At 37.8% G+C, this 72,089-nt stretch overlaps 3 protein-coding genes across 3 annotated transcripts; 2 read left to right on the top strand and 1 right to left on the bottom strand.

The window, feature by feature from the left end:
* Positions 1 to 12,277: 12,277 nt before the first annotated feature.
* On the top strand, positions 12,278 to 13,117 carry LOC104440982 (glutaredoxin-C9). Its single transcript, XM_010053959.3, has one exon. It carries the CDS (start codon positions 12,365 to 12,367, stop codon positions 12,830 to 12,832), a length of 468 nt encoding a protein of 155 aa, XP_010052261.1. The 5' UTR covers positions 12,278 to 12,364; the 3' UTR covers positions 12,833 to 13,117.
* Positions 13,118 to 44,686: 31,569 nt separating this feature from the next.
* Positions 44,687 to 54,763, top strand: LOC104440983 (guanylate-binding protein 1). The gene is given in 15 exon segments (XM_010053960.3): positions 44,687 to 45,069; positions 46,581 to 46,742; positions 46,886 to 46,951; positions 47,166 to 47,309; positions 47,417 to 47,530; positions 48,120 to 48,221; positions 48,325 to 48,510; positions 49,732 to 49,821; positions 49,892 to 50,026; positions 50,640 to 50,706; positions 50,709 to 50,761; positions 51,948 to 52,033; positions 52,123 to 52,735; positions 52,869 to 52,946; positions 53,179 to 54,763. Coding segments are annotated over 15 exon segments (3,222 nt in total). The 5' UTR covers positions 44,687 to 44,784; the 3' UTR covers positions 54,220 to 54,763.
* Positions 54,764 to 58,548: 3,785 nt separating this feature from the next.
* On the bottom strand, positions 58,549 to 62,330 carry LOC104440984 (NAC domain-containing protein 73). The gene is made up of 3 exons (XM_010053961.3): positions 61,957 to 62,330; positions 61,637 to 61,829; positions 58,549 to 59,225 (listed from the first exon to the last, which is right to left on the bottom strand). The coding sequence occupies exons 1-3, from the start codon at positions 62,134 to 62,136 to the stop codon at positions 58,657 to 58,659; spliced, it is 942 nt and encodes a 313-aa protein (XP_010052263.2). The 5' UTR covers positions 62,137 to 62,330; the 3' UTR covers positions 58,549 to 58,656.
* Between the last annotated feature and the right edge of the window lie 9,759 nt (positions 62,331 to 72,089).

A 72,089-nucleotide genomic window follows, 5' to 3' on the forward strand; every position in this document is an offset into this window, starting at 1 on the left:
TATGCTCTCCATCCTTTTGTTCTCCAGAAATTTGGCGGGCTCTTTGATTGAGAGAGATCATGTCGAACGTACATGAATTCGTCGATGAGGATGGGTTTTGTCCAAATGCTTCGAGTATTCTTGATCATTGATGCAAGAGACACAGCATTTAATAGAGACGTGACAAGACTAGACGTACCTGAATTTTTGTATTCTTACCGTTGAGTGCCCAAACTCATTTTTTTTTCCAATCAAGTGCCTAAACTTTTCAGATTTGGCTCGACATGAGACATTCATTAAATAAATGGAAAAAACACTATTTTTTTTTAAATTTATTGTACTTTTATCAATCAAGTGTCAAATCTGTCAATTATATTGATTGAATTTTAAATCTTTTGATAATTTATTAATATAATTTATCCAATCAATTTTTATTGGAAATTATTAATATGAACATAGATAAAATTACAATTTGTAATATTTTTTAATTTTTTTTTCTCTCACTTGGCCATTGGACAAGGGCCTGTGAGCCGTTGCCAGCTACTAGTGTGGGTTGTGGTCCTCATCCATTCCATCATTGGCTGTGGGCGATGATCAAGCTTTTGCTAGATCTAGCAAGAGCAACTTTTTCCCAAGCAAGGGTGGCCCTTGCTTATGTTGTGAGGGTCAAGCCTTCACCATATCTAGCAAGGGCTCGACTCTTGTGGCCTGGGCAAGGGTGATGACCCTCATTGGCCACAATAAAAAAGAAAATAAAAAGAAAAAATAAAATATTCTATAGAATTTTAAAATTGTTTATGTTAACGCGTTATGCTTACATAGGATGACCGACATTCTTATTAGCAAGTCTTGCCAAAATTGGCTAGATAGACTATATTGGGAAATCTTCAAAAGATTCAGAACTCAATTAGTAAATTTGAAAACTTTATCATTGATTTGACACAAGAGCTATAGGTTTAGGACTTTTTGAGTATTTTTGTTCCAAATAAAGTGTCATATCATGTGATTTTGATGGCATGGCTAGCTTACACAATTGATTATGTGGCTCTTTTACGTAGGATAAACCGTGCCATCTCCAATTAGGTGTTGGGCGATCAGGAGAGAGAGAGAGAGAGATAGAGAGGGGGCTGACTCGGATGATTTTAGCCGTGCAATATTTCTTTGTTGCGGTGGCATTATTTTAAGAGGCCACATTTGATGTTAATATAGACAATAAATGGCTGGTGCTGTATTAGTGTCCATGTTGACATTTTTCGGTCTTGTCATCATCATTATCCTGTTAATAAACCGTTCGATGATTGAAGAGTTATCATACCGGTGGTTACAACTCTATCAATTATTGAACATAACACTTCAATTAGTGCCCATTTGAACAGCCACCTCAATTTGCCACCACCTCAATCTTACATTGAAACCACTGGGGATTCGCCCCAGTGGCCACCCTTACAACTTGGAAGAGAGAGGTGGGGGGTTCAAATCTCCACATGCTCAGGGGGGATTGGAGGTGGAGACGATTTCATTTTAGGAGTGGGTTTTGACTCCCACGCCTACAAGCAGACATGGCAAAAGTTTGAGAATGAGTGTTAGAGTAGGATTATAGTAGAACCGACAAAAAATAAAAATAAATTACATTGAGAATTCGTGGTATGCCTTTCGCAGTGGAAATACAAACCAGAATAATTATCTCGTGTCTAGAATCAGACGCTATTACGTTAGGAACGTACTTAGTATCCGGAACATCTAAAGCACATGATTCTAATCGTGAGAGATGATTCGAGCTTGTGTTTCTGCCCCGACATTTATGTTTTCAAATCTCCACGAGAGATCGAATCCAATGCACCTCCTAAATATGAGTAAACACGTGTGCGCACGATCTTCACGTTGATGTCTTAGTCCTCATGGTAGGTTGGAAACCATGAGCAGCACAGGCGCTCCCATTTCAAATGATGACTCTCTATCTTACATGAGTAAACGACTTCGTCAAAATCGATGTTCAAAGGAAAGCTCTTTTGTCTTCAATTGTTTTCGCGATGGGTTTATCAACGCTTAGCCGAAGTGATTAACAATGATCGCAAAGTGATGAGATGAACATTATTGAGCCGAAGAGGCCATTAGTACCCTATCGCTAAATTACCCAATTAGTCGTAAACTTATTTCATAACTATCAATTTAATCCTAAATTTTGGTGTATGATTTCAATATAGTTATTTTAGTTAATTGTCACGAAAAATCGCTGACATGGTGATTCACAATTACTAAGTCAAAATGTCATGTAAGATCACTAACCGTCAATGATGATCGGATGTTATGTTAGAAATTTTCAATTACAATCGATCATATGGATTATATTGAAATTTCACATAGAAATGTATAATTGATTGGAGTTATCCACTGGAGGGTTCGGACCCACCGAGTAATTGTCTCCCTTATTTCGAGGTGGACAACCTCTGACATAAGTCCAACTTTTCCCGTGTTCATGTACGTCAGGAGGTCGGGGAATGAAGCTTCTTAGTTTGTCATAATCGGATCTGTGATGCGTCTGATGACGAATTTGCTTTCTAAAGTTGCCAAAAGCTTCGCGTTGGGTGGACCGACCAACCAAGCTTTTTATCATCCTCCGACGCGTCGATCTTTGAATTTCATCGTATCTTTTGCTTGATCCTTCCCATACCCTCTCTCTCCCCCTCGAGCTTGAGTGAGCCAGAAGGCATCATGTCAAAGTTGTGCTCGAGTTCTAACTTGCTAATACTCAGCTTGGAAAGCTTGCGAACCTAACCGAGCTTCCATTCGATTTAAGAAATAACAATCATTATAAAGAGAATGCATAAATTTCTAAGTGTACGTAACATATCATCATACACACGAATGGAAAAGCTTCGAGCTTATGAAGCTTGAGCCCGGGTTCTTTGTTCCAATTAAACTCAAGCACAAAATCTGATATGCAATCAATATGGAGTCGAGGTTTGTATAAGTCAAGTCAAGCTTAAGCATGGCACCATATCAGCTCGGTTTCAACCCTACCTTTGAGAAACTAGGTCATAGTTCATCCAACTTAAATGAGAAATTCCTAAATCTTTGATAGGATGCACTGGAACATATGGTACCGCAATCGATATGAAATCTCATTATTTAAGCTTGAGACGTAGAAGAAAATCCAATTCTCGGGTCAAAACAAAGATAAAGAATTCAATTCCTTTCTGGGTATCGATCCACCATGCCAAACGTGTACCGGAGAGCGACCCGAAAACGACGTCCAGTCAGCTGGTCTCGTTGGCTCCACCATGCGAGTGGTCACCCCACGTAAGCAAATGAGCGGAGAAAATCGGGGGACAAGTTACCATACGTGGCTGAAAACGACCGGCTAAGGTTGATCAAGGGGGACGATCGAGACCGTTCTCGCCACGTGGTGCAGTTGGACGACGGAGATCGCGTTGCGGTAAGGAACAGTTGATGTTGAGTGGAGACTAGGGTTTGATGTCCGGATAAGGTTTTGTCCGTTCGCGTTTTTGTTTTTTCGGTTGTTGGGAAAGTGATAGCACCGTCCAAACGAGAAAAATGGGGTTCTAGCGAATGGAACAAGGCACGTCGAGGATATCATTAGCCAAATTATCTTTAAGTATAAGAGATTGTACAGGAAGATTTTATAGGATAGGCTTAGTAATACTAGTACCACGTCGGCTTATCATGTTATATTGTCTCTTATATGAACCACTTGCCCTAGCATGAAGAATTTCAATTCGTTATTTGTGATGTTGGTTTATTGAATTACATAAATGTTGGAAGCCTAAGTCTGAGCCCGTTCATATATCTAATTAGATCCATCGTTATTCAAAAGCTTAAATTAATGACTTATGAATCAACTATGAAATATTAACTATTTTACATCACACTGATTCTTCGATGTGAGATTTCTCTAACACAATTTATTTACACGTGCATCCTAACAATGAATACGATATCATAATATCTTCTTTCATAACTCTTCTATGAACAGTTCTAGAGTTAAATTTGAATTTGTCCATGATTTTATTTATTTATTATAGCCCATACTAGTATGGTGACATTGGCATCCAATTTTAGTTCAAAAATCTAAAACCTAGCCATAGAGAGACATAATAGTACGGTGACATCGGGTCCGATTTTAGGTAGAGAGAGAGAGAGAGAGAGAGAGAGAGAGAGAGAGTGTAATGACCTGGGCTCCACTGTGTAAGAGAGAGAGAGAGAGAGAGAGAGAGAGAGAGTGTAATGACCCGGGCTCCACTCTGTAGTATTGTCCGCTTTGGATATTGAGTCCACCTGGGCCCCATTGTGTAATATTGTCCGCTTTGGACACTGAGTTCTCACGGCTTTAAAACGTGTTACACAAATTAGATGGACCTCCCCATTGTGTAATATTGTCCGCTTTGGACACTGAGTCCTCACGGCTTTAAAACGCGTTACACAGATTAGATGAACCTAAGTCTTATATCTGGTATCCCCCTGAGAGAGAGAGAGAGAGAGAGAGAGAGAGAGAGAGAGGTTGGAGCTTGTTAAAATAGGTCTTGAGTTTGAATCCAAAAATGAAAGTTTCTTGATTCAAGTAGGTTTCCTAATAAAATGGTTTTTCTTGTTGGAAAAGAGGTTTCCTATTTTGGATCCAATTCTTGTCTATATTTAAGAAATGGATGTTCTTTGTGAAGTGCATTATAGAGGTTGCTTGTGAATTACGCCCTGAAGATATCCAAGTATGTCAAAGCCAATTAAATTCTTGTAGTAAGAACTTGTATTTAATTTTTTCGTGAGATTGAAAGATTATTTAGTGATAAATTGTGATACTGAATACTATGTAAATTATTGGGTGTAATTGGGGCTTGAGAAACATGATACTATTCGAATGACTTGAGTGTGATTGTAATATCCGTTGCATCACTTAATCTATAGTAAAATTCGTTGTTGCTCTTTCAGTAGACGGACTACAAATGAATCATGTAAATCTGGTGTTTGATTTATTTTTTTTGTTTTGTTTATTTTATTATTTGATAACTTGCTTTTGCAATGAAGTCGGTGGCAAAGAAAGGGAAAGCATAGCCAAGAGAGAAGAGGCAGAGACAATGTTCGCAGTGGCACAACCATATGCGAGGGTGGCGAGTGCCACTGGTTGACGATAGTGGCATGCGACGACTCCGATTGTGGTGGCTTGGTGGCTGCTCAATGATTCGGGGGAATGAGAGAGGTAGGGTAGGTTAGGGTTTAATGGAAGAAAGTGTAATCTTCGAATGTATGGAAAAATCTTGGGCGGCTATTTCTCAATGGAGCACTTATGTATAATTGTTCCCATTACCCTTTATATCAATGAGTGTTCTAACGATTTTGATCCCTCGTATGTGGTAATGTCAGGATTATCAGCAAGCAGTAGCACTAAGATTCATAGCCCAAAATAACTTTTTTTGGTTTAGTCAATTGGGGCGATTTATAGTACACCTTTCGGGTTCGTAAAATCCACGTGGTAGAAGAATATGCCTATAAAAGATGGGTTTTGCCGTTGGACCTGGTTTGAGCGATGACTTAGAAGTGTTGGAATTTGAAGCAAGACGACGCATCAGACTTCAGTACTTTCAAACGAAACAATTCATCGTAATCGATGATGGAATCATAAGAAACCTAAAAGAGATACAATTTAAGTAAAACAGTCAAAAGGGTAACTCTCTTTTCCAGATTGGATATTGCGTTGAAGTTTCCTGCTTTTGTCCCATTCTCTTGACTCTCCTCGGAGTGTACGACTCATGGCCACGGGAAGAAAAAAATGGGTTTGCTCTACACATACGTAATTGCACACGCAAGAGGGCCTTTTAACCACGTCCTAATCAACGCGAAACTGTCTTTTCAAAGCTAAACGATCCTCCGGCCGACACGAAAAAAAAAATCAGCAAAGCGACCCAAGATATGCGTGACGTAAGACAACACGTAGAGAGAAGAAGTGCCGAAAAACCCTACAAGGTGCCCCGAACCTATCCGTGAAATTTCCACCATAGCAGCCCACTAAAACCTCGGGTTGACAATGAAATCATAATTCGATTATATATATATTTGTGTGTGCGCGCGCGCTCACGCACGCATGTGTGTGTGCATGGATGTCAACATTGGTGCACAATCGCTCTATCTTGAAAATTGGACATCATCCCTTTCCTAGACACAAATGATAGGGATAATAGAAAAGTTGAGGTTAAGTTTAGCTCTAAGAAAAAGAGATATTTGTTTAGGTTTTTCTTTTGATAATTTAGGAGTATGGGTTTGGAGATCCAGTTATCTAAAAATGTTGGAAATTATATCCAGAGAATACACACTATTTGTTGTAATTTAACATCAATATAAAGAAGACGATAACAGCTATATAATATTCTTCTTTTTATGTAAACTTACAACTCTTGGAGAAGAATAAAATAAGATATCATTGAAAAATAACATAAAATTGGAGGTGAGGTACGGATAACCGAATCTCCTTAAGGCGATTAGTTCCGCCAATGGTGCCCGCAGATTCACGAACTATGCCTCCCAAGATACAACACCTCGAACCTGTTTGGATTAGCACTATGCAAACAGGACTCTGGTCGAACCGTTCAATTGAACCAGCAGACACTCGGGAAAAAAACAGAAGAGTAGAAAAGGACATCAAAGCTCTTTTTGGAATCGAATCGGGAAAACCAAAAACCCTTTTTGAAGCTCTATGTTCCTATCTATATATAGAGATTTTTTAGTTCATGTACTAAAGAGATACATGAATTAAATAGACGCGTGTATCCACGAGATTCATGAATAAAGAGATACGTGAATCCAAGAGATTCATGTATCCAAAGATACATGAATTCAAGAGATTCATGAACTCAATAAATACATGAACTAAACGATACATGAATCTAAGAAATTCATGAATTCAATAGATACGTGAACATAAAAGTATAGGAAATTCATGAATCCAAAAAGAGATACGTGAACAGAAAAAAAACGTATCTTAATTTATTGGCTTCCGTTGATCCATTAACCATAATTATAACCATAATTACAACAATCCCCACATTAATGGATCAACAAAACATTTTTGACTCGAAGGAATCTGAGCATGCCTGTTGAAATAAACCGCATCAAGATAGGTAGCTTTCGCTTTGAACCTTCTTTAGTGAAAGCTTATCGGACTTACTTAACTAGTCGATGGACTAAGCCTTGAATCGCCAGTTGTTTATGTAAGCCTAGACAATAAACCTCACACGGAGTATTTCCAATTCAAGATTGGTTCTCGGTTGTGTTCGTTCTTTCGGCCCCCGAACCTCTCGGGATTCATGCGTGCTTTAGAAAATCTAGCCTTTAAAGATTTTCATAGAGTCGGCCAGCTCCACGCATATAGGTGCATTCCTATTAAAGATATCCTACCATATCTTCTTGGATATTGTATTCCAAGTTATAGGAATCATTAAACGCATAGCGTACCCTTAATAACTTATTTGTAGGAAAGCACTGTTGCATCATAGGAATGGGAGAGTGCTCACACTAGAGTTTCCAAAATTTGCGTTGTCCTATTGAACCTAGTCCATGGGATCTCCAATCGCATAGGTTAGGTTTCCACCCTGGAATCTCTTTATTGGGTTAAGGCTCTTAAACCCATTCCCCTCGATGCGCAGTTTATATGCTCTTTCGACAAACCTTTTGTCAGCGGATCCATAATATTTTCCTTTGACTTTACAAAGTCTAAAGAAATTATTCAATTTGAGAGCAACCGCATACGGCATTGTGTCTACGACGAATGTGTCTAGACTTACCGTTATAAATCACATTATGCACCCCCACACTTTTAGAAAATTGTAGGATGACAACTTTTCATTCCATAACTTGTATGGAGTTTTACCTGTCTTTTTGTGAGGTATTTCATTAAGAATAAAATTTGCAGTTAAAACTGCCTCCCCCCACAAGTTCTGAGGTAAACCTGAACTCAAAAGCATGGCGTTAGCCATCTCCTTTAGTGTCATGTTCAATCGTTCAACAACTCCATTTTGTTGTAGAGTATAAGGTGCAGTCGTTTGGAAAATTATTCCAAAACTAGCACAAGACTCCTTGAAATTGATTGAACTATATTCTCCTCCTCTATTCTGAGGTGTAGAATGAGATCTTCATGGCTCATCTCCTTCCGTTTGTGCTTCAAATAATTTTGAAGTCTGACCAGCCCGGAGGTAGTTTCTCAATCATAGCCACCACTTGGAATGATTCACTAAGTATCATTCCCTCAGCCGATATGTCACTCAGAATTAATTGCAATTCTTGAACCTGACTCATGACAGATTTAGAATCCACCATCTTGTAGTCCAAGAATTTGGCAACCACAAATTTCTTGGTGCCAGTATCCTCAGTTTTGTATTGTTTCTCTAAGGACTCCCATAACTATTTAGCATATTCAATATTACAATAAACATTATAAAGAGAATTCACTAAACAGTTAAGGATATAATTTCGGCATAAGAAGTCCCCATGCTTCCAAGCCTCCAATGTACCGAGCGTCGTGACATCTTGCTCGTTTAGACTAATTATCGGGCACACCTCCGATAAATATTTCGTCAGATTGAGCATGATCAAATAGAAGTACATCTTATGCTGCCACTGTTTAAAGTCCACTTCGGTAAATTTCTCCGATTTCTCATTAGTTGTAACGGAGGTGTTGCCATCACGGTAGGCAAGGTTCGTTGAACCATCCCTCCGGAAATGAGCCAAAAGCCATTTGGCCTACACTTTGAAAACAGTCCCGGGCATACCAGTCGTATGACTTGTACCCGCACCACCAAAATTGGTGTTAGCCCAAGGGCCCGTAGCATTGGCTGCTACAAATTCAAACCCCGAGGGTTGAACATATTCCATAGCAATGGTCGAATCGACCATAGGAACGTCTCCTGAAACATTCTGGACATTGAAAGGCACTTGATTGTTTTTAGCCATCTCAATAATCTGACAAGAACAACAAATAGTGTGAGATAATCGCCTTAAGATTGTTGGAAATTATATCCAGAGAATACACACTATTTGTTGTAATCAGAACATCAATATAAAGAAGACGATAACAGCTATATAATATTCTTCTTTTTATGTAAACTTACAACTCTTGGAGAAGAATAAAATAAGATATCATTGAAAAATAACATAAAATTGGAGGTGAGGTACGGATAACCTGAATCTCCTTAAGGCGATTAGTTCACCGCCAATGGTGCCCGCAGATTCACGAACTATGCCTCCCAAGATACAACACCTCGAACCTGTTTGGATTAGCACTATGCAAACAGGACTCTGTCGAACCGTTCAATTGAACCAGCACACTCAGGAAAAACAGAAGAGTAGAAAAGGACATCAAAGCTCTTTTTGGAATCGAATCGGGAAAACCAAAAAACCCTTTTTTGAAGCTCTATGTTCCTATCTATATATAGAGATTTTTTTAGTTCATGTACTAAAGAGATACATGAATTAAATAGACGCGTGTATCCACGAGATTCATGAATAAAGAGATACGTGAATCCAAGAGATTCATGTATCCAAAGATACATGAATTCAAGAGATTCATGAACTCAATAAATACATGAACTAAACGATACATGAATCTAAGAAATTCATGAATTCAATAGATACGTGAACATAAAAGTATAGGAAATTCATGAATCCAAAAAGAGATACGTGAACAGAAAAAACGTATCTTAATTTATTGGCTTCCGTTGATCCATTAACCATAATTATAACCATAATTACAACAATAAATTCATAGAACACTATGCAAATCTTATGAACTGGCTAAGTCCGAGCTTGTCAAGCTCACGATTAGTGAGATTCCAACTCTTGAATCAGAATATTTCCAACTACGCAGCCAACCAAGCAAATTTTAAGGATTTGAAAGTGGTTTTACAAAATTTCACATGGTGTTAGAGCAAGAAGCCTTAGGTTCAAATCTTTCAAGTCTTTATTTACCTCATCAATTGCAATTTCCATGCCTTGTACTAAAGCGAAAATCCAACTTACGCGTGAGGGAGAGTGTTAGAATACTTAAATAATAAAACCGCATATTCATTCGATAGGTTAAACTTTTAGAATAGCTTGCTGTGGCTTCACAAAATCTCATAATGCAAATAGTGCTAGGGATGGCTAAGGTAGACTGTGCAAGCGATGGCGGCAATGAGCGGAACTGGCAATGCTAAGTTTGATAATGATATATAGTGATAAAAGGCGTTTGGGGGAGGAGGAGGAGGATAGAAAAAAAAAATTCAGCCAATGAAATTAAATATGTCCTTCATAAAGGGATCAATTTCTATCGTGAATACCCGTCAAATTAGAGTATCCCAATCCAAAATAGAGAATCAACCTTCAAGGTTCACACGCTTAGGATGCTTATGCATGCAATCCTCCATGGAACTTCATTTGTGTCGATATTATTGTTGAATATTGGTTGACAACGGGTTTTATATGTCTTTACATATTCCTCAACCTAAAATTTTAAATTTTTTAGGTCGGACTTGTATTAGAGCTATTTGCAATTTCCTTCGTGTGTTTGCCATCGTTAATTAAATTCCACGTATTATTCACAATCCGGCTTACACTTTTATATGTTCTTTATATACACATGATCTCCTTTCACCCAAAAGTTTAAGTTTTTGCGTTGGGCTATCCAAAAAGGAAAATGATAAGCTAACAGTAATAGTCTTCAATAACAGACGGTGGCTTTTCCACCTCAAATTTTCTCAAAGAAACCTATTGACTTGTTTAATGGCTTTTTTTTGGAAAATAAAAATTGAAAAGTCTCATTGTGAGGAATTTCTTTAAAATCCACTTGGTGGGTTTGCTAGCCCACCGAGCGGGAATTCTTATATTAAAAAATAAATCAGCCAAAATAAAATAAGGGAACTGAAATGAAACTTATTAACATCATTAGTGTTATATATATATTTTTTACATTAAGTGCAAAAAAAAAAATTATACATTTTTATTTCAAGAGAAAATAAATGTAGAATTACTATTAGCATCAGCACCTATACAAAACATTTTTCACACTTGTAGTTTTTTTAATCAATAACTTGCTTGTTTTAACAAGAAAGTAGCCAAAAAAAAAATTGCAGCCCAAATTGAAAGACCTAGGCTAACCGATCAAGTTCTTTCTCTCCCAAACCAACAGTTAGCGTTTCAAATCATTGATTTTCAACGAATTTATCAATTTGAAGGGATGGAAAACTAACATTATTTTATTTCTTAAGTAGTTTGTGAGTTTTTTGGATCATTTAAAAGTGAGAATATATATAATTTTTGTGCACGTAATTCATTCACATTTTTTTTTTTTTTGAGGGGATTTGGTTGGAAGTACAGGGAAAACATTTTTAATGCCATCAAATAGAACTTTAAGACATTTGGTTGGACAAAGCTAGAAAGATAGAGGAATAAATTGTGACATTATTTCCTAAATAAAATAAAAAAACCAAAACTTTCCCTCCCACAATTCTCCAATCTGGTTGCCCACCTTTCACAAATTGAAAACTCCGTCAATATCCAGCCAGTGGATATGCAGCGTACCGTCATGCTGGTGGGATCCATCCAAAAATTACAGTAATGCTAAAAAAAGGGTCGATTGGACTGCTTTCAAGTACTTAATGGCCATTTATAGTCACCCATTTAATGGTACAACAATTTCAAAAATATCTCGAGCAATCGTCGTACATCTAAAGATGATGGGTCATGATCTCGACATGGATAAAATCTACTCTCCATGGGGGTCATACATGAAAGATATAATCACCGAAAAGGTGAAAAAGAAACTCGGAAGTCTTCGAGTAAAACCGAGTCGTCCATCATTTTAGCTCTCATAAAATTCAAACTTGAAACTTTAGATCAAGACTAAATTGCGAGAAATACTAGACTTACTAATAAGACTCTTAGACCATACGTGTCCATTGATATATATATATATATATATATATAATTTTATTTATGTAGGTACACACGTTTTAAAGGCTAAAATCGATGGAAGAAGATATTGTGCCCCTATGCTCGAGTCGAGGAAATTGCCGGAAACTTCACATGCCTTTGGCTTTTTCCCAGATTGCCACGTATTGCCAAGACACGACACGAGTTGGTGGGCAACGGGCGACGAGGTCGTGATCAAGCGGGACTTGAGGGACGTAGCCTGCTGCTGCTGGCTTGGAATCTCATCCCATCCCCTCCTCACGCAGCGCCACGTCACCACAGTGGCCGTGACGTAGCCGAATGCGTCACCGCCGTTGACCCTGGAGTCTCCCCACCTCCTCCTCCTTTAATTGCCTCCCCCCAACACTCCCCTCTCGAGCCAAACAGCAAACCAAACCACTCAGATCTCTCTTTATCTCCCTCTCTCTCTCTCTCCATGCAAAAAGCTATCCCTTACACGGCTTATATTCCGGCTAGCTCCGGCCCCCCGCCGCCGGTGGTCGAGGGTCAAGGCAGGCCAGAAGGGATGCCAGCGGCAGAGGAGGTGACCGGCAGCAGTGGCGTGGGGAGGGCGGTGGCGGAGAATGCGGTGATGGTGATCGGACGGCGAGGGTGCTGCATGTGCCATGTAGCGAAGAGGCTCTTGCTGGGGCTCGGGGTGAACCCCGGGGTGTACGAGGTCGATGACGCGGAGGAGGGCGTCGTGATCAAGGAGTTGAAGGGCATGATCGGAACCAACGGCAAGGACAGCGATGGCGGCGATGGCGGCGACGGCCAGAAGTTGCAATTCCCGGCAGTCTTCGTCGGCGGGCGGCTGTTCGGAGGCCTTGAGAAGGTGATGGCCACTCATATCTCCGGCGAGCTGGTGCCCATCTTGAGAGAAGCTGGGGCCTTATGGCTTTGAGGCATGTATGTACATGTTAGTAATCTCTATCGTTCTAGAAAAAATTTCTTGATCAATGATTTGAAATTTATGATTGGTGTGATATAAGACCCCGCAAGTATTTTTCCTCTTTTTCAGTTGCTTTGGTATCTTTCTGATTAGATCAATCTAGGGTTCGCTCGAGAATTTTTGGAGAGAGGGACCTAGGAATTGATTTGCTCTTGCTCCCCCTTTTTTTGTTGTAATTTGTCAATGTAATTTTCTTTGCCAATTAATTGTGGTTTCGATTTGTCCAAGGTCGGTATACGTTACTTGAAACTACGCAGGAAGTTGCGTGCGGCTGAAGAGATTTTCCAGAAAGATGTCTTGTTAGATCTAATCGCGGTGGGGGCTTGACTTAGTCTACAATTTATCAAGAAAATATATATTCTTTTATAATTAGAACAGGGGCATCTTTGTCGTCGTGAATGAAGATCCAATGATGTAGACCATAAATTTCCTAGCAGCGGGGTCAATGCAATTCGGGCACAAAAAAATAAAAATAAAAATAATAATTGCATACTTGGACCACACAATGCGGGCCGACAGGAAAAACTTTTGGGCATAATTACCTTATCAATCCTAAATTTATTATATGGATAACAATTCAATTTTTAACTTTTTAATTTTGCTGATATAATTCCAAATTTTTGTGTAAAATTGCAATATAGTCCTTTTAACCCATTGCCATCGGAAATTACTAAGGTGGCGTGAACAACTTATGAATCATTATGTTAGCGATTTCCGATGGCAAACGACCGAAGAGATTCTCTAAACTATATTAGCTAAACGGAAAAGTTTAGGACTGAATTGATATACGTACAATAAGTTTAAGATCGAATTGATAAATTTCCTGAAACTTTTGTCTATTTTACACCTATCAACCAAATATAAGCATGATATATTAAGCATTATGAAATCCTTAGTAGATCTAGCTTGCGGTTGTGAGCAGTACCGTGAGATGTGCTAAATCTATAGTGGAGTTTTCACCCACCTCTACTCGCCCCAGGCGAAAGTAGCTACTATACTAGCCTACCTAGTGGTAGTTGGAGCATGCTCTGACGTGGAGTCTACCTTCCCTACCGTAGGGTCCCCTAATTCTCTGTTTATTTTTGTCTTTCCAACAGAGAGGGAATACGGAGGGCAGCACGGGGTCTCCCACCCTAGAGCGGTTCTCCCACCTGTTACTTGCTTAGGTTCGAAGCTTCTTTAATTGATTTGGGGGATAAAAATGTTGTTTTTTCGGTACATCTTAAAAGTAAAACCTCTTGATTAGTGGGCATGCCCGACACGGTTGTGCCCACAAAAGATGTTAGAATGCGATTTTTTTTGAGTTCAGGATTGTAAACCTTTACGATGAAATAATGTCAAGGTAATCATTAGACATATTGAAAAATAGATGTTTGAGTTCCAAATTATTGATTAAATATATCACAAGAAATGTCGGTCTACTGAAAATCGTAAACTATTACTAGTAGGCTGTTTAATGAGTGTTCCGGGATACCCTAATTATTAAAATGTGCTTAAAGTTCAGTGGAGACGCCTTCTATTTTTTTTTCTTGCCTCTGACCATGTGAAAATGAAAACGAAGCTCCAAAGAGATTGATTGAGGAGTTAAATTTTTGATAGTGTATGACACATTCCGCATTAAAATCATTGTGTCCCCTACTTAAATTAACTGCTAATATATTTAAATATTAGACTATACCTCCATCTATAGGCTTAACTTTTAGAACGGTTAATAATAATCTTACAAAATCTCACATAATATTAGAAAAAAAAAGGTCACGAGTTCGAATCTTTTTATACCGCTATTTGCCTCTCTTCCAAATTCCAACCTATGCATGAGGGAGAGTGTTAGCATAGTTAAATATTAAACTATGCCTTTATCCATTAGCTTAAACTTTTAGAACGGTCGATAGTAATCTTACGAAATCTCACAATAACGTTAAAAGCAATGCTTATATCCTGATAAGTGGAGCTTCACTTGATGCATATGGATTGTGGCGATTTCTATACATCGATGATGATTTGATTAAAGCAGAATGTTTGAATGGCTCGTGTTATTGGAAATGGTGACTTATTGAACGATAGAACACGAAGACATATATGGTGATGATTTGATGTGCATAAGTATATCTAGTCGGTATCATATGGGTTCCAAGCACACTTCTGTCACGAGTTCATTTCTCTCCAAGGCACATACACGATATGTGAGAAGAACTACATTGGATGTTTGGAATAAAAACATACAATCAATATACACAATTTTAACTCAGTGACTTTAAGTTCAACTTTTGGTCTCCGTCTCGACTATTCCAATTATGAAGGTGTTGTTGGATTTCTCCGACCCTTCTCCATCAATTTCTTCTCCAATTATGGCAAGCTGCTGCCGCCCACAACCAACCTGCGACCCCTCGAAATTGTCCATGCAATTTCATTGCACTTCCAAGTTAGAAAAGTCTAGACGCAATCAAGACTTTTGTTTTTAGCCTTCTTCCTCCGTAGAAAGTGCTAAGCAGGCAATGCTAGAGAAAGGTCACTTCTCCTTTATTTTCTTGAGCTAAATAAAGTACTAATTTACACCATTCATAATTTAGCTGGTCCACACGCAATAACCTTGACCCAGAAACGCAATTCACGAAATCATGTCGGTTAAGCCACTTCGGCATCTTTAGCGTAGAAAAAAGGACGATTAATTTAGTCCAACCCGGAATTGATGGTGCAAAAGATAGGGCGGATGTGTAAGACAAATAGGATATTATTCACCTATTTCGGACGAAGGGGCAAAACATAGAGGTATGAAACCTTTAAAAATAAGAAAATATATAAAAAAAATAGGTCACTTTTTCATGCCATGGAACTCTTTCATCGGATTCTATTATACAAGATAGAAGAATCGTCTAGTGAAAGGTCCCATTTCTAAATAATTTCTCACATCTTCCGTCGAGCCTGCGTCAATTTGGTTCACTTTTCATCTTCTGACTGCTTACTTTTACGTCTTTGCTTTGAGAAGTATCAATACATATGGTGGTCAAGAAATGGATCTCACTTTAAAAGGTTTGTGATTCTGAGTTCAAATTTGATAGAGTTAGTCTTTCGAGTGCGATAGCTACTCTTATGATTGGGCCAGAGATTGTGTAAAGAATCAAGACTCTATAACAAATAGATTTTGAAATTTTAAAATTGTGAGGGGAAGCTTTAGAAGGAAAAAGAGAAGCTTTAGAGGGAAAAAAAGGGAAGACTTTCAAGTCTTTGAGGATGGAGTTTTTAGATTTGATAAATGTCTGTGTAACTAATGATGCGGATGTGAGGAATAAAATATTGACAGAAGTTCATGGCACTAATACATTGTCCATCTAGGAAGTGCAGAAATGAATCAAAATCTTCATCAACACTATTGATGCAATGGTATGAAGGTTCATATTTGCAAAACATGTCTCGAGATGTTTAATGTGGCAACAAATAAAAGCTAAACATTGTAAACTCGGTGGAACATTGAAATTGCTAGAAATTCAAAGATAGATTTATGTAATGCCAAAATGTCATTATTCCATTTAGATAATATTGGATCGTTTGACTAAGTTTGCTTACTTTCTAGTGGTGTAAGTAGAGTATACATTGGAAAAGTATGCAAAACTATTTGATAGTCAAACAAATAGTTCATCTACAAGGGGTGCCTATGACTATCATGCCTAATCGAGAACTAAGATTCATGGCAAAATTTTAACAAGGTTTTCAAACTACATTAGGGACTACACTTCAATATGGTACCGTTTTTCATCCCTAAACTATTGGTCAATTAGAAAGAATGAAAAAATGTTAAAGAATATGTTACAAGCATGCGTGGTCATATTTAGAGACAGTTGGGATGATCACTTGCATCTAGTGGTGTTTGCTTTTAATAACAACTTTTAATGTTGGCGTGGCTTCCTTTGAGACCTTGTATGGTAGAACTTGTATGACTCTTATCCACTTGAATGAAGTAGGAGAAAGAAAGCTTATAGGTCCGAAGTTAGTGCAAACGACTTCCGATGCAGTAAAAATGATTTGGGATTGACTTTAAATTGCATAAAGTCAACAAAGGAGTTGATGTAGATAAACACTGAAGGCCATTGAATTTTAATGTTGGTGATCACGTGTTCCCTAAGGTGTCATCAATGAAAGGTGTATTGTGTTCTAAAAGTAAGGTAAGTTGACTCCAAAATTTATTGAACCTTTTGAAAATCTTGGGAAAATTGGTGACTTAGGCCCCATTTAGTTTAGGTCCAAAGCCTTTAGGGAAAATATTAGGTGTGCAAGCATTTTTGGAAGTTCCTTGGCCAAATGTTAACATTGGGAATACTGAAAGCCCAATGTAGGTTTGAATCTACTTTGAGCATTTAGTATTTTGGAAATGCAAGTCCATTGTTCATTTGTCATTATTGATCTTCTTCCTCGTTCATCACGATTGTTTGTCTTCCTTGATCTGCCGCCTAAGAGTCAAGCTTCTTCGACGACTGTCACCATCGCCTGGGGGTCGTGCATACTATGCGACCATCGCCTGGGGTGGTGTGACTCACAACTCAGGCGATGCCGCCTGAGTGAGAGACCTCAGGTGGCGTCGCCGGGGTTTACGTGACAGGTGGTGTCGCTTGAGGTTCGCGTGACCTCAGGTTGCCAGATCTGGTTGTTCGGTGGTTGGCTGGTGACCAACCTACATTGGATTTAATTTTTAGACTTAAAAAAAAAAAAACAGCAAAGACCTTTTATAAATATGGATTTAGTCAAATAGAACTTATGCTAAAGCTATTTTCCAATGCCATTTGAAGTTATAATTTACCAAACGATATGGTATTTTGAAAAATCCCTTTACTTTAAAGGTATTTGCAATTTCCCAAAGGCATTTCTCCAAAGCTGAACTAAATGGGCCCTTAGCCTCTAGATTTGCATTACCACAAAGACTTTCCAATGTCCACGATGTCTTCCATGTGTCCATATTGAAGAAATGTGAACCGAATCCCACACATGTATTAGATTTTCAAACAATTGAGATAGATGAGAGAGTGAATTATGCAAAAAACCTAGTGCAAATTTTGGATCGAAGGGAATAAGTCCTAGGAAATAAGACCATTCCCTTAGTCAAAGTATTGATGCAATCACGAGCTGGAAGAAGAAACATGGTAAAACGAAGATGACTGACCAACAAGTATTTGCAACTTTTGGTAATTCTAAATTTTGAGGATGGATTTTTCCAAGGAGGGAAAAGTTGTGACATATAGAATTTACTTCATTAGCTACTTATATTAGAATATGAAGATGATAAATGTTGAGTGTGAAGTCTTAGTTGGATTATAATTTTGTGGTGCATGAAAAAGCCAAAAGGTATTTTTTTGTGTCTGTGGTTTTTTTAATGCAATTCCATTAGGATCTAATTACTGGGTATTTGGGCATAGGTTGAGTTCATGGAGTGTTGGTAAATCATGTATTGCAATAGTAATTTGTCCAAGTTTTTGTTTAAAGTAACTGAAAACTCTTAGGGTTAAGGTAATTTGATTCACTAAGTACTCTTGATTTGCTTAGTTGATATTTATTAGTTTAGTTTGAACTTTGATATTAAGTGTGAGTACGCTTCAATAAGAGCATGTTGAATCTTTGTGTTCACTTGACTTAAATCGATAAGTTTTTTGCATACCTAGATTGCAATGGATCGAGTTCCATGAGATCTGGTAGCATTTTAGTGAAAAATGGTGAAACTAGACTTGTAAGTGATATTTGCATAGTTGTGACCATGTTGCCAATAAACTAACTAGGTTGACTAATCGAGTTATCGATCTGAGTTGTTGATGATCTAAGTTGTCGATCTTCTGACTTTCCGATCTTGACCCAAGTTGTTGATGTCTAAATTGTTGATTATATAAGTTGTTGATTTTAAAGTCGTTGATTACATGAATTGCCGATTGTTTTCTAAGCAGCCAATTATTTGAGTTGTTAATTTCTAGGTTGCTAATTCTTTGACTTGTCAATTCCCTTGCGAATTTACTGATCTCAGTAAGTTATTATTGCTTACATGGGAAATACAAAGAGGTACATATGCTATTAGCACTTGAATAAGTGATTATTAAAAAAGGTATGGCAACCGTGTTTCTGTAATAAATTGCATAAAATGATGTTTTATATTTAATATTGATTTAAGGAAATGGGTATGCAAAATATAATAAATGGGTGTTGATTCCACTATTGATATAAGGAAGATCACAAGATTATAATGTTATTATGTACATTGCTGCCATATGATTGTACATGGAATGACTATATATGAAAATTATTATGTTATATTTTCGTCTTCATATCTTAGTGATGATGATGCCTTGTGTGTCAGGATGCTTTGAGAGTTGATATATCCCCTTGTTGAAGATTGGGTTGACAAACTCTTGCCACATTTTAATTGTTTCTCCACCTTCATGACAAGTTTGCAAACATACCAATATGGTTGAAGTTTAAGAAAACTCTCTATTTAATCCTCCAAAAAAATGAGCAATGGTATGCTCCAGTAATTCGGGAACATCACACCTCATAAGGAGTTCCTCAAACTCCCTGATGTATTCTTCAACGCTTATTTTATGCTGCTTGAGGGAACCCATCTTGAGAAATATATCTTACTTGTAATTGTTGACTAATAATCTCTTCTTCACAAGTTTTGAGTTTTTCCCAAAATTTAATATTACTTTTTCCTTCTTGAACTCTCTTTTTCTTCTAGTCACACCTTTCGCCTTTAGCTCGCTAAAGAACTCGAGTGCGGGACAGTCTTGAAAGCGCATAACCAAGACGACACTGTCGCCATAACTTTAAAATGGTACACTTAAGCCATCATCGGAAAGTAAAATGGGACACTTAAGTGCCACTCCGGCGAAAATCCGGCCAAATAGCGACGTGGCGACTTTCCGGCGAGCTCGGTCCCAAACGGCGTCGTTTTGCACGCCGACGTGGCGGGAAAATGCAAAACGACGCCGTTTCACGTCTACGTGTAAATAATAAGTATATAAATTAATTAAATTAGATTTAAAATATTCAAAAATTTAAAAAAATAAGAAAAATTTAAAAAATTTTAAAAATTAAGAAAAATTTTAAAAATTAAGAAAAATTTTAAAAATTAAGAAAAATTTAAAAATTAAGAAAATTTTAAAAATTTTAAAAATTAAGAAAAATTTAAAAATGTTAAAATTTTTAAAATTTTAAAAAAATAAGAAAAATTAAAAAAATCAAAAAATTAAGAAAATTTTAAAAATTTTAAAATTTTTAAAATTTTAAAAAATTTAAAATTTAAAAAAAAATTTAAAAATTTTAAAAAATTAAGAAAATTTAAAAAAATTACCCCTTTTTTAATTTTTAAATTTTTTAAATTTTCTTATTATTATTTTTTAAAAATTTAAAATATTAATTTTTTCCTTCTTAAAACTCTCTTTTTTAAAAATTTTTTAAAATTTTTTAAAATTAAAATTTTTAAAATTTTCTTATTTTTTAAAATTTTTTAATTTTTTAAAATTAAAATTTTTAAAATTTTCTTTTTTAAAAAAAGTTTTAAAATTTTTTAAAATTAAAAATTTTAATTTTTTAATTTTTTTTTTAAATTTTTCGCTGATTTCAGCTCGCTAAAAAAAAAAATAATAAAACTCTCTTTTTCTTAAGCTTTTCCCACTAAAGTGAAACATATTTCTTCAACTTGAGAATAGCAACTTTGCATCACTTTTTCATCTGAGTATGAATGTAAATTGAATAATCATTCAATATCATATAGCTAATCAACAAAGTCATTCAGATTGAGATTATCGTCAAACTTCGGTGCCTCCTCTTTGACTTTTGCTAGGGGTGTGGTTCATATTCCCCATTAACCGTGTAGGGGCAGTGTCTTTGCGATTCTAGAAATTGAGTTTATATTTTATTGGTAATTTGAATTTGAGCTCATAAATAACTATAAATATATATATATATATATATATATTCTTTTTTTTTTTTTTTTTATAGATAGTTTAAGCTTGGGCTCATGTATAGCTATTAAATATATATTCTGTTTGAATATATATATTCTCTCTTGTAATTTGAGGGATGTAACAGAGAGATGCAATGTGCTAATTATAATAGAATTATCAACTGGACGTAGCTCTAGTTTAAGGGTAAATCAGGATAAAACCTTGCATTTTAAATTCTCTTTCTCACTTTTATTCTTTATTTTTTTTGTGATTGTGCGGCGAATCATAACATGTGGTATAAGAGCCTATGGTTGTGGTTTCTTGGCAAGTGGGTGTTGAAAAAACTCATACTAGATTTTGAAGTTGACAAAATTTTTGGTTCTAATGCCTATATCACTAGATTATTGAGAACAAATTGATTTTACACTATTTTTGGGGGAACTTATGAAGACTTCTATCAAAGTCTATTATATCTTAGAAGCTTATCCCACTCCAATAATTTTAGAACGAGATAATGTTTAGAACGAGAAAGAGTCTAGAACCAGACTTATCAATTTTACGACACAAATCTAAAAAAAAACTTATTTACAACGACTAGTTTTTTGGCAAAGGATTTTACTTTCTATCTATACAAATATTGATTGAATCAATCACAAATTGATAAAATTAATCTTGAAGATAAGTTTCTTTTTGGAAAACATAACTTATGTAAACCAAGATTTTGGTTGTATAGGTAATCGGAATCAAGTGGAAATTTCATTCTTGCCTTCAACAACTATAAGATCCCTTTGAAAGATTCTGTCCAACAATTTGATTGGAAGAATTCCCTTTGGAGAATGTCAACGACTAGTGTGGTGTGGAGCAATATTTAAAGAAGGAAATTCAATCAAGAAGAGAATGAACGTGAATTTGAATTTCCAAAGTCTGAAACTATTCTCAATCACTTATCTTCGTTCATGAGCGCTACAAGTTATGATCAAGAAAGAAAACACAAAAAGAGTGTCTTAGTGAGTTAGAGAGATCTACCACTGAATGTTTGCACTCATAAGTTATAATCTTCTATTGATCTTATAGTGAAATCCAGCTAGTGGATTGTCAACGTGGTAGAGTAGACGTAGGCTTAATTTAAACCAAACCACCATAAAACTCATGTACAATTTTCTCTTCCCTTAATTATATTTATTTTAAGTCTATTGCACACTTGTTGCTTTAGAAGTCTGGTAGTTCACAAAACTGTTTCTGTTCTTCATTCAGACTTTGTTGGCAATTTGATTTCATTTTGCAATTGTTTGGTTAAATTTCTTTAAACATCCATTTACCCACTCTAGGTGTTAGTACTAGATACATTAGTAGGCGTTGTGATATAGCAACGAGAGCTCATAGAAAGTTGATGCAGAAGGATGTCTAGATTAAAGGGGAGCAAACCTAATATTGAGCTTATACGTGAGGGAGAAATTGTTAGGATGCATGTGTGAGTGGGTTGTTTTTGAGAAATCCCACATCAGATAATTAATGTTGTGTAGAGCAATTAATACATTCTAGTTGGTCCATAAATCATTGGCTTAAATTTTTGAATGAAGATGGATCCAATTGGATATATTGACGGGATCGAATTTGGGCTCCCTCTTGGCGATTTTCAAATAAAGGTATTGGATTTTTGCTTTGCGCTTTCAACAACTTTATGATCACTCTTCTCATGCCTTCTTCTTCTCCTCCTAGCTCAATAATTCGAATCATTAGAGTTGCATCGAGTGTTGTTGGATTTAACTCTAGAGTTTAGATAAGGATTTGGATCGTCATGGTGTGGTCAATTAATAGGTCCCTCCTATTGCTCCTATCTCATTTGATTATCTAGGAGGTTGTTGAGAATTTGCTCCATTTGTTGTTGGAGATCCATAGACATTTTTATGCCTTTCAATGTGTGCTTGCTCCAAAGCCAGGTTTATTGGAACCTCATCAACCTTTTTTGTTTTAATAAAGTATGAGATGGGATGGTAGATGGGTAACAAAAGGAATTACTCAAAATGAGTTCAACTTTGAACTCTAATACTAAATTGATGCGTGTGTGTGATGTATTTTAAGTGACAATGCGATTTATGATAGATGACGATTACCACTAATGCATAAATGACTTATCACCAGTCTAGGATAAAGATCAATGGAGTTCACCACTAAGACCAAAAGGAACACTGCCAACCTAGGATAAAGGACTTTAGATAGATGGACTTCACCACCAAGGTAGAAAGGACAAGCCACCAACCAATGATAAAGATTCTAGGTAAGAGAAGTTCACCATCAAAACCTAAATGAAGCTTACTGGCCACTGATAAAGGACTTCTTAGTCCAGTACTAAGGCACTTGGATAAAGAACTAGGATATAAAGTCACTTGCTTAAGGGAAAAAAAAAACATTATGCATCAAATTCAACTATCATGTTTTACAAATGAGATTACACCTTTATTTAAAGAGAGATTTTGCTAAAAAAAGACTATTGAAGTCCTAGAAACTGAAAAAGCTCTTGGAGTATTCACATAATTAAGACTTTTGAAAGCAACACCATAGTAAGGGCTCATAAAAACTAGAACTTAAGACTCATAAACTAATAATTAAGATGCTTAATAATTGGGCTTCAATAATTTAACTAAGATTAGATGGATTGTAACTTGATTGATTGTCCAAATTTGTCTACCATATTGGCAGTCGAATGGACACCTTTGAAGATTGATAAACAACAAAGGAGATTGACTCGAACATCCTCCAATTACTAGGTAGTTTTTTTTTTTTTTTTTTAATTACTAGGTAGTTGATTAGTAGCTTTGAAGTCGACAACAAAGTTGAAAATCAATTCTCGATACTTGATCGACAATCTTAAAATCGACAACTAGTCTTGCAAGTCGATAACTAGCATGCATAATCGATATCTTCAAACTTATACCCATCGAACCGGATTGTACCTGGAATTGGCCTTTGCTTGCAAAAGTAAGGATTGGATTGGATTGGATCAATCGACGAGTTTTGAGTTGAGCTCGAGAGTTGATTGATTGAAATGGACTCCCACGTCAACATGCGACCCAATAACCATAAATGAAAGAATGGTCGAAATCCATAAACATAACGTACAGGGAAATAACGAATTACTACAAGAAGAAAAGAATATTATGGTGACAAAATTATTTGGCTGCAAAAATAGCTCCATCACTATAAATAACCTCCAAAGAAGAAATAGAATTTCGTCGTCATAGGCCATTGCTTGCAGCAATACTTATTTTTATTGATTTATTAAGATTAATTTAACTTGTTCTTTCGGTTAATATAATTGAATTTCAATAGATATGTAGTTATTTACGTTTAGTAAATCTTTGCATGAAAGAAAAGATTTAACAGTGTTGTATAATAAGACAATTTTGATATGTGTAGAGCGGAACTAATCTCATCGCTCAATCATGTCATCTCATCTAATTGGGAGACACATGGTACAATTATTTTCACGTGTCACTGTTACATGGATTTTTGCAAGATTGTAGTCGCCAAAAATTTCAATTATTTCGATTAGTGGTTACAATCTACTCAAAGATGATTGATGGAGAATTGAATTGTCAAATTCGATTTTTTGAAGCTTATAGGGAATTGCAAAATTCGAATTACTAAATAATGCACTAAAAAATGATCGAAAAGAGGAAGGATGTCGCATGAACTTTTTCCGAACTAGAGCTGATTACTTTCATTGTTGGAGGCCATGCTTGTTCGATTATTGAAGCCAAACATAAATTGCTAACGGAGACGATTGGAGTGCGTAGGGGAAGTAAAATACTTACAAAACATGACTAGAAAAAAATTAAAAATAAAGATAAGCACTCAAATTAGGAAACCTAATATACTAAAAAATTCAAATTTAAACTTAAGCTTCATTTGTTTCATAAAAATGAATAATTTAAAGAATATATATATATTTTTAAATGATTTTCTTGTCATATATAAAAATGCACAAATGAAAAGTATTTTCATTGTCCACAAAAATATTGAAATAAATTGTTGTTGATAAGAAAAATACATCTCGTCGACTAATAATTCAATTGATATAAATAATTGCTTTTAAAAAATATTTTTCAAATTATCTACTTTTCGCAATACAAACAGAGCTTTAGGCAAATCTAATCTAAATTGACATGTTACGAATGATCTTCTTATCTTTACATCTTCAACGTCGAACTCTGATGTGCAGTTGTCATCATTTGCGATGTTTTGATTGCTCGCGATTTTGCGTGGCTGTATGTATTGGATGCATGCCCTTCGATTCTTTCTGTGACTTTAAATGGGCCATTCCGTTTAGCGTTCTGATCCTTTTTCAGCAAGAATTTCTAGCCGTTTTGACTTACGAACTATTCCAGGGATTTTGTAACTACTCTTGATTTCTTAGCATTCATCAGTCGATGGATGCTGGAAAACCCAGAAGATTATGTGTGAAAATATGTCTCTGAATTTCTTTGCCAGGATTGAAGAGCATGTGTGAAAATTGGTGGACATTGGAACACCTAGAGGATCAATCCAGACGCTCAAAAGGCGCCGGTGCTGCTGGAGGCGCGAGGCGGGGCACTCGAGCCGTGTCTATTGCTTGGAATGGCCCGTGGCTTCTGTGCATGTGGTGGCGCTTGGCTAGCACGGTTGGGCCCAAGCAGGTGCTTCGTCTAGACGGCCGAGCTCCGGGCGGCGTTGCGAACCGACTGTGCTCGTGTTCGAAAGCCCTTGCGCTTTCCACCTGATCTGAGGTGCTGCGCACTTTGGCCTTTAAAGTTAGTGTTTAGGGTTTTTCTTTGTGAACCAGTAGACATGCTTGCCAACTCACAGTGGAGTTTTATCCAATGCACAAGGACGAAATGGTTTACATACAAACCTTTTCATGTTTGGGTAATTAAGTCAATCTGGCGAATTTTAGTCTGAAATCGCTGATGTGGATGCTGATTGTTTTTTGATTACTTTCAGCATACACCCATAATTGCTCAAATGTGATATCGCGAGTTTTAATCACATATTAAAGTTTCATACACTGTTCATCCACTCAAAGCTCGGTCTTCTTCCTTTCGCGATGGAGTTCCTCCTCGTCACGGTTCATCGTTTCTTTGCATAGACTCACTCGGTCACTTCAACGGCACTCACTTGTCACCGCGTAGACCTTTGACGCCACGCCAGGATCTCATACGACCCTTCTTCGACGAATGATAGTCGTCGGTATTATGTTTGGCAAGCTCAGCCGAGACCCCCTATTTTTGGTTCCAATTTTTTTAGGCTGTCAAGAAGCCCTTTTTATTGGCCACTACCTTTGCTCAGACATACTTGAAGCTTCGTAGACCCTAGGACCACCGTTGCCGGCCGTGGGCGAGGCTGGCCTCCTCGGCAGCTGCAATGGCCTCGTTTAAATCTGGGCGAGAACTAGTGAGGGCCCGACAACCCTCGTTGGTCATTGTAAAAAAAGGTAAATAAAGAAAAGAAAAGAAAAGGATAAAAAAGGATAAATAAATAAATAATTCCAAAAAATATTAAAATATCATTTAAATTTATCCGCGTTGGCGTCAGGCATGTTACTTAAAATGACTGACATCCATTTTAGCGATTTCAGTTAAAATTAGTCGAATGAACTCAATTGACAAAATGTGAAAACTTTAGAATTTAATTAGCACAATTAAAATATTTAGAATTGAATTGATAAAGTGTAATTGGTTTATGGCATTTTTTTGGCAATTTTCTCACATTGAGATTACTCGAGCTTAAGGTCCAGACACCCTTTATTCCTAAATAAATAAAAAGATGGATAATTAATAAAATCCCAATGGAGACTATTAGATATTAATCACTTTCATGAAAGCACATCGCTCCGAACTCCGTTTTTTTTTTTTTTTCCTTTTCATGTGCGAGTGGATAATGGATATTGGAATGAGGCTGCTCCAGAGTACAAGTGTTATTGCTGTGTCCATATGATTATGTCTTTTCTAAGATGATTTAGTTTGGGCCACCGTGCAATGGCACCCCCGCCAAACTAATTGACCACATCCACTCAAACAAGCACAAAGTAATTGCTTATCTTTTAGGCATTGGGTCCCTTCAGTTCGTGAAGCACGATGATTTCCCTGATTCAGAAACTTATCCGAATGTCGGGTTGGACCAACCTAATCCTTTCATCACTTGCTTGTCCCCTCTAAAATAATATGCAAAATCAAAGTTGGCAATCACCAAAGGCTAATATAATATTCTCATTTCCCATGCCAATCGCAACTCGCACAATTATCATTGACTTGTACCCAAAAAAAAAGGTTAAGGGTGCGTTTATTTCTTGAAAAATGAATGATTTGAAAAATATTTTCTTTAAAATGATTGCCTAACATACTTGTATCGAAATAATTTGAAATAATTAGTAATAAAAATTAATATTTAAATATTTTTGCAAAAGATGAAAATATTTTTATTCATCCATTTTTGTAAATGATATAAAAGATCATTTTGAAAAAAATATTTTCTAAATAATTTATTTTTCGCGAAACAAACATAGCCTAAAATATAATTCATGAATGTTCTAATTATGGGCATTGAGGTGGAGTCTTAGAAGCAGCCTCTCTACATTGTCAAGGCATCGTTGACCCCTGCCTCTCTATGTCTCAATGCGTTTGTGCCTCTTTATGTATTGATTTAGAACTCCTTTTCAAATAGAATTTCCTCCTCCTACAAAAGGGTATATTCTTTTGTTTTGCAATTATTTCTTAGTATCATGGTGAATAAAATTCATAGCGGGGACAGTCACTATTAGGGCCGAGCACGGTTCCCGGTTCCAAGGGGGACCGGTTTGGGAACTTGTCCGAACCGGAACCGGAACCGGTCCAGAACTGTCCGGAACCGGAACCGGTTAAGTTAGGGCAGAAAAAGCCATTCCCCCTCCCCTCTCTCTCTCTCTCTCTCGTCTCAAACTCGCCCGGTCGCCCGTAGCCGCCCCTCTCTCTCTCTCTCTCTCGGACTCGCCGGTTGCCGCACCGCCATCTCCGCGCCGCACCGCCGCGTCTCGCGCGCCGCCACTCCGCGCCACCGGCCATCTCCGCGCCGCACTGCCCGGCCGCCCGTAGCCGCCCCCTCTCTCTCTCTCGGACTCGCCCGGTCGCCGCACCGGCCATCTCCGCACCGCACCGCCTCTCCGCGCCGCACCGGCCATCTCCGCGCCGCACCGGCCATCTCCGCGCCGCCGGCCATCTCCGCGCCGCGCCGCACCGCCAGTCGCCGTAGCCGCCCCCTCTCTCTCTCTCTCTCGACTCGCCCGGTCGCCGCACCGCCATCTCGCGCCGCACCGCCCGGTCGCCGTAGCCGCCCCCTCTCTCTCTATCGACTCGCTCGCCGCACTGCCATCTCCGCGCCGCACCGCCGCGTCTCGCGCCACTCGGCCATCTCCGCGCCGCACCGGCCATCTCCGCGCCACCGCCATCTCCGCGCCGCACCGCCCATCTCCGCAAGTTGTGACTAGGAAAGGTAGAGCAGCTCTGTTTTCTTTTTTGTGTCTCTGTTCCCTTAATAATTGGTGAATGCGTTGTCTCAAGTTAAATGCATTGAAGTCTATTCACTTTGTTGTCTCAAGTTAAATGCATTGAAGTCTATTCACTGTTGTTGATCCAAGATCTATTGAACAAAGAAATATTTATGTGCAATTGGTGGAATGCAAAGTAAGAAAAAACGAAAAAGATGATCCATTGAGGTGGGAGTGGTGCTCTAGTCTAGTGTATTGTTGTCGAGAAAAGCAGCTCAACCTTCGATGTTCTAGTGACTTGTATGTAATGTTCTAGTTGAAGTTTGGCTTCGGCCTCTAAATGAAAGTTGTAAAGGACTTCTTGGAGTATAACATACTCAAATTTGGGACAAAACAAACAAGTATAAATGGGTGAAATCATTATTCTTTGGAAAGACTGGATCTGGAGATTTTGGGACCGACCCTTGATGAATGCATGGACTGTAAGGCAACCTTTTTGTCGAAATTTCACTTCTGTTTCTTAACAAAAGTTGTAAAGGACATCCTGAGGTACAACATATAAAAAATTTAGAGAAAACAAACAAGAATAGGTAGGTGAAATCGTGGTCCTTTGGAGATGGTTAGATCTGGAATTACGGTAGTACGAACAGGGATTTTAACCGTCCATATTTAATTATCTAGGACGAATTTTACTTCGATGTTTCCATGAAGTATCTACCTTATGGTCTTGGCTATCACATAGTCGAATTTCATAATTTTTGAAGGTCATTTGGGTATTTAATCAGAAATGTTTATAAAACTGTGCAATCTGATGTGTTCGGATCTTGTAAGTTGCAATGCGTGGACTATATCATTTTGTATGAGGTTCTTTTGGAAATGTGTTCTGCATGAAATATCTCTCTTCATGTCTTCCCTACAACATATTTAAATTTCGTAATTTTTTTAGTTCATTTGCCTATTTAACCAAAAATGTTTCCAAAACTGTGCAAGTAGAGAATATGAAAAGTAAATCGATTTTATCTTTTAATCCATAACGAATTGGACTACGATTTCTTCATGAAACTTGTACCTCTAGGTCTTAAATACAACGTGTCCAAATTTCAGAATTTTCTGAGTTTATTTAAGGGTTTAATCGAAATTGTTTTCAAAACTTTTACCTCTAGACATTCTTGTTCTAGTGGTGTTTTATTTTTACTTTCTACTTTGCTATTTATTTTGAAATTTCTAATTATATTCTATTATTGTTGTGCAGTGTGAAGTTAATGTATCAAGATAACATATCAATGGAGGTGGAGGGACGTGAGGAAATGACTCCGATTACGGAATTGGAGTTTTCTAACGATGAAATTGAAGAAGAGGCACCCCCTACCTCGAGTGCCACAAATAAGGTACCCGGTTCTCATCTTTCCCATGATAAGAAACATACATCCGAATGTTGGAATCACTATTCGAAAATTAGTGATAAGGATGGAAACATATATCAAGTGAAGTGCATTCATTGTGAGTCAATGCTTAAGTATCGTGTTGCTAACGGTACTTCTGCAATGAGGAAGCACTTGGTCACATGCAAGAGGTTTCCCCGTAATCTAGATAAGAGGCAGAAATTTTTTGTACCACATAATGTCAACACGGCTAGCAAGGGAGGAGGAGATTCTAGTACTGGTAGCGTCTTATCAACATGGGCATTTAATCAAGAACGTTGTAGGCTAATGCTTGCTCGGTTTATCATCCTTGATGAACAACCTTTTTCCTTGGTTGAGCGTGTTGGATTTCGTGAATATGTTAGTGAGTTATAACCTCTCGTCAAACATATATCACGTTTCACAGTGGCAAAAGATTGCATGAAGTTGTTTTTTTGTGAAAGAACTTCTTTGAAGAATTATTTTGGAAAGATTAATTCTAGGATCGCACTCACGACTGATACATGGACTTCCAATCAAAATTTGAATTACTTGTGTCTCACTGCACATTTTATTGATGAAAATTGGAAGTTGCATAAAAGAATCATCAATTTTGTGGTGATGCATAGTCACAAGGGTAAGGAGATTGGAAAAATGATGGAGGGATGTATTGAGGAGTGGGGAATAGAAAAAAATGTGTCGACAATTACCGTGGATAATGCTAGCTCGAATGATGTTGCGGTTGGCTATTTGAGGGATAAACTTTCGAAACAAAAGTCGTTGATATTAGATGGTAGTGTTTTGCACATGAGGTGTACAGCTCATATATTAAATTTGATTGTGAGAGATGGCTTGACTATGGTACGTGACTCCATTGCACGTATTCGAAATATTGTTAGATATGTAAGGAGTTCTCCCACAAGAGCCCAAGTATTTCAATCTTACATTGAGAAAGAAAAGATCACTTATAAGGGTTCGGTAGTTCTTGATGTCGCCACTAGATGGAACTCCACTTACCTCATGTTAGAGACCGCTATAAAGTTCAGAAAAGCTTTCGAAAGGATGGAAGATCACGATCCATCTTTTGTAAGTGAGCTTAATTATGAAACTCCTAGTGAAGATGATTGGGAAAATGCTATTATTCTTTCGGATTTTCTCAAAATATTCTATGATGCCACCAATCAGATGTCTGGGACTTTACTTCAAATGATTATTTTGAAGGGATAGCTGTTTTGTATAGAAATTTGAAAGAGGCGATCAATGCTTCGAATCCTAAGCTTCAAGATATGGGTGTGAAAATGAAAGAAAAATTTGACAAATATTATGGAAGCTTGGATAAAGTGAATATGATGGTGTTGATTGCGGTTGTGTTAGATTCTAGAGCCAAGTTAAATTATGTGAGTTTCTTGTATGGACAAATTTATGATGATGAATCGAAAATTAAAGAGATGCATTACAAGGTGAAGGATACATTTGAGCGTTTGTATGAATTTTATGAGCAATATTCTCTTCCTTCAAGTGATCAAGATTTTGGTGGCCATAATTTGGGTGTAAGTAGTATTAGTTCAAATTCCAATACCGATACAAGTGGTAGCGAAGGAATAAAGAAGCATAACGCCCAAGATTGGAAGAAAATGTATTTCTACTCGAATGAACAAGGGAGCGATGGCAACAAGTCCGAGCTTGATGAGTATCTTCAAGAAAAAAATGAAAAGGATCTTGGTATTGACATTTTGATTTGGTGGAAGACTAATGGCTCAAAATATAAGATCCTTTCCTTGATGGCTCGAGATATTTTGTCAATTCCTGTAACTACCGTTGCTTCAGAATCAACTTTTAGTACATCGGGTCGTGTGTTTGATGGCTTTCGGAGTTCTTTAACTCCAAAAGTAGTGGAAGCTTTGATTTACACTCAAGATTGGTTGAGAGCCGCTCGTGTACCGCTTGATGTTGAAGAGTGTATTGAGAACGCCGAACAATTTGAGTTGGGTAAGTAATGTTTATATCTTTATATATTGTAATTTTTTTTTGTATATTTGATAAGTGAATATTTTATTTAATCTCTTCCTCTTTTTTTCAGATATGGTTGGTCTTAATGCGGAGATTATGATCGATAAATAAAGTTGGTGATATCGCACTTGCAATGGATCCAACGGTTGAGAAGTCAAGCAAGGTTTTTTGTTGGCTTATTGATAAGCAACTTTTTTATCATAATTTTAATGCAAGCTCCTTTTTATGTACATTGAATTTTTGAACTATGTTGTCAAAAAATTTAGGAGCTTTTAGATGAGCAAAATGGCATGATTCATGGAGTATTATCAATATTGATTTTTTTTTTTTTTGTCTTTACTTAGGATTTTGATTGATTTGTATTTATGTCTTTGCAAGGTTTTGTTGTGCCAAAGGAATCACATGAAAATGTTGCAGAGTTCACACTATGGAGTAGATGAAAATTTGAGATCTTATTGGCATTTCTGGTTTTTCATCTTTTTAGAAACTTCTTTGGAAACTTCTTATTAGTTTTGATTATGTATGTCTAAATTCTTGACAATTGGCATTGGTATGTTTGCTAAGATATGGGAAGTTACCGTGTAGTATACGCGTACATTATAGTTTTTTTTGGTAACGTGCGCATACGTTATATTTTTTTTTGGTAACGTGCGTGTTATAATTTTTTTTTGGTAACGTGCGCATACGTTATATTTTTTTTTGGTAATGTGCGTGCATGTTATAGTTTTTTTTTTTATAACGTGTGCATACGTTATATTTTTTTTGGTAACGTGCGCATATGTTATAGTTTTTTTTTTGGGTAACGTGCGCGTACGTTATAGTTTTTTTGGTAACGTGCGCGTACGTTATATTTTTTTTGGGTAACATGCGCATATGTTATAGTCCAAATATGAAAATAAAAAAAAAAAAAAAGAACCTGTTGGGAACCTGGAACCGACCCTGGAACCTGTGACAGGGTAGGTTCCAGGTTCTCGATTCCCACGGGTAGGTTCCAGGTTCCGGACGGAACCGAACCGGAACCTGGAACCGCTCACCCCTAGTCACTATGGACAGAAATTGGGTGTAAACTCTATCTCGAGATCCGTCATAAAAGAGAATCTTCGTTCTCCCACTATGACCATGATTTACTTTCTTTAAGTTGAGTTTTTATGATACTTCGTATTTGTAGTCGATTCATTATATAGTTCATCCATTTCTGCCTAAGACTTTATTATAAGACACGCATGTCATAGGATTTTCGCATGAAACACGGGTTTCGGCTAATATAACTTACGATATTATACAATTACATTGGTATAAATTATCGTTATAAATTACTCTTTGTGCATTTTTTGTAGTTTAATTTATCAAGAACTAAATTTTGATTTAAATGATAATCCAGACGAAGCGGGAGTCAAGCTTCTTGAACAAAATTTAACTAATTTTTTTTACTGAAACTAATATATGCTCAATCAAACATTATTGCACTTCATCATGGGTTTTTCATGTTCTTAACTGGATCTTTCCACTGGATGGTTGTAATCAAGAATGGGCTTGGAGATAAAAGAAACTGATGGGCTTACTAAAGCCTCTCTATGACAGAAAATTAAAAGAAGAGCTCTATAGGTGGAACCAAAGAAGGGGTCTAGTTCGGTTTTTTACTTTTTCATCATTCCTTTAATACTTTGCACAGGCCATGGATAAAAGATATTGCTGAAGTAGCTAAAACAAGGAGAAGCCGGACTAGACCCCTTCTTTGGTTCCACCTATAGAGCTCTTCTTTTAATTTTCTGTAATAGAGAGGCTTGCCCATTGGTTTCTTTTATCTCCAAGCCCATTCTTGATTACAACCATAGAGTGGAAAGATCCAGTTAAGAACACGAAAAACCCATGATGAAGTGCAATAGTGTTTGATTGAGCTTATATTAGTTTCAATAAAAAATTAATTAAATTTTGTTCAAGAAGCTTGACTCCCGCTTCGTCTGGATTATCATTTAAATCAAAATTTAGTTCTTGATATATTAAAGTACAAAAATGCACAAAGAGTAATTTATAACGATAATTTATACCCACGTAATTGTATACTATTGTAAGTTATATTAGCCTAAACCCGTGTTTCATGCGAAAATCCTATGACATGCGTGTCTTATAATAAAGTCTTTGGCAGAAATGGATGAACTATATAATGAATCGACTACAAATACGATGTATCATAAAAACTCAAGTTAAAGAAGAGTAACCCCTATGCCACATAATGATTGTAGACCTCTTTAAAAAAGACATGTATAGGAATTCAAATGAAAGAGATTTCAAGAAAAATAAATAACTCAATAATCCAATCAAATAATATTATCATGGTTTGAGAGAAAGTAAGAGTGTCTGCTCAAACACTACAACAGAGGTGGGGAAAAGTGCCAAAAAAGTAATAAATCTTTTATTTTTATGCCAATTTAGTTCTAAACCTTTTTTTGGTGTTGATTTAGTCCTAAACCTTTTTAGGATGTGCCAATTCAGTCTTTTTTGGCCAATTTTAGTGGGATTTTGCTGACTAGATGCCGGTTAGGCGACGTTGACAATTTTAATAATATTTTAATATTTTTGAATTTTTTTTCTTTTCCTCTTCTTCCTCTAGCCGGTCGTCGGACCTCGGCGACCGACCGAGGCAACAAATGGGCGAGGTTGAGGTCTACTCGCCGGCCACCTTGCAGTGGCTGTGAGGGCGAGCCTCGCCCGCCCGGCGTGAGGCCACCCTCGAGGCCTAGGTAGTGAGGCTCGCCCTCGCCGGATCTGGTGAGGGTCGAGCCTCGCCCATGGCTAGCGAGGGCGAGCCCCGCCGGCTCGCCGAATATGGCGGCAGGTCGGCGAAGCAGCAAGCAAAGGTGGATGGCATTGGGTAGCGTTGCGGCGGCGATCTCGCGTGGCCAGGTTTCCTCGGCTTGGCCGAGAGTGGACTCTCTCTCTCTCTCTCTCTCTCTCTCTCTCTCTCTCTCTCTCTCTCGGGTCCCGCCCAAATCGAACACTCTCGAGATCTCGAACTGAATTCTTGAAGAACAATCCAGTATGTGCACAACAAACAAAGGAAGGTCGGGGACAGAGCTTGTGTGACGGACGACGAGCTTCGGCCTAGTCCGACCAACACAAGGCACAAAAGGACCGAGGCCTACCGAGCTTTGGCGCTTGAAACCGGGCGTGGGCAAGAGGTCGATGGCCATGGCTCGGGTGCGGTGGTGGGCGATCTACCCCTTTGACTCTCTCCCCCGCTCAAACCCCTTACCCACCGGATCTAGTGAGTGGCGGGGCTCGCCCTCGCCGGTCATGGGCGAGGCTCGACCCTCACCAGATCCGGTGAGGGCGAGCCTCGTTGCCCAAGCCTTGAGGGCGGCCTCGCGCCGGGCGGGCGAGGCTCACCTCGTCGGATCCGGTAAGGGTTGAGCCTCGCCCATGGCCGGTGAGGCCGCCATCGGGGCCATTGGCGAGGTGGCCGGGAGGTCGACCTCGACCTCGCCGGCACGTCACCTGGGTCGGTCGCCGAGGTCGACGACCGGCTGGAGGAAGAAGAGGAGAAGAAAAAAAGAAAAGAAAATTTAAAAATATTAAAATATTATTAAAAGTTATTCATGCTAGCGCCGATTAGGCCACGTCAGTTGGCTGGCATTTAGTAAGCAAAATCCGGCCAAAATTGACTGGAAATGATTGAATTGGCACAACCTAAAAATGTTTATGACTAAATTGGTACCAAAAAAAGGTTTAGGATTAAATCGGCACAAAGGCAAAAGGTTTAGGACTTTTTTGGCACTTTTTCCCAACGGAATTGAGTTGAATAAAGAGCAAATATTAAGCATCTTAATAATGGACGATGTCTTTAGTTATGAAAGGGCAAGTCGATACAATTGGCACTACGATGCGTAAGCTCTTTATAGTTAGGTTTGGTCCACGCCATTTTGGCTTTGTCATTTTCTTTGGTTCAAAGATATGAGCCCAATTATGCCTTGTAACATGAGCCGAGCTCCACGAAAACCTTAATCAGCCTTAACTTTAGGAACAAACATAGTTGGAAAAATTAATCAAATAAAGTTTTTACTGAAGGCCATCACACAATTAGAACTAATAAGAAACCACGGCAAGCCAAGATATAGTACAAAAGTTGTCACAACTAAATAAAATAAGTTTATAATTACATAACATGGTCTAGAGGTGACATTATGCAACACCATCTAACTTTGCAATTATTGAGTATATGCAAAGAAGGTGACACTGACTAAAAAATTTGTATATAATTTCGTCGAGGGATGGTGTAGAGTCCAACTTAAAAGGGTAAGGACAAGGACGGAGAGTTGATGCATGCTAGATCACGAGGTGGAAAAACAAATTGAAAAACCCTCGCATACGAGAAAAACCCGATTTCTTGTTTGCCGGGGGAAATGACTTGTGGCAAAGACGGATAGACTTTAACTAGACATGCTCCGAAAAGTCTCCTATTGAGGAGAGAATGCACCCGAAGGAGAGCTAGCATCATGACATCATTAATGGTTACAAATAAACTATGATGGTGGTGTAGTATCTTGAAAAGGCCCAACAAACTATTGATACTAGAGTTACTCCATTCGAAGTTAATCACTCTTCAGTTGGGTAGTAGTCAAGCTGAATGGTTGAGGGATTTTTTTGCAGAAATTATGCTGGGTATGACACCAACGTCGCCGATGTCCATGCACTGTGATTTCAAAGCTGCAATAGCCGTTGCTAAAGACAAAGTCTACAGCGGTTAGAGAAGATGCATTCAATTGAAACATAACATCATCAAGTAGCTGCTACTGTTAACTACGTTTCCTAGACCAACAATGTAATACCTCCATGTTGGGAATTTTTTAATGACAAAGAAATATTCATCCATCGCCCCATTTATATGAATGAGTTCATAAGACCAGTTAGGACTGAATCTATTCTTAATGAGTCAAGAATATGTGTGATAGGTTTATATTTATATTGAATCTTTGATTGAGGTAGAGTAGGTGGTGTAGATAAGACCGTGTTGCCTTGCCTTTGATTGAGGTAGAGTATATGACACTAACCTTTATAGCAAAATAGGCGATATGGTTAAGGGATTTGCTCTTAGACTTTGAGTTAGAGCAGCAAAGTATTGATATATAATGTGATAACTAATGTGCTATATATTTGGCATATAATCTGATTTGCCATGAGCAAACGAAGCATATCGACATAAAATATCATTTCATCTAAGATGTCTTGGTGAAGGGTAAGATTGTTGTGAAAAGGATCGCTATAGTGGAAAACCCGGAGACAGCTTTCCTCAAGCTCAATTGGTATATGTAGAAAGTGAAAGCCCATTGGAGCGTTGTGAGAGTTGACCTGGACTATAAGTACTATGACTTGATTTAAACATCAAGCCAAAGGAAGAAAATTATGTTTTGAGTTTGAATCGCTACGAAAACCTAATCCAATGTTAATTAGGTAATTCCTAACTGCAATAGTAATAAGGAAGTCAACGTTGTCACTTACACAAGAGACGATCGGCGAAAGCTATAAACATATATCACAAGACGATTCTATTTTTTTTTCTTGTTTGATTAGCTTTATCTTTTAGGCGGCCCATTTTCTTGAATTGTGTCTTGTGGGGCTCTCGTTGATCAATGAGAAAAAAGAGGAGAGAATCATTTGTGAATACTTGTTTTCAACTTTCACCGCATGGTGGCTTGCGTCCTTCAAGCCGCACGGTGAAAGAGCAAAGGAGAGACTCAATTGTGAATATATGTGTCCAGCTTTCACCGCATAGTGGCCTTCGTCCTTCAAGCTGCACAATGAAAGAGTAGTCGTACGAAGGCCAAAAAAAAAAAAGAAGATCAATGCCATGAAAAACCTAAAACTGATACATATGTGATAAATTTATCATAAACTAATTTTTTTATTACAAAAATCTCAAACCATGGCATTTGTGATAAATTTATCATTCGTTAGTTTTTGTTAAATTGGATTATAATTATAATAAACCACAAACCAGTACACATTAGATAAACAGAAAACAAAACCGCAAACTAATATACCCATTAATTGTCATGTATCATCTAACTCAATAATTTGAGGATAAAATTTAATGAAAACTAACTTAGGATTTTTGATGGTCAAAAAGTTAGTGTGCAGTAAATCTATCATATACATACCGGAGTGGGGTTTTTTGTGGTATTGACCTAAAAGAAAATAGCTGTACATGACTTTTTAGTTTCGTCCGTATGTAGCTCTTGCTTTGAGCTCGATCATGTGTTGTGAGTTTACATCCAATTAAGTTATTTTATTTGTAAATATTATGGGTTTGAACTTAATCTAGATGTGGGAAATACTTGAGCATCTGAATAATTGTAATTTTGATTCTCCAGTGAATTATTAGTTGCTAGCTCTCCCATGAACTAGTTGCCGACTTCCAATTATGTAAATCAATAGTTTAAACTGGTATTAGAATCGAATCACGTAAATTTCTTGTATCTTTATCATTGCTTGTTTATTTATTTGGTGATTTCGTAAAACTTCGGCCTGTATCGCAAGAAAGTAATCTATGTCACTGCCACGTATGCGTGCCACCGATCGTGTTACCCCATACGTGTTGCTAATTTGCTCACCTGTTACCAAGGGATGCAGTGAGAAATATATAATTTAATGCAACCCGGATATTCCAGGAATATCATCTCTCAGGTCATTGTGTTTATTGTTGGTCTCTACTAATCTCATGGAGAGTGAAGTTTCTGGAGGGGGCGACAAACAATGTTGAATGTAAATCTCCCTCCGTAATTGCAGAAACTGTGTCATAGGTGAATGTAAGAGCAAAAATTTCACATTTATTTATTTATTGATCACCAAATTGGGGTATTGACGATCACTGAAGTCGCTTGTACTTGCAGAACTCCTTAATGAGAGGTCTTCTTCTATAGTTTTTATGCTTTTGCTTGCATCCTTTGACTGTTGCAGGGACAAAGTTGTCTGAAGTCAAGGATCTCTACTTTGCTGAGGTCACTTCTCTATCTACAATAATGTTGATGTTGTCTCATGATGAGTGATTTACGCTACTTGAGGTCTTGGGCTCGGTACTAAAGGGGATATTTTGATGTTATCAACAGGTTGGAGTTCACTGCTAATTCAATAAACTTCTCGAATATGACATCTATCATGCTGATCCCCACCCTGGAAATCTTCTTCGAACATATGACGGGAAACTTGCTTATCTAGGTATATGCCTTAGATAATGTGTAATGTCAATAAATATTCTTTTGCATGTATCACTCTGGTTTAAAAACGAAATGTACATAGGTTAATGTAAAAAATTTCTGGTGGAGTAGGTCTATTCACAAGCACAAGACGGTGGAATAGGAGATAGAAGAGAGCAAGTAGTTACTATATTATTCACAAGAGTCATAATTTTACAAATACCGGGGCAAATTTCTCATGAGTAACTTCATGGCTTTGTTTGCATTGGCATCATCGTGCATAACTTGCATTGTGTTGTTTATTGCTATCTAACATTTATGCCTCGGATTGACTGCTTCTCGCACGTCATTAGAGTCGGAGGAGATAATCATTATGCTTGTCACTGAATTGTGCAACAATCGCTTGTGAATATGAAACATGTAGGTCGATCTTGAAAGGTTCATGTTGCATTGCAAGTTTTCAATTGACTGAGTGGAGTTTAATATGTTTCTCGACCAGGTTTGCTATGACGGGTGATTTTGAACAGGAATTACGTGATGCATTTATTGAACCCTGTCTCTTGTAAATCGTGATTTTGTCGCACTAGCCAAGGACTTTGCTACTCTTGGGTATGATTTGCATTACCTTTTTACAATGAAAACAAGAATAACTATTGCTTTCCTCTCAAAATATTAGTTTGTTGAACCTTCTTAATTGATGGGGATGTACGATTTACAATATTTGGCTTCTTCCACCAACTGCAGACAAGGAAGCTGTCACAAAAGCTTTAACAGGTGAGAACATCTGGTTTTCCACTTGGAGAGATCAATTTGATTAAATGTCATATTCGCCTCCGTCTTTCTGTTCTCCAAAGTGCTGTTGCTAGGGGAATCCGCAAAACGCAAAAAAACTCTTGGGTATGATTAGCATTACCATTTCCCTATTAAGACAGCAATAAATATTACTTCCCTCTTCAATCCCTTAAAATAGTAGTTTGTTGCGCCTTCTTTATTTCTGGCGATGTACAATTTACAATATTTGCTGGCTTCTTCCACCTACTTCAGACATGGAAGCGGTCACAATCATATTCTGAGTTGTAAAGGAGGTCAATCATTGAAGGTACTTGATGCTCTAAAAGCTGAGAACACGTTTTTTTCCTGAATGATCCTTTCGTTCGCAACAAGCTGCTTATCCTCGTCATCTAAATGTTCCAGTGTCGGTGCATATGTTTGACAAATCAGATGCCGGAGCAGTCAGAAAATCTGGTGTTGTATAATTTTTGTGAAGATCATCATAGCTAATCAATGACTTTTACTGTAGGGCAACAACGACTAAGTAGTAGTTAGAGCGATGGGATATTTTTCTGTCATGCACATAAAATTTTGAAATACTTGGCTGTACAAGCTTAAGTTTCAAATGCCTTCATACTTTTCTCTTGTTATTAGAAGGTAATCTGGCAATGGTGGTGGAAACCTCAGTTTAGTTTCCTGCGCGGTTGGACTGTTGTGGGACTTGAAGATGCTTCTTTTGTCTACTTGTGTTGTTAAGATGAACAACTGTGCCTATTCCTTGTATAACTTACTTCTTCCAGCTTTGCTGTATTGGAGGGAACTGCAATCAGCCTCAACCCAGGGCAGCACATAACACCATGGATTGCAAGAAAAATTTTATCTGACAGCTGACCTGAGCTGTTAAAATGATTTTTCTTGCTTATTGTCCCTTTCACATTGTAATTTCAGCAATCTTTCATCTTTTTATTTTGTTCGCTCGGAATGAATTTATAAAGTAATTTCAAAATAATCTTCCATGGTCCATTTTTCATTATTAGGGTTTCTTCCCGTCTCTTATATGTAGAGATTCCTGTAGATCTAGACATTGTATGATGTCTTTGACACGACTTGTTTTGGTTGTCATCTTAGGCTGAATATATGCAACAAAGCATTATGTTACATAGTTCGAAACCTAGGAATTTCGGCAACAATTTCTCTATTTATTTCAATGGCTTTAGGAAGGAATCCTACATTCAGCCATGCTTAAATGCTCAAAAAGTATAATTTCCATACAGAAAGCCAACCAAAAAATAGACTTGGAAAAGATGATAAAGACTATTAAAAGATATTTTTCACACTATTTTTTGGCCAACACTAAAAACTATTGTATCTAATTTATGATGCTTAATGATGTATCATTTCCATGTCCACATTCTTTTCAATTTTTTAATGTTTACCATTTAACACACAATTCGAGGTATGAACAGAAATTTCCTCGCGAAATGCAATTTCCGGCTAATATATCTGAAAACGGCATACAAATGATATGCATATGAATTACGGTTAGTAAAGATTTTTCACTTTTCAATACTAAAAATTAATTTAAATGATAATTTAGATGAAGCGAAAGTCAATGGTGTAAACGATAACTATTACGATCGTAAATTGATTTCTAGAATAAAAATAATTTTTTCTATTTCTATTTCTAGTTGATTTTTTCAATAAAAATACGCATTTGATAACAATACAAAATTTATATTTCCTAAAATAAAAATCTATTTGATAATGACACAAAATTTTTCCCTCCCAAGCGATGACGAATGGTGGCAAGTGGTGGCCCGCGATCGACAACAGTTAGCTAGGCCCCGTTTGTTTGTGTTTCTTTTTTTGTTTTTAAACATTTTTTCTTTTTTTTTTGTTTCAGGAACAAAAGGAAAGTAAACGCGTTTGGACGCATTCATTCCTTTTTTTATTCTTTTGTTCCCAGGAACAAAAAAAAAAACAAGAAACACAAATTTTGTGTTTCTTGTTTCAAACACTTTGAGAAACACTTATTTTGTTTTTCTTTTTTTCTCTTATTTTCTTGTTCTTTTTTTCTTTTGGCCGGCGGCCTCGCCCACCACGGCGAGGCCGAGGCTCGCCGTCCCCGGCGAGGCCGAGGCTCGCCGGCCGCCGGGCGAGGTCGGCCTCACGGATCCGGGCGAGCTCGAGCTCGCCCGGCCATGGCGAGGCCGACCTCGCGCCACTCGGGCGACCTCGATCTCGCCCAGATCCGGCGAGGCGAGCTCGCCGGGTGGCGAGCCTCGGCCTCGCCCGGCGGTGGCCCGGCGAGGCCGCGCCGCCCGCCGCCGGGCGAGCTCGGCTCGCCGGATCAAGGCGAGGCCGACCTCGCGCCGGCCCGGGCGAGCTCGATCTCGCCCGGATCCGGCGAGGCCGAGCTCGCCGGCCGGGCCGGCGAGCCTCGGCCCGCCGGATCCGGGCGAGTTGGCGCGCCCGGCGGTGGCCAGCGAGGCCGCGCCTCGCCGGCGACCGCCAAAAGAAGAAAAAAAAATGAAAAAGAAAAAAAAAGAAAAAAGGAAAAATAAGAAAAAAATAGAAAAATAAAAAAAATAAAAAAATTATCCAAATTTACCAAACATGTTTCGTTTATTTTTTATTAGAACAAGTTTACCAAACGCGTTGTTTTGTTCAAAAATTGTTCCCTGCACGTAAACACTTTTTCTATTTCTGTTCCCTAGAACAATTTTTAAACAGTAAACGCAAACAAACGCACCCCTAGCAACTATTGGTAGTAGGTGATGACCGATAGCGGGCAATGATTGGTGATCGGCCATGATTGATGGTGGCGACTAGTGGCACTAGTGGTGGTTGGCAATGGTGGTGGATTGCAATGGTGGCGGATAGTGGGCAGTGATGAGGAGGTGTTCTACTAGTAGTGAAATTAAATGATGAGAAGAGTTTTTAATTTCATTTTTATTTCAAAAATAGAGAAGTATAAATTTTTACTTTTCATTTCTATTCTAAACATATTTCTAAACTAAAAATTTATTCTAAAAATAGAAAAATAAATTTATATTACCAAATGGATTACTGTTTTAGAAAAAGTTTGGAATAGAAAAATATTTTAGAATTGAAATGGAATAGTTACCATGCGCACCTCAAGCTTCCTAAGTAAAACCTAATAGGAGATCAGTTTATTAAAACTCATTTTTGCTCAATCAAACATCATTGAACTTTGTCATGGTGGTTCCTTTTTTTTTTTTTTTTTTGTGTGGCTTATATGCTTAAGTACGGAATTTATTTATGCTTCCGTAATTATGATTTACTTGATAATCTTTTAGCCAACAATGGATGCTATTTGTTCAAGTTCTTGACTGGACTCTTTCATTGGATTGTTGTAATTGAGAATGGGCTTGGAGATCCTCCAAAACGAAACCAAATGGGCTTACTTAAGCCCGTTTAAATTAAGAGCTACTCGTAGAGGTGGTATGCTAGTGGATTTCATGGATAACGTAACCCTTATGTCACATAATGGTCGCAGAACTCTCCAAAAAAAATTATAGAAATTAAAATGAAAGAGATTTCAAGAGAAATAAATAATGCAATGTTATTATGACTTGAGAGAAAGTAATCACATTTGCTCAGACACTATAGTGGAAGCGTGTCGAATCAAGAGCAAATAGTGTAAGCATCTCTATTGTGGAATGTGTCTCTACTAAGAAATAAATAATGCAATGTTATTATGACTTGAGAGAAAGTAATCCATCAAATCAAGAGCAAATAGTGTAAGCATCTCTATTGTGGAATGTGTCTTTACTAAGTCCATCAAATGAGTAAGTCGGGTCAGATCGAAATAGTACGATCCAATTGATCGATTTACTTGCAATGCACACGATCCATGTTATTAAGACACATTCATATTTAATCGAACCTATGAAAACTCAAACTCACCCGTAAACCTTTTTTGTTAATATATTACTTGAATTTATGTTAACAAAATAAAAAATATGTTAGTAAATAAAATAAAGAATATGAAAAAAATCTAAAGATTGAAATACTTATAAAAACCTAAAAAATTATTAATACCGATTCCTAATTTGGCTTGAGTATTTTTGATGTTTTGGTCAAGCTTCCCACTAGACTTAAAACGACTTAAAAAAAAGGTCCGGCTTGATGTCGGAGATGAGCACAGCGGTCTACAATCAAGCTGCAGCAAAACAACATACTTTGAGTTGACTCGACTTAAAAAGACCAAATGTAATACGAGTTAATAAACAGACCATGGACCTATTTTCACAGGTCTAATATTCATTTGTGAAAGAGCAAGTTGATGTAATAGGAGTCGCGTCGTGGATGGCTCATTACAGATTTGGCCTAGTTCGACACTATTAATTACCCTGACTCAAACTTATAAGTCCAAATATACCTTGTAATATGGGCCGAGCTTTGCTTATACCCTAGACATGAGATGGGATTAGTATTTATCACCGATATCTATTTGCTAAGACTTTTTTTTTTCCACGAAAGGGATCATTAGTAGAATTATCCAAGGAGAAGTTCAGTATAAATATTTTGGGACTCGAAAAATAAAAAAAATTATACAAAATTTTGGGTCAGGCACTATAACAGAGTAAAAAAAGTGGAATAATGAGTAGAAAAAAGTCAGTCTATCAAGAAATTTAAATCCCATTCGATTCGACGTCTTTTGTTTCGACAATCAATTGCAATCTTGATTTTCTTCAAGGGCCTCTTCTGTTTTCCCTAAGTTTGCTAAATCTTATAATTTGTTCCTGCTCCATTAAAAAAGTTCGAATTCGATTAAAATTTGACGGCGTCGATCCGTGGATCGCGCTTCGCTCGACGCTTGATCCGCAAGCAGAAACTACCCCACTATGAAGGAGAGACCCCGTCGCGAAATGACCAAAGCACCCTCGCTTTACGCGGCGCTCCCGTGCCCCTTTTCGTAAAATCCCAGTCCCTCCTCCGCGGTCTCTCTCTCCCTCCTCGATTCCACCTGCACCGCCCAAAAGAAAAGCCACGCCCTTTTTTCCCTCCCCGGACTTCAAATTCTCTCTCCCACGAAAGCGAAAGCGAGACCGAGACAGCGAAGAAAGCGAACGAGAGGGCAGCGCGCGCCATGATGAGGCTGTTCGGCAGAGGCAGGGACGCTCCCTCCTCCTCCTCCTCCGACGGCGACGGCGACGGCGACTCGCCGGAGCCGTACGCGCCGGGGCCGTCGTCCTCGCCGGCGGCGTCGGTCACCGGGCCCGCGCGGCCGATCCGGCTCGTGTACTGCGACGAGAAGGGGAGGTTCCGGATGGATCCGGAGGCCGTGGCGGTGTTGCAGCTGGTGAAGGAGCCGATTGGCGTCGTCTCCGTGTGCGGCCGTGCTCGACAGGGGAAGAGCTTTATTCTGAACCAGGTGAGCTTTTGACGCGTCGATGTTCGGTGGTGATCGTGGAGTTTATCAATATTTGGCGATGGCTAGGGTTTGAGTTCATTCGAAGCTCTTCTAGAGCTGATTTTAGTCGGTTTTTTTACTTCATTCTGCTGAGTTCTGAAGTAATTCCTGTGTTCTGGCGCTTGGTGTGCGAAATCCATAACTTATTGAGTTAGGCGTCGTGTTTGATAGTGGTTTATGTGCCTTTCGGAGAGGACTCGTGATGAGCATTTGCGTTGCACAAGTGTGAAGGTGAAACACTGTTTTATAGGCTAGGTAGAGGCTGGGATATGTAACCTCTAATGTAAATTTTGGGCTTGAAATGGATTTAATATGCCCGATTGTTGTGGTTTTGCAATTCTAGCTGTGCGGGAGCTGCCTTTAGTGGCTGGATGAGTAGGCTTTGCTGTTCATCTCTCTGTTTGAAAGTGATTTCACGGTTCAGGCGCTAGGTTTTTGAAATCTGAGTTGTGAGAGTTTAGGCCTCACTTTTTTTTTTAGGATAAATTTAGGCCTCGTTTAGGTAGTGGATTATGTGTTTTCGGAATTGGAGTTCTGGGAAGCATCGAATGGTGGTTTATGGTCAGTTTTTGCTGACTCCACCAGCGATTTGTAGCAATCTGAGAGTATGTTTTAATAGTGGTCTTCGGTTGTGGCGAGTTAAGGTTTAGTCGTCTTGTTTTTTTTCCAGTGCCATGTAAAGGCATGTGGTAATAGCCTTTGTCAGTTTTCCATGTAAAATATGTAAAAGTGGGCCATTGCTGTCTAATCTATTTAGCAAAGCCCTCCTTTATCTGAATGTATGAATTGTCATGGCAAGGAGAGAGCATAATCAATTATGTAAATATTGAGACGTAAACAGTTCTGGAAAATGATGGAAAATTTCATGGTACAGAATGCTCTACTGATTATATCATTGATGATCGGAGCATGGTTGAAGGTCGTCATAAGGTTGAAAGTCTCCTTCCTCTGAATTTATTAATTGTTATGGCAAGGTGAGAGCAGAATCATTTACTGAGACATTAGGACATAACTAGTTCTGGAGAATGATGGAGAGTTCCATGGTAGAGAATGCACTCCTAATTGTATCATTGATGATCGGAGTAACAAACGACTGAATTCAAATGCAAGGAGCTGATATTGTGAGAAGATACTGAAAAAGTCATATCAAGGACAATATTGCATTAGCAAATGGAGTTATGCTCAATATGATTAATACAGAAGATTCTAGTAGAAAATCACTAAGCACCGTAAGGAACTGTCCTCTCTTTGGCAGCCGAGTGTAGTGCACGGAAATAAATAAATTAGTTGTCTCCTAAATTGTGTTTAAATCTCATTTTCCCCTAATCTTCTTACTAGTATATAAGTTCTTCTGTTTGCCGTGATTTCAGCTTTGTTTCTAGTTGTACAATTCTCTATTTGCCCTGGTTAGGTGATCTAGTGAGATGTAAATGTGCTATGATATATATTATAATGTTTATTTTGTACTGTAGCTTCTTGGAAAAAGTAGTGGATTCCAAGTAGCATCAACCCACCGGCCATGCACTAAAGGGCTTTGGTTGTGGAGTGCACCGTTGAAGAGAAGAGCTCTTGATGGAACTGAGTACAATCTCCTACTTTTGGACAGTGAAGGGATTGATGCTTATGATCAAACGGTAGGCCAAGTTTAATGAACTGCGTATTACTTGTTGATTGCTGATTTGATTGTTGTACAATGATGAGATATTGTTCCGTTAGGCATATATTTTCCCTACAATAATTCTTATGGTTGTCCTTGCACTCTTTTTTTCATGTGAAGGGAACATACAGCACACAGATATTTTCTTTGGCTGTCCTCTTGTCTAGCATGTTCATCTACAACCAGGTTGGTGAAGTCTGCAAAGTTATAGTGATTTGGTTTTCAATTCCTAGATGTTTAAGATTTGTTGTATTAGTTTTAGTTATAAGTTGTTGATCGTGTCTTATACTTTTTCCTTTCTCTCAGCTTTGTTATTACTTCACTGAAGTTTCTAAGATACTTTGGACTTCAGTTTTATCTCTCTTACTAATCATTTTGCTTGTGTATAACTCATATTCAGATGGGGGGGATTGATGAAGCTGCACTGGATCGGCTGTCTCTTGTCACTCAGATGACTAAGCATATTCGTGTGAGAGCGTCTGGAGGGAAGACTAGTGCTTCTGAGTTGGGACAATTCTCCCCTATCTTTGTTTGGCTTTTGAGAGTAATTTCCTCAAACTGTTCTGCTTCTTTTACTCTGGAAACTCTGTTAATTTAGACTCGGTGATTGTTTGGGTACTGAACTATTGTTTTTGTTGCTACACAATGTAGGACTTCTATTTGGATTTAGTGGAAGATAATAGAAGAATAACACCACGGGACTACCTGGAACTTGCTTTGAGGCCAGTTCAAGGTACTGGAAGAGATATTGCTGCCAAAAATGAGGTATTGTCTGCTTTTTTGTTTTTCCCCTTTTAGTGTGGGATCCTTGAATAGGAGCTCCCATAAACATTTTCTCTGACCTTATGTTAGCCTAGTTTATTTGAGGCAAATATCCATCTATGATAGTGGCATGTTTTCGTATACAATCATGTTCTTGTCATCCTAGTTATAAGTACTTCTTGAACTTGTTTGGTTGCAACTAGTTGTGTGCTGTTAAAATTTTGGGGGGTCAAAATATTTATTGGAAGCTTAGGAACAAACCCCACCCCCCAAAAAAAAATCCACCAAAATAAAATGTATTGGGAGTTGATGACTGTTAAATAAAAAATTTCTTCATTGTTATTTGGATTGTAATTAGATCACTTGCTTAAGAGCTGATTCATTATGATTCATTATAATGGTTGGGCTAAATTTTGTTGTGTCCTAGTGTTAAAGGAACTTAATGTGATGATTCAATGCATTGTGAGTTTTGTCTTTGCATGGTTCCTGTTTGTGTCTATTCATACATCATTGCTGTAGGGGTACTGCTTACTACTACTTTTTCAGTGTTTCTTTATGTTAGGTTTTTATCTTTTAAAAAAATGCTTTCCAGATTCGGGACTCTATCCGAGCTTTATTTCCAGATAGAGAATGTTTCACCCTCGTGCGACCTTTGAATAATGAGAGTGATCTCCAGCGGCTTGATCAAATATCGGTGAGTATCTTCTCATTGTTAGATGCGCTTTTATCTACTTCAGCAGATATTTTTCACTTTGTTATTCTCATTTCGTGGTTTGTATGTGTGATGATGAATGCAGATGGATAAACTGAGGCCTGAGTTCAGGTCTGGGTTGGAGGCCTTGACAAAGTTTGTTTTTGAGAGAACAAGGCCTAAGCAAGTCGGGGCCACCGTCTTGACTGGCCCTGTTCTAGTAGGTATTACAGAGTCTTACTTAGAGGCATTGAATAATGGCGCAGTGCCTACGATATCATCTTCATGGCAGGTTGGTAATATCTTGAATCTCTATATGTTTCCAATCTAAAATCTTGGGCGTCTCCCAAACTCAGTTGGTTATTGGTACAACAATCTTGAGAAGTGTTAATTGAAACCGCCTAGTGACTTCAGTGGGTTTGCAACTTATACAACTTGTCTGCCATGTTTAGTCATGATATGGAGCCCTTTGGAATCCCCTTGTGCCCCAATTCCTTTGTCTGTTTTCTTTCTATTTCTCCTGGGATGCTGAGGATTTTTGTCACAAGTTGACTCATGACTGAATGGGTGTCTGCAATGAAGGGTTTGTTTGATAACATTAAAAAATGAGTGCAGAAAATTTAATTTCTTAATATGAAGTGCTAAAGTCTTTTAAGTACTGAAAATGAAAATGAAAAGTTGTTTGATAATAGAAAATAAATTTTATTAGTTTTTACCAAACATGGCATGGTGAGCACCGTTGGAAGGTTTTGGTTGTATGATTGGGTAAGGTTTTAATTTCCATGGAATATTTCATCACTTACCAATTAAGTAAGGCCTTCCTCGCTTACTGCATTAAGTATTTTTTACACAAAACGATAGTTGTGTAGTTAGATATGATCAAAGGCACTTAATGACATTACACATTGGAAAAGTTAATTCTCAGAGATTTCATGTGGTTATCAAATCACACCCTAAGATAGAGAATCCTTTATATTTTGGTGCTTTTTTATTTTCCATCCACACAATATGAAAGAGGAAAACTTATTCAGCTAATCAACAAGCCTGGCTATGAATTTTTACAAATTAAAACTAAGGTAATAAAGATGAACATTTGATTAATTTTGGGCAATACGATCCATTTTATTGACCAAAATAGTTTTGGTGTCTGACAATTATTGTTATGTTTTCTACTTTACACTATACCTCGTGTCACTAGAAATAAAACACTTTTTTCATGAGATTCTATTAAAGATTGAGTTGTTTCATCTAAACGACCTAAGGAACTTCTCCACTTTGTTTTGATGTTAGAATCTTTTTCATCTTGCAAATTGACTTGTCTGTCCTAAATCTTTTTTTTCCCTGTTTATTTCTATAATGCATTGAGTTAAGTTTAAAATGGTTTTATCATCCTTTAATAAGAATAATCAATGTTATTAGCGGGCCATAGAACTGTGTGGTGCTGATCATCACTTGTCATTACTGTCTCTGCAGTAGTTATGTTTTCATTCTAATTTACCTCTTACTTTTGCAGAGTGTTGAAGAAGTGGAGTGTCGTAGAGCTTATGATTTAGCTACAGAGGTTTACATGTCTACCTTTGACCGATCTAAGCCACCAGAAGAAGTAAGCAACGCCTTACCAGAGAAATGAATGCTCTATTATTTCGATATTTTCCTAATTTCAGTTAATGTAGGCTGGCATGAGGGAGGCCCACGAGGAAGCAGTACAAAAATCATTAGCTGCATTCAACGCGAGTGCTGTTGGTGTTGGTTCAGCAAGGAAGAAACATGAGGAGCTTCTCCATAAGTTCTTCAGAAGGGCTTTTGAGGTATTGCCTAAGTTACAAAATGCTAACTTTCTGCTGCAATGAAGTGGAATCTGCAGTGCTATTTTTATCATGGGTGCTCCCAATAATTTGGTTCTGTGATGGTTATTACATTGGGAAAATTAATTCTCTATGGACTATGTTTATTCTTTTCCTTTGAGCTTGTGATTGGTTGGTTGCATTGTGTTTGGCATTGATATTGTTGGGTTTTTTTGGGCCAACAATTGATTTAATTTGCTCCCCTAGATGTGCATTATGTCAGACTATGGAGATCCATATTCCACTGACATTTTTTATCTCACATTATGGGACAATTGATCTATGGCGCAGAAAGTGCAAAAACTGAGCTGCCAACATATTTGAAAATCTTATTCAACAGGATTTTGATAAACTTAGTCTCAAGTTCTAGGATAGGGAGCTTGATGTGTTTATAAGATGACGGTAGCATTGTTAGATATGGTTTAGTTGTCATATTTCTTTTTAATAAAAAAGCTGTGGTCTGTTGAGTAATTATGGTCAATGACAATTGTCTATTTTTGTTAGGTTATTTTGATTTCTCTGTATTTGGGCCGATAACTTAAAAGCAATCGTCTCTTGACTAAATTGGTTCATGCAGGATTACAAGAGGAATGCATTTATGGAGGCAGACTTGCAGTGTTCGCATGCTATACAGAGCATGGAAAGAGGCTGAGAGCAGCTTGTCATACGCCTGATGCTAATATTGATAATGTTGTTAAGGTTAGTAGTCATGTTTGATGCTGCTGGGTATATTCCTTATTCATAATACTCCTTATTTTATGAGCTTAAATATGTTGTTTTGTTTGTTTACGAGACTTGGATATTGTTAACTCTTTTTGCATTGATGTCTCATTAGATCAAATTGCTTCTATTTTATTGCGTTTGGGCTGTGTTTCAATAATGCCAATTCATAGTTGTCTTTTTTTACTGGAAAATAATCTTGAAGGATGTTGACCATATTGAAATCGTGAGGTGGCCATCACTGGTGTAGGGTCTGATCAGTGTCTAGTAGATTTAGATGTGTTGAAAGGGTGGAAAAGAAATGAAGGCATTTGGGAAATTTTCCATGCTTGTACCAAATGCAGATGAGGTCCACTTCCAAATGTAGGGGAATTGTGATGTATTGACTGCTAGTGCCATGGACATGAAGTGCAGTATATAAAAGATGATTCTCTATCTAATGCTAAAGCTGATAAAAAACATGCTGAGCTTCTATTTAAATCTGAGTACCTTTCAAGTTAACTGTTGCAAGTAAGTATAGGATGCTGGATGATGAGATTCTCATCTCTTTGCAAAGCATTTAATGTGGAACAAGTAAAACAGGAGTACAAAAGGCCACTCTATTGTGCAGATCTTTGGTTCTACAATGTCTTAGCTCTTGCTATGTGATTGGGTTGCCCATTCCAGAGCAGAAACTCCATAATGCCAAGAGATAATTGGATCATTGTCAAAATTTCACTCTTGGAATAGACAGCGTATGGGATTACGAAGTGCAAAATTATCCTCTCCACGAGAAGACTGGTCTTTGCTTCAAGACTAAATTGTGGAAATTACACGGGGAGGCTAAAAAGGAGTCTACAAAGATTTAAGTTTTAGCACTACGTAAAATTTTGTGGAACCACTTCCACTATTCTTAAAATTTAAGCTCTTAGATGAAGGCATGGCTTAACATATATTTATCACAATGTAATCTTGCTCAATAAACATTTTCACTTCTTTCCCAAAGTTATATTTCGTAGCATTTAATGAGAAAATAACAAATCAGGCCTGTCATATGTCGAATTTGAGGTCTGAACATAAATGCTACAATTATTTATGCTTGTTGTACTCATCATATTTTGCAAAAGCATGGATTTTTTTGTCATTTTGGGCATCATCTTTAATGTGTTCAATTGATATTTTGCAGGTTCTTGATGTTCTTTTGTCAGAATATGAAGTATCATCTCATGGTCCATCGAAATGGCAAAAGCTTGCTGTGTTCTTGCAACAAAGGTTTTCCCTTTCTTTCAACATTTTCTTTCTGTTTGCCGAGTTTGTTATCTCCATCTCTATCCTTGACTTACCGCTTTCAAACTAACCAGCTTGGAAGGCCCAATACTCGACCTTGCCAAAAGGCTAATTGATCGGGTCGGATCTGAGAGGAGTTCCTTCATGCTGAAATGTCGGGCCATTGAAGATCAGGTTAAGATGCTTAATAAGCAACTAGAAGCCAGTGAGAATTACAAATCTCAGTATCTGAAGCAATATAAAGATGCCATCAGTGACAAGAACAAGCTTTCTGATGATTATTCAAGCCGTATAACTAAATTACAGAGTACTTGTAGTTTACTTGAAGAGAGGTCTTCTAGCTTGCTGAAAACGTTAGAATCTACAAAGCAAGAATCTTTGGACTGGAAAAGGAAATACGAGCAAGTGTTGTCTAAACAGAAAGCTGAGGATGACCAGGCTAGTTCTGAAATTGCGATCCTCAAGTCCCGGAGCAGTGCTGCTGAGGCAAGACTAGCTGCTGCTAAGGAACAAGCTCAGTCTGCTCAAGAGGAGGCAGAGGAGTGGAAAAGGAAGTATGATATTGCTGTTAGAGAAGCAAAAGCAGCCTTAGAGAAGGCAGCAATTGCGCAAGAGCGCACAAATAAGGATACACAAAAGAGGGAAGATGCTCTACGGGTGGAATTTTCCATTGAATTGGCTTCAAAGGTTTCTCTCCTCCAACCCTGTCCACACATGCACACTTATTTGTGTTGGTGTGAACACATGTAGCTTTCTTCCTGTTCCTTGTACCCTATCATAGTGGAATTGATGTGTTTACCATTTCTTGATGATTGTGCAGGAGGAAGAAGTGAAGGAGAAGGTGGCGAAACTCGAGTATGCTGAGCAGTGCTTGATCACCATAAAGTCGGAACTGAAGGTAAGCTCTTATCATTTTGATCTAGGAGTGTTGAAAAGTGAAGGCGATGATTTTACTGCTGAAGTTTTGGGGTTTAGCACATTTTTTAATATACCCATATAGGAAAGCAACTTGTTAATCTGAATTTTCTGTTCTGATAACTTTTTTATTGTCTCCATCAGTCCTGGTCTGTAGGATAATATCTCCTTTTCATCTTTTTGCACTTGTGCTTGATGATTGATATGCTTTCCAGGCTGCTGAGTCAAAAATAGAGAATTATGATGTGGAGATTATGTCCCTAAAGAATGAAATAAGAGCGTTGAGTGAGAAGTTTGAAACTGCAAATGCTAAGGCCCAATCTTTTGAAAGAGAAGCTAGGATTGTGGAGCAGGAGAAGCTCCATCTTGAACAGAAGTACTTATCTGAGTTCAAAAGATTTGAGGAAGTTCAGGAAAGGTGCAGAAATGCTGAAAAAGAAGCTAGAAGATCTACTGAAATGGCTGACAAAGCACGGGCAGATGCAGTTGCTGCCCAAAAGGAAAAGAACGATATTCAAAGGCTGGCCATGGAGAGACTGGCCCAAATTGAAAGGGCTGAGAGGCTTGTTGAGAGTTTAGGGAGAGATAAATTTGCATTAGAAGATCAACTTAAGGAAGCACGAATATCAGAGACAGAGGCCCTCTCGAAAGTCACTTTATTAGAGGCGAGAGTGGAGGAAAGGGAGAAAGAAATTGAGTCCTTGTTGGATTCAAATAATGAGCAAAGAGCTAGTACAGTTAAGGTCCTGGAAAGTCTCCTCAACACTGAACGAAAGGCCCGTGCAGAAGCCAACAGCAGAGCAGAAGATCTGTCGGTCAAGCTACAATCTGCCCAGGCAAAAATTGATTCCCTCCAACAAAAGTTAACTACAGTTCTTATAAATGAAACTGCACTGGACAGCAAACTCAAGACTGCTTCTGTGGGGAAACGGCTCAGAGCAGACGATGGTGAAATTGGCATGGAATCCGCTCAAGATATGGATATTGATAAGGTCTCCAGAGTAAACAAGAGGTCGCGAAGCACAACCAGTCCCCTAATGCACATTCAGCCAGAAGATGGCGGATCTGTGTACAGAGGCGATGAGGACAACCACAGCAACAAAACTTCGCAGGAGGATTATACCAAGTTCACCATGCTCAGACTCAGGCAAGAACTCACGAGTCACGATTTTGGTGCCGAGTTGCTCCAACTGAAGAATCCTAGCAAGAAGGACCTCCTTGCACTATATGAGAAGCTTGTCCTCCAGAAGTCATGAACTTTTTGTTTGTACAGGGAGGCGCGTGTAACTTAGACAAGGGTTTGAGTTGTAGATCAGATATGATATAGAGTTAGCTGTTTTCATTCTGTAGATTCTTTTCTTGAAATTCTCATTGGGACTAGTCCAAATTATTATCGTGAGCGGACTCCCGTTTCCATGCAAGCATAGGCTCTGCGCAAGTGTGTTTTCAGGCTTCTCCGTCAGTGTCGTTCTCTGGATAGTGGCTTTTGAGAGTTTCCAGGGGTGTCCTAGAGGAAGACTTTTTATTTGGTGTGCTTGGTTTTCTGGCTAAATGCTTCCTTGTGTTCGTGTGCCTGCGCATTTTTTGGGTCTAATGACGAGTGTAACAAGTAATTGGAGGATGGAAAACTAATCTCTTGTTGCCGGTTGGGAAAGGAAGGACTACCTTCTGCTTTTTTCCATTATGGTGCTCCTGGTCTGTGTATGCTTATTCCCGGACTTGGATTGCGTCCTTGTCCAGGTTTTTTGTTCATGTTGTAAGCACGAGCTTATATCCAATAGAAACGCTTCTGTTGTCGTGTGTTGAAGTGCACGAGGTCAGCCTTTAGTTCTTGCGTTGCTTGGTTAAGCTTGTGGTAGAATATGAGAATTTGGTCTTGGAAGATGGCAACTCCACGAGATATGTTGACCGAGGGATTGCCACGGCTTTTACGCCGTGGCTTTTCCTGTGAGAATGATTTTTATCCCTAATTTCCGAAGCAAAACTATCTGGATGGTATTTCCATTGATCTTGGTGGATTCAAGACGGGTCTGGTTAGGAGCTGTTCTCTTCTTTGGTTCAGAAAGTTAGTCAGGAATAGCTGCCTTTAATTTCAAGCAGAAATTCGGAGTCAGAAATAGTTGTCGAAAGGACTTACTTTGTAATCCTGAGTAGTTGTTAATAGTTCCTAGGTCTAAAGTGTTGCAATGATCTTGGATTAACGGTATATTGTAATTTACTGTATTTAAACCACCTTTTTATCAATAACTATACTTTCTGCTTAAAATTCACATCATTTTTCTTCTATTGTTGGTAAAACATGTAGGCATGATGCATAAATAACTGTTCCGTCGTGCAAGCTTAACCGGGGAGCCACTAATCCAACTATTCCACAGTACAAACTTAGCTCAGTTGGCCAGTTTACCTTCCGAGAATCTGGAGGTGAGGATTTCGATCCTCGCTCCTGCTAAGGATGGAAGCCGGGTTACAGTAATAGGTTAGACAACCTGTCTAGACCCTAATAGGACATATAAGGATGGCGGGCCTGGAGAAGTGGGTAGGGGTCGGGGCCATTTCCAAATAAACTTTACAAGGTTTCGGAAGGGTTTGGGAATTTATGGAAAACCCAATACCCGAACTCAGATAGACTTGCCTAATAAAATGCTCTTTGTTTCCTTTATATCCCTTAGGTGGTAGAGCAAATATGCATAATCAATAACTCTATTAGGTTTTATAACTGCTTTTGGGAATTTTTTAACTTACCGTTAACTTCTCGATGTTATTTATCAACGTTTGTAAAGGCTAAGGACAAAATTTGTACAATGTTAACATCTTTCAATGACGACCGCCATTTCATCCCTGATTTATTTTTAGATCTTAGAATGTTTATCATCATTGAGCTTAAATTCTTTCAATCTCATATTTTGTGACTGTAGATTTCTAATTGAAATTTAAAATACGTAAGTTTAGAATATATAATTGTGTTTGCAAACTTGAGATTGTTTAATATATATTTTATGCAAAATTATGTATATTATGGACACTATAGTAAGTTGCGACCTAATGGAACCGGACTATTTTAGCGAGGTGGGTTTGGGATATTATATCAAAACCTCGAAAGAGTTTGAGATGGGTTGGAAAGTTAATGAAACCGGTTTGGGACCACCTTTTTATCCTGAAAAAAAATCGACTTGTCCTTTTTTGTGTTTTTTCTTGGCAGAATAGCAAGAAAAAGAAAGCACCGAATTATATCAAACCAAGTCGACTTAATCATGTGTGTAAAGAATTCACTAAAAATTAGGACGAAAACAACGTAATTCCTCCTCTCCTTTTTTTTTTTGGTTTAGTTCTGGCTTTGGATGCAGGAATAGAAATGCAAATATAAATAATTTTGAAAATGATTAAAGAAGTTTTTTTTTCCGTCAAAATAAGAGAAGTTAGTAATTTGGAAAAAAGCCAAATAAATGTTGCAATGTAATTGGATTAAAGTGGGTAACAATTCCGCATGAGATTGTAATTTCTGAAAAAAAGTGAAAAATTTAACGGGTTGGTAAGTAAGACAAATAAAAATTAATAAAATGAAAAATAAGCTAAACAATTATCGGTTAACAACTAAGATGAGATTTGATAAAAAAAAATCTAGTTGGTAACCTGATGAAAGAAAAACTAATAAGTCACATATATAAAACTGGTAAGTTTTAACAAGTTTAATTTGTAAGAGCAATAACTAAAATTTAATTAACAATAACAAAACTTGGTGAATGAGAAAAATAAATGTTTGTAAATAATGCAAATGATAGTTGGTAACCCAAGAGTAATAGATAATAAAATCGGAAAAAGTTGGCATGTCACTTAAATGAAAATTGGTATACTCATATAAGAGGTGCCAAATTTAAGGTATCGGAAATTAGACAGACAAATTAAATTAGCAAAAGACAAGAAAGGTCGATAATTTCTAAATTGTCAAAAGGAGTTAGTAGTTTCATAATAGTTTTTTGACCGCTGTCTTTTTTTAACTGATTTTTTTTTGAAACAGTAGAGGCTTTTCTTTTAATTATGAAATCGGATGAACAGTGACTTTTTGAACCAATCATTCTTTGACAATTCCGAACTCTTTTGAAAATCTACTGATTATGAAAAAATCCGTTATATTAGGAATGGAAGAGTAGAATCGTGCTATGCACTTACATTTTTTCTCCATCTCGTTTCGAGACATTGAATATTTAGTAGCTAAATGACCCAAAAAAATTCAAATATCCAAAGACCAAATTCCTTAAACCAATAATTATGGTTTTGCTTCAGTCCAATTTGATATCAAAGTTCGTACTCTATTTTCACAAGCTCAGTTTTTGACATGATTGGGAAGCTGAGTTTTTTTCCCCTGATCTGTTTTGATCAAACAAGTAACAAAAAGACAGTTACTTTACTACCCACTTGGACGAACATGTTAACAATTAAAAGCAGGGCAAACAAAAACATCTAAGTTAAGCTAGTCTTGCACTTTTAGATAGCTTTCAGTTTCACTATTTCCTTTTATAGCTGGGAAGGCATTACAGTTCAAGCCCAAATTTGGACAAGACAATCTAAAATAACAGAAGTCAAAAGAACGCAAAATATGCAAACTTCTCAGTCAAGAATCGAAACACTAGAATCATTGCTTATCTGGTAGTTAGGTCGGCACCTCCAGACTTCCTGCGCAAGAGAAGGGCATTTCTTGCTGAATACTTCATAAGAGACAGAGACCGGTTCCTTAGTCAAACGTCTCTTTAAACAAAAATTGCGTCGGAACGAAGCAGCAAAGTCAGAGAGATCATAGAATAATATAGTCCCCTAATCTCTTTAAAAATCTCACATGCATGGTATCATGGGAATGGTTTCATTTTTCTGGTCTAAACTGAATTTTACTTTTTAACAATTTCGCTAAAATCAAAATCTTGCAATGTAAGTAATGTGATTTCCTTTAAACCCAAAATACTCGAGAGTTTCACGAATCAAGTACAGGCATACAGATTTATATATAATGTTATTCATAATTTTGAAATATGAATAATAAATTAAATATTGATGGAAAAAGCCTCGAAAATCTTCCTAGCCTTGGTTTTGATTCCTTGACGACTCCAAAAAGTTTCTAGCTTCCTGCAAAAAGGAGCTACGATTTCCCTCATTACTCTATTTTATGTTTTCCTCATTTCAATGTGAGATTTGTGGGAACATTGCTAGTTATTCTAAAAACTTAAACTATTAGATAAATGTGTAATTTATTATTTAAAAATTTAAAAATTTAAAAATTTAAATACTCCTCTTCCCAATGGGAGATTTTTGTAAGATTGCTGCCAAATATTCTAAAAACTTAAATTATTAGATGAATGCGTGGTTTATTATTTAAATATTCTAACATGCCGCCTTATGCTTAGTTTGATCTTTTTGTCTAGTTCTAAGCGTGTAAATATGTAATTGGGGAGACAAATTGGAATCTAGTAATATTTAAACTCATGACATTTAGCTCTGATATCATGTAAGATTTTGCAGGACCATTGTCAACTGTTTTAAAAGTTTAAACTGTTAGATGAATATGTGATTTATTATTTAAATATTCTAACACTCAATCAAACAAATAATCACTGTCATTGTGAAACTATACAACAACAATCCCAAACTAATAATACTAGTGTTTTCGCTGCTACACATAAGAAACACTATCACCCCCAATTCATCTATTGATATTTTACAAGTTTTCCCTTGCTCGAATCTTCCACTAGCGGGACCAAAGAAGCCGCCTCGCCTTGATCGACGAAGTCGGGAATAATTAACTGGTCGTAAGACTCACTATAAGGTGCGTTGCCATAATACTCCATCACATTAATAGAGCTCCTAGGTACATGAACATTCTCATGCAAGCTCTGATCACTCTTTGGCGTTTTGTCCTTTGGCTCTTTGACGGTCGTCGAACTGGGTTGTCTAGGCTGCGTTTGGTAGAACACCTTGGACACGACCAGCTCTCCATCCCTCTCCTCTTCGTTTTTGCCGAGGTGGTATTGGTGCATCACCCAGTTGGTCTTCTCAGGCTTCCTTTGCCTCCCATAATTGATGTAGAGCACAAGTATCTTCTTGAACCCCTTCACGGCTCCGCCAGCGAGGACTGGCCTCGTCTTGCCGGTCTTGTGCCACCTTGTCTCAGTCTCATCCATGTTCTTCTGCACTCTGCGCCGTTTCCTAGTCCCGGTGGCATATGCCTTCGAAGGCCGATGGAAGAAGTGGCGGATTTGTCCGTCTTTGCTTACTCCTGTGTGACGCGCATAGAAGAGACACTCAAATGACATTTGTAGTAAATGGAAATTGAGTGTCATATACCCGATTAGCTCATGTAACAAATAAAGATGATCTGAGTGGTAATTATATTTTCGACTATTCGACATTATACTTTCTACTATGCAAATGAATACTCAAACGGTTGAGTATTCAGTTTCAATATAAATTGTAGATTGTTGCACCCCACTGTGGAAATTTGCAATTCTCATTTTAGTTGTTGCATCCAAATATGGCGTGCTTGAATTTTGAGCTCCTCGTCCAAGTTTGTAAGAGAACAGAATTTATCGTGCAACATTTGCATGTAGAGTCTACAATGTTTGGCATGACATGAGGGGGGACCAGGTCATGCGATGGATTCAAGCTAGACTCTGAAGCAAAAAATCCAAGATTTCATATAAAGAAGGAAAATCAATGCGGCATGTGAACAGGACGCTCCTAAAAACCCCAACGAGAAAATGAATGACATAACTCAACCATCAACATGAGCATGAGAACATCTGAAGAGCAATTGATTATATAGAATGAAAAAATCTAAAGCTGATATTCGAAATATATCTTCCCCAAAAATTGTTGTACGTATTTTACTAACCTAAACTAATTACTCAGAAGCACCTTTTTGGGACATGCTAAACAAAGTTAAGCTAGATTATATTTACATTGCATAACAAATTAACGCAGAAGCAATGAAGAAGAGTTTCTTGAGCAATCTGATAGGCACTGGAGATGAGCCTAAAATTAGATGACACATTGTTGACAAAATAAGCATTAACTTTAGATCTGAGGGGAGTTAGGAGACCCATGATATTAATTTCAAGAGCTCCTTCAAAGTCCTACTCGATGCATTTCTAAGTTGGGTAACTTGTTTGAGACCATTTTCAGTCTCAAAATAATCCATTTGCATGTGTTTCTCCGTGGTAACCTATTTTAGACTTGTTTTCATCATGATTTTAGCACATTTATTATGCTTGTTCTTGCTTTAAATATTTCAATTATGCTTGATTTCTGAATTAAGTAGGGTTTCAAGGGTGTATTCACCTGACTCTAGCTGCAAAGACAAGCTTCTTTCTCTGAACATAATATTTTTGATAGTTTTGCTCGTCGGGCCTTGAGAATCTTGCACCGTTATGCATGTGGGCAAGTTCTTTTTGTGTTTTACACTGCTAACACTAAGAATGGATTTCTTTTGTATACATGTCAAGGCTGGTTTACACGAACTGTCTTGCTGTAGTGTCATTATGTATGTTCTCATCATCTATTTTGAAAGCATACAAACAATCAAATTCATACATGACAAGCATTTACAACAGTTCTGCACATTAAACTTACAAAGTGTGAAAAGATTGTCAAAAAATTAAAAGTCACTCCTATAATGACAAAACCAGAACTTTAAAATCTGGTTCTACAAGACTTCTGTATGATAGAGTCAAAGGTGATCAATTTGCTGTTTTATGTTAAACCAATTTGTTGAGAGATAAGACTCTCGAACAAGAAAGTTGATTTGGGATTGAGCAGTATGCTTGACAACCCTTAAAGCGTTCATTAAAAAGAGATCACACCCACATAATTATAGAGACTTTTGTTCTGTGAAAGGTTTACCTAAAACCTGATGGCACATGGAGGGCAGTGTCGCTATCATGAAGAGAGGATAACTATTTGACTAATTCCCAACTAAAAGAGAGGGGACACATTGAAGTTCCAATCAATAAAAGACCATAATCCATGCAACGATATCTTGAAAATGCTACTACTTCTTCATTAATACTACAATTCCCCGACCATAGACGTCCATTTTACCCCAGAACAAGCTTCATTTGACAAAAAAAGAAAAAGAAAAAGAAGCTTGAACATCATTAAACAAACTCCCAACAGAGATACATTTTCCAGTATATCTAGGAACTAGCGAACACAATCCTAAACTGCCAAATCTGAAACCAGAAGTTGTATACTCTTTGCAGACAATTCGAGTATTTGATTATCTAAGACGTTGGTACATTGAAGAAGATTATACTTTCTTGAATCAAATCATATTAAAGGCGCGATTTTCTTTATGCGTGCCATGACTATACATTGATTTCATGCACATTTGCATTTATGTCTAGGATATCTATCTTAATAACAAACTGATAAAACTTCTTTAGACTTACATATGAACAAGAATTTGGGTAAAAAATATATGCATCTTTTCCTCTAAACTAAAGCTTAGGCAAAGGAATTACTCCCGTTATACAGTCCAAACGTCCAAAAAGGCCAAATGAAATAAAAAACAAAACGGCAAAAGTATCTTTCTATGAAGGGTAATTTATTTAAAAAAAAGATTAATAACATTTAGGGTTACACATTAACTATCGTGAAATCATTCAGAGGGCAATGTTATTCTAGAATTACCTGGAAGTCTCTCTGGGTGTGTACAGCAAATCCCATCATCTCCTTCCAATGTAGGAATGAACTGATCAATGAGAAAATGAATCTTCCTCGCATCCCCCATTATCTTCGCTTCCAAATGCTCTAAGATTTCTTGGTCAGTCGGATCAAACTTCACTCCCGCTGGTAGCCCCACCAAATCATGGACAATCTCCCTCTACACAACAATAATTTCACAATTACACACATCCTAAATGACGAAAGAAAAAAAAATAAAACCCTCGAGAGGAAACTAAACATACAATACAAAACCAAAACGAAAAGAAAAAGAAAGTGATAAATACCTGATCAACTAATGGGAAGCTGTGGCCACATGAAGGGCATACTATGGTGGGAAGAAGAGTGTTATCATCATTCTCATCTTCATCCCTAGGATTATAAGTTGGTGGGATTATGGCTCTTGCATCTTCCGTTTGCCACGTCATTTCTTTTCTGCTCTTCTCTGTCTCTCTTGCGCATCCCATACCAAGATTTCATCTATTTTTTAGGCTCCAGACTCAAGCTTAAGCAACACCTCTACTAATTACTGCATACAAATAAAGGAAAAAGAAAAAAAAAGAGGGTTTTAATCTTACTAAACCGAACAATTTAGAGATTTCAGTTCTTCTAGAGACTGTCTTCTGTGAGAGAGAGAGAGAGAGAGAGAGAGAGAGAGAGAGAGAGCTTTTATCAGAAGAGAGGTGCGGGAAAGAGAAGGGGATTTATATTAATAGGGAACATGAATGTATAAAAAAAAAAAAAAATTGCTTGGACGTCAAGTTTGGCTTGACAAGAATCCAATCCCTTGATTAGTTTTTTTTTTTTTTTTTTTTTTTAAATTTAATACGAACGTGGACCCTTTTTATTACCTTTTGTTGACTGGTACATATTCGTGGAAAAGCCATATAAAAGAAGAGAGTTGTCTTTTTGACCTAAAGAGAAAAGCAAGAAAGTTAAAAGAGAAAGGATGTTAATATGAGCGAGAGAGAGAGAGAGGATATAGTGGATGCAGAGTCCTAATCAAGAGTGGCCTTGAAGTTAAGTATAGATACATGAAACCTACGAACCAACGATAATGAATACGACTACGAGCTTCGCTTGGAACAACCGGCATGTTCAGATGGGCTTATTTTGATCCATAAGCCAAGCAATTCCATTTCGGGACTTAATAAAAAGTGATCGGTATTTCAAAATTTGGAAAACATTTGAGATGACTTTGAATGTTTTGTGTGGAGCTCAAGGGTGCCGTCGATGGACTTGTTTGCATGATGTTGACAGAGCTCGATACCCCCAACAATCTGGGGGAGAGAGAGAGATTTCAGTGATACGGCGGAGACGATGTAGTGCTGCTAGAGCTACAATGCTAGCATTGGTGTTTGGAGATGGGTGGCAACAAAGGAGATTGGCTTGATTGACAAATCCATATATAAAAAAGAGGAGGATAAGTTCTTGCGTTTAGGGAGGTGTGAGTAATAAAGAGATACATTGTGCATGTAAAATATATTTTCAAATTATGTAAGTAATGCTAGACCCTCTTGACTTTCATTGGCTATTGAACACATTGAATTCTCTTGATATTACATCATATTAAGGTCATATGTGATAATATCTATATATTGTTTTCATAACTTTTAAGGGTAATTTTAAATTTTCACGAGAAAAGCCAATAAATAACTCATTTGCATAGGAAAAGTAAGAATGAACATAACCTTTTAATGTCACCTACTGATCAACCGCAAGAATACATTAATAATTATTTCAATCTCATCGGCAAAGTTGGAAATGTTTTTCTTACATTCATATGCTCAATCGAAAACTTAAACCCCGGCTTGGTCGTTTTCCCACCAGAAAAAGATCTGATCAATTCCTCTCATGAAGCTCAATCTAAAATAATTACTTCATAGGTGAAACCATATGGTAATCAAGCTTTGAGAACGTATGCAACGCGTGTCTTATTCTTTGCAAAGTAAGAAAACTCACACAACCGAGACAAAGAATTGCGAGGTATGTGCTTGTCGCTTCCGAGGAAGCAGTTGCAGAGAGCGAGAAATGAGGAGACCGGCTATCTGAATTCGCAGAGCCCTTGGATCCGCCGATGAACAGCGTGTTGGACGACAACTTCTAAAGAAAGTCGTCCTCAGCTTCTGAAGGAAGCCACGCCCCCAAGAGAGAGAAAACTTGTACAATAAGCTTGGTGAGGACAACAATTTCAACGTATGGAATGGGGTTTAGTACCGAAGTTTCTTCAATAGGGGGGTGGTCCCCTCCCATACACTTCAATTCTTTTTGACTTCTGTACGCGCAAAATGCCAGCTGCCTATCATTTTCCGGAACCCAACCTAAGTATCTTAGGAGAGAACTACGGGAATAATCGTCGGGGACCCGAATTAAGGGTGGTCCGGACCCCACGGTTATCATTACCCCATTTTACTGTTGGGGTTGACTTTGAGAACATGAGCAGTTTAAGGACCTGCTTAGGTCCAACACTTCAATTCTTTTTGACTTCTGTACTCGCAAGATGAGCTCTATGAAATGACATATCATCATTCTAGTTTTCGCTCCATCAGTTTCGCGGAAAATGTGAAGTTTTTATGAAATATTTGTTGGTCGCGGAAAGCTAATAAATTAAGATATGTCTTTTCTGTTCACGTATCTCTTTTAGATTCATGATTTCCTAAATTTTTCTGTTCACGTATCTATTGAATTCATGAATTTACTAGATTCATGTATCTTTTAGTTCATGAATTTATTGAGTTCATGAATCTCTTGAATTCACGTATCTTTGGATACATGAATTTCTTGGATTCACGTATCTTTTTATTCATGAATCTCGTGGATACACGCATCTATTTAATTCATGTATCTCTGTAATACATGAACTAAAAAGCTCTATAAATAGATATGAGCATAGAGCTTCGTAAGAGTTTTTTGGTTTTGGTTTTTCCGACTCGATTCCAAAAAGGCTTTGATATACTTTTCTACTCTTCTAGTTTTATCTGGGTGTGCTGGTTCAATTGAACGGTTCGACAGAGTCCTGTTTGCATAGTGCTAATCCAAACAAGTTCGAGGTGTTGGATCTTGGGAGGCATAGTTCATGAATCTGCGGAGCATCATTGGCAGGAACTAATCGCCTTAAGGAGATTTGGTTATCCGTACCTCACCTCCAATTTTATGTTATTTTTCAATGATATCTTATTTTATTTTTCTCCAAGAGTTGTAAATTTACATAAAAAAAGAATATTATATAGTTGTTATCGTATTCTTTACATTGATGTTCTGATTACAACAAATAGTGTGTTTTCTCTGGATATAATTTCCAACAATCTTAAGGCGATTATTTTCACTCACTGTTTGTTGTTCTTGTCAGATTATTGAGATGGCTGGAAACAACCAAGTGCCCTTCAATGTCCCGAATGTTTCAGGAGACGTTCTTATGGTCGATTCGACCGTTGCTATGGAAGATGTTCAACCCTCAAGGTTTGAATTTGTAGCAGCCAATGCTACGGGCCCTTGGGCTAACACCAATTTTGGTGATGCGGGTACAAGTCATACGATTGGTATGCCTGGGACTGTTTTTCAGAACAGTACAAGCGAAATGGCTTTTGGCTCCATTTCTGGAGGGATGGTTCAACGAACTTGCCCTCTTTGTGATGGCAACGCCTCCGATTTACAGCTAATGAGAAAACGGAGAAATTCATCGGAGTGGACTTTAAACAGTGGCAGCAGAAGATGTTCTTCTATCTGACCATGCTCAATTTGACGAAATATTTATCGGAGGTGTGCTCTATAATTAGTCCAAATGAGCAAGATGTCACGACGCTGGGTGCGTTGGAGGCTTGGAAGCATGGGGACTTCTTATGCCGAAATTATATCCTTAACTGTCTAGTGAATTCTCTTTATAATGTTTATTGTAATATTGAATATGCTAAACAGTTATGGGAGTCCTTAGAGAAAAAAATACGAAACTAAGGGTGCGTTTGTTTGCATTTGTTTAAAAATTATTCGGGGAACGAAATAGAAAAAAGTGTTTACATTCACAGGAACAATTTCTGAACAAAAAAAACGCGTTTGGTAAACTTGTTCCGGGAACAAAAAATAAATAGAAACACGTTTGGTAAATTTGTATAATTTTTTTATTTCTTTTATTTTTTCTATTTTTTTTCTTATTTTTCCTTTTTTTCTTTTTTCTTTTTCCTTTTTTCTTTTTCTTCTTTTGGCCGGTTGCCGGCCTCGGCCATGGCCGGCGACCAGCCGACGAGGGCGGCGGCCTCGCCCCAGCACGGCGAGGCTCGCCGGCCCCGGCGAGGCCGAGCCTTGCCGGCCGCTAGGCGAGCCCGGCCCGACGCGCCGACATCTCGCCGGGCCGGGCGAGCTCGATCTCGCCCAGATCCGGCGAGGCCGAGCTCGCCCGGCGAGGCTCGGCCGAGCATCGCCGCCCGGCCAATGCGAGGCCGAGCCTCGCCGGCGAGCTCGGCCTCGCCGGATACGGCTCGAGGCTCGCCGACCCTCGCCCGGCTACGGCCGGCGGCCTCGTCGGGGCCGAGCCTCGCCGTGCGGGCGAGGCCGCCGACCCTCGTCGGCAGTCGGTCGTGGCCATGGCCGAGGCGGCGACCGCGAAAAGAAAAAGAAAGAAAATAAGAAGAAAAAGAAGAAAAATTTCAAAAGTGTTTCGATTTGTGTTTCTTGTTTTGTTTCTTTTTTGTTCAGGAACAAAAGAACAAAGGGGAAGCGCGTCAAAAAGAACAAAAAAAAAACAGAAAAAATGTTTAAAAACAAAAAAAAGAAATACAAACAAACGCAGCCTAAGGATGCTGGCACCAAGAAATTTGTGGTTGCCAAATTCTTGGATTACAAGATGGTGGATTTTAAATCTATCATGAGTCAGGTTCAAGAATTGCAATTAATTCTGAGTGACATTTTGGCTGAGGGAATGATACTTAGTGAATCATTCCAAGTGGCGGCTATGATTGAGAAACTACCTCCCGGGCTGGTCAGATTTCAAAAATTATTTGAAGCACAAACAGAAGGAGATGAGCCTTAAAGATCTCATTCTGCGCCTCAGAATCGAGAAGGACAATAGAAGGAGTGCGAATCCTTCTTATGAGCCAAAGGCCAATGTTGTGGAATCTTCCAAATCCAAGCAAGATAGAAAAAGGAAGATGTCTTTTCAAGGAAAAGGCAAGCAGGAGGAGCAGTTCCAGAAATTCTAAGGAACATGTTTCATATGCAACAAGCCTGGCCATTGTGCTAAGGATTGCAAGAAGCGCTCGAAAAAAGGCAAGAACAAAGGTGCAGCCCAGCAACTGAATTTGACTGAGCATGACAATATTGAGAGACTGTCTGCTGTGGTAATGTCCGAAGCATCTCTGGTGTCGAATACTAATGGCTGGTGGCTAGACACGGGTGCCACAAATCACATCTGTGCAGATAAACACATGTTCTCATCTTATGAGAAGGGTGAAGAAGATGAGAAGCTTTATATGGCTAACTCTGCATCAACAAAGATTGCCGGAAGAGGAAAGGTGATTCTGAAGTTTACATCTGGCAAGGAAGTCGCCTTGCTGAATGTGCTGCATGTACCAGAGATACGGAAAAATCTAATTTCTGGCCCTATACTTGTTAAGAAGGGTTTCAAAGTTGTATTTGAATCTGACAAGTTTGTACTTTCAAAAGGAGGGATGTATGTGGGGAAATGGTATTTGTGTAATGACTTGTTTAAGGCCAATGTGACTGTCATTGATATAAACTCAAAGTATATGTACCCAAAGACTATTAATAAAGAAAAGTCTTCAGTTTACATTGTTGTGTCTCCTTTTCTATGGCATGGTAGATTATGACATGTAAACTATGGTACAATGAAGATAATAGCAAACTTGGGGTTAATTTCAAGATTTGAGTTGGATGCCCGTTACAAGTGTGAGACTTGTGTTGAGGCCAAGTTTGCCAAGAAACCTTTCAAATCCATTGAAAGAACGAGTGAACCTCTACAATTAATCCATAGTGATCTATGTGATTTAAAGTTTGTAGAAAGTAGAGGTGGAAAGAAGTACTTCATCACATTTGTGGATGATTGTACTAGATTTTGCTATGTTTATTTACTAACTAGCAAAGATGAGACTATGAGCATGTTTGTCAAGTATAAAAATGAAGTTGAAAACCAACTTGATAAACGAATCAAAGTGCTTAGGTCTAATAGAGGAGGAGAATATAGTTCAATCAATTTGAAAGAGTTTTGTGCTAGTTTTGGAATAATTCTCCAAACGACTGCACCTTATACTCCACAACAAAATGGAGTTGCTAAACGATTGAACAGGACACTAAAGGAGATGGCTAACGCCATACTTTTGAGTTCAGGTTTACCTCAGAACTTGTGGGGGGAGGCAGTTTTAACTGCAAATTATATTCTTAATAAAATACCCCACAAAAAGACAGGTAAAACTCCATACGAGTAATGGAATGGAAAGTTGCCATCCTACAATTTTCTAAAAGTGTGGGGGTGCTTGGCCAAGGTGGTGATTCCTCCTCCGAAACAAACTCGGTTGGGACCTAAAACGGTGGATTGCATATTCATTGGTTATGCTCAAAATAGTAGCGCATATAGATTTTTGGTTCAAAAATTTGAAAATGCGGAAATTCATGTCAATACAATCCTAGAATCAAGGGATGCTGAATTTTTTGAGGATATATATCCTGCAAAAAGAAATCAAGGAGAACCTTCTCAGAAAAGGCTTAGAGAATCAGAATCTGAGAATGATGAAGTTGTGGCCAAAGAAGCCGAACTTCGAAGGAGTAAAAGGTCTCGAATCGAAAAATCTTTCAGACCTGATTTTCTAACATACATGTTAGAAGGTGAGCCCCAAACATATAAAGAGGCAATGTCATCTCCAGATGCTCCTTTCTGGAAAGAAGCTGTTGACAATGAAATCCATTCTATCCTAAGTAACCATACTTAGGAATTGGTTGATCTTCCACCTGGAAATAAACCAATTGAATGTAAATGGATTTTCAAGGAAAAACTAAAAGCTGATGGTTCCATTGATAAGTACAAAGCTCGGCTTGTAGCCAAAGGGTTTAGACAAAAGAGGGTCTTGACTACTTTGATACTTATTCACCTGTCACAAGAATAACATCAGTAAGGATGTTGATTGCTATAGCTTCGCTATACAATTTGCAAATACATCAAATGGATGTGAAAACTGCATTCTTAAATGGTGATCTCAACAAGGAGATTTATATGGAACAACCTGAAGGGTTCAAGGTCAAAGGACAAGAATACAAAGTGTGTAGACTTGACAAATCATTGTATGGACTTAAACAAGCTCCTAAGCAATGGCATGAGAAATTTGACCGGGTAATGATTCAAAATGGGTATAGAATCAATAAGTGTGACAAATGTGTGTACATTAAATCCACTACAGTTGGATATGTACTTATTTGTCTATATGTTGATGACTTATTAATTCTTGGAGATAACATTGAGGTCATCAAAATCACCAAGAACATTCTCAAGAAGAACTTTGAGATGAAAGATTTAGGTGTCGTAGATGTTATACTCGGCATCAAAATTCTAAAGAACTCTGATGGCTTAGGTTTAACACAATCTCATTACATTGAAAAGGTATTTGAGAGATTTAAAGGATTCGGCATTAAAGATGCAAACAATCCTTTTCTTCCACACCTAACTTTAAGAAAGAACACTGGAAATAGTGTTAGACAGCTGGAATACTCTCAAGTAATCGGTAGCATCATGTATATCATGAATTGCACTAGACCTAATATTGCGTACTCAGTAAGCAAACTAAGTAGATATACCAGTAACCCAAGTCACGAGCATTAGAATGCTTTGATGAGAGTATTAGGATATTTGAAAAGGACAAAAGACTATGTTCTACAATATGACAAATATCCAGCTGTTTTGGAAGGTTATTGTGATGCCAACTGGATTTCAGATTCTGATGAATCGAAATCGACTAGTGGATATGTGTTCATGCTAGGAGGTGCTGCAGTGTCATGGAAATTCTCTAAACAAACTCTAATAACACGCTCTACAATGGAATCAGAGTTTATTGCTTTGGATAAAGCTGCTGAAGAAGCAGAATGGCTTCGACATTTTTTAGAAGATGTTCCAATGTGGCCAAAACCTATGCCTGCAATTTGCATACACTGTGACAATCAAGCGGCAGTTGCAAGGGCGCATAATGTGATTTATAACAGTAAGTCTAGACATATTTGTCGTAGACATAACACCGTAAGGCAGTTGCTCTCAAATGGAATCATTTCTTTAGACTTTGTAAAGTCAAAGGAAAATATTGCGGATCCGCTGACAAAAGGTTTGTTGAAAGAGCAAATAAACTGCGCATCGAGGGGAATGGGTTTAAGAGCCTCAACCTAATAAAGAGGTTCCAGGGTGGAAACCTAACCTATTCGATTGGAGATCCCATGGTCTAGGTTCAATAGGACAACGCAAATTTTGGAAACTCTAGTGTAAGCACTGTCTACCATTCCGATGATGCAACAGTGCTTTCCTATAGCGTTATTAAGGGTACGCTATGCGTTTAATGATTCCTATAACTTGGAATATAACATCCAAGTGAGATATGGTATGATATATTTAATAGGAATGCACCTATATGCGTGGAGCTGGCCGACTCTATGAAAATCTTTAAAGGCTAGATTTTCTAAAGTACGCATGAATCCCAAGAGGTTCAGGGCCGAAAGAATGAACACAACCGAGAACCAATCTTGAATTGGAAATACTCTGTGTGAGGTTTATTGTCTAGGCTTACACAAACAACTGGCGATTCAAGGCTTAGTCCATCGACTAGTTAAGTAAGTCCGATAAGCTTTCACTAAAGAAGGTTCAAAGCGAAAGTTACCTATCTTGATGCGGTGTATTTCAACAGGCATGCTCAGATTCCTTTGAGTAAAAAATATTTTGTTGATCCATTAATGTGGGGGATTGTTGTAATTATGGTTAATGGATCAACGAAAGCTAATAAATTAATATATGTCTTTTTTGTTCACGTATCTCTTTTAGATTCATGATTTCCTAAATTTTTCTGTTCACGTATCTATTGAATTCATGAATTTACTAGATTCATGTATCTTTTAGTTCATGTATTTATTGAGTTCATGAATCTCTTGAATTCACATATCTTTGGATACATGAATCTCTTGGATTCACGTATCTCTTTATTCATGAATCTTGTGGATACACGCGTCTATTTAATTCATGTATCTCTGTAATACATGAACTAAAAAGCTCTATAAATAGATATGAGCATAGAGCTTCATAAGAGTTTTTTGGTTTGGTTTTTTTGACTCGATTCCAAAAAGGCTTTGATATACTTTTCTACTCTTCTGTTTTATCTGGGTGTGCTGGTTCAATTGAACGGTTCGACAGAGTCCTGTTTGTATAGTGCTAATCCAAACAGGTTCGGGGTGTTGTATCTTGGGAGGCATAGTTCATGAATCTGCGGAGCACCATTGACAGGAACTAATCTCCTTAAGGAGATTCGGTTATCCAAACCTCACCTCCAATTTTATGTTATTTTTCAATGATATCTTATTTTATTTTTCTCCAAGAGTTGTAAGTTTACATAAAAATAAGAATATTATATAACTGTTATCGTATTCTTTACATTGATGTTCTGACTATAACAAATAGTGTGTTTTCTCTGGATATAATTTCCAACAATATTTTCAAGAGGCTATTTCCCATAAAAATGATAGTATCTTTCAAAAAAAAGTTTGAATTTTTTTAATTAATTTTCTTTCATTTTCTCCTTTTTTTTTTTCCTTTTTCGATTGATTATTGGCCATAGCAACAGGTCACAGGCAAGCTCAAGCCTCATGGCGAGTTTGGCAACGCTTGAGCCTTGCTTGAGGTTGCTAGAGCCTTGACGACTTCTGGCGACCTTAGGCGAGGCTTGAACCCCTCTCATATGGTGGATTTAGTGAGGTTCGAGCTCGCCTAACGGGCCATGAGTGAGAGCTCAAGCCTTGTCGAGATCTGGTAAGGTTCGAATTAACTTGTAGCTGGTTGCCAACCCACGCCATGGTCCAAGACCATCCAAAGAAGAAGCAACAAAAGAAAACATTTAAAAATAAAAATTAAGAATAATTAAAAACTTGACTTTTTCAAAAGATAAAAAAAGAGGAAAAGGTATTTGGTGAAAAAAAGTGCTTGGTGTAGAAGTGAACACTTTTTGAAAAATGAATATTTTTTTTCCTATTTTCGAAATTGTTTTTTTTTTTCCATTGGCTCCTTAATTAGTTTATTTTTCGTGAATCGAACGCTGAAATATCCAAAAATATTTTTTTGAAAGTTTTTTTTTTTTTTTTTTTTTTTTGTGAAACGACCAGAATCTTAGTGTTCATATGAAACTTTGTGAATAACTAAGTTTGGACGACTAAGATTTTCTATTTGAGAATTGCC

Source organism: Eucalyptus grandis, chromosome 4, assembly GCF_016545825.1.
Source record: "Eucalyptus grandis isolate ANBG69807.140 chromosome 4, ASM1654582v1, whole genome shotgun sequence".
Lineage (NCBI taxonomy): Eukaryota > Viridiplantae > Streptophyta > Magnoliopsida > Myrtales > Myrtaceae > Eucalyptus > Eucalyptus grandis.

Bases quoted from the DNA above. Each gene is read 5' to 3' on its own strand.
- LOC104440982 (XM_010053959.3), top strand. From the start codon at position 12,365: ATGCAAAAAGCTATCCCTTACACGGCTTATATTCCGGCTAGCTCCGGC.
- LOC104440984 (XM_010053961.3), bottom strand. From the start codon at position 62,136: ATGGGATGCGCAAGAGAGACAGAGAAGAGCAGAAAAGAAATGACGTGG. The intron at 61,830-61,956 runs GTATTTATCACT...ATTGTTGTGTAG, and splicing joins GCTTCCCATTAGTTGATCAG to AGGGAGATTGTCCATGATTT. The intron at 59,226-61,636 runs GTAATTCTAGAA...CGCGTCACACAG, and splicing joins ACACCCAGAGAGACTTCCAG to GAGTAAGCAAAGACGGACAA.